The following is a 71,261-nucleotide window of genomic DNA, read 5'->3' on the forward strand; positions in this document are numbered from 1 at the left end:
GCTTAGGCTGTGAATCCTCTCAAATGTAAGTTCATTTAAGAGAGAAATTTCTCGATGTGCTGCTGGATTCGGTTTGCCAGTATTTTATTGAGGATTTTTGCATCGATGTTCATCAGGGATATTGGTCTATAATTCTCTTTTTTTGTTGTGTCTCTGCCAGGCTTTGGTATCAGGATGGTGCTGGCCTCATAAATTGAGTTAGGGAGGATTCCCTCTTTTTCTATTGATTAGAATAGTTTCAGAAGGAATGGTACCAGCTCCTCCTTGGACCGCTGGTAGAATTCGGCTGTGAATCCATCTGGTCCTGGACTCTTTTTGGTTGGTAAGCTATTAATTATTGCCTCAATTTCAGAGCCTGTTATTGGTCTATTCAGAGATTCAACTTCTTCCTGGTTTAGTCTTGGGAGCGTGTATGTGTCGAGGAATTTATCCATTTCTTCTAGATTTTCTAGTTTATTTGCATAGAGGTGTTTATAGTATTCTCTGACGGTAGTTTGTATTTCTATGGGATCGGTGGTGATATCCCCTTTATCATTTTTTATTGTGTCTATTTGATTCTTCTCTCTTTTCTTCTTTATTAGTCTTGCTAGTGGTCTATCAATTTTGTTGCTCCTTTCAAAAAACCAGCTCCTGGATTCGTTGATTTTTTGAAGGGTTTTTTGTGTCTCTATTTCCTTCAGTTCTGCTCCGATCTTAGTTATTCAATGCCTTCTGCTAGCTTTTGAATGTGTTTGCTCTTGCTTCTCTAGTTCTTTTAATTGTGATGTTAGGGTGTCAATTTTAGATTTTTCCTGCTTTCTCTTGTGGGCATTAAACTTATCCACCATGATCAATTGGGCTTCATCCCTGGGATGCAAAGTTGGTTCAACATACGCAAATCAATAAATGTAATCCAGCATATAAACAGAACCAACGAAAAAATCACATGATTATGTAAACTAGTTCAACCATTGTGGAAGTCAGTGTGGCGATTCCTCAGGGACCTTGAACTAGAAATACCATTTGACCCAGCAATCCCATTACTGGGTATATACCCAAAGGATTATAAATCATGCTGCTATAAAGATGCATGCACACGTATGTTTATTGCAGCACTATTCACAATAGCAAAGTCTTGGAACCAACCCAAATGTCCAACAATGATAGACTGGATTAAAAAAATGTGGCACATATACACCATGGAATACTATGCAGCCATAAAAAATGATGAGTTCATGTCCTTTGTAGGGACATGGATGAAGCTGGAAACCATCATTCTCAGCAAACTATCGCAAGGACAAAAAAACAAATACCGCGTGTTCTCACTCATAGGTGGGAATTGAACAATGAGAACACATGGACACAGGAAGGGGAACAGCACACACCAGGGACTGTTGTGGGGTGGGGGGAGGGGGGAGGGATAGCATTAGGAGATATACCTAATGTTAAATGATGAGTTAATTGGTGCAGCACACCAACATGGCACATGTATACATATGTAGCTAACCTGCACGTTGTGCACACGTACCCTAAAACTTAAAGTATAATAACAAAAAGGAGAGAGAAATTTCTAGTGATTGATTTCCTGCTCACACCACACAAAGGCATCACAGCAGGAGGGCAGGAGGGTGTGTATTGCTTTGTCTGGGTGCTTCCTTCCCTTTCTATTAAAAATGGGATTGGCTCAGGCAGCACAGCTAGATTTGAAGTGGAAAACTTGAGACTAGAGGTTGGGGGAAAGTGACCACCCACCCTGATCATCTGTCTCTTCTTTTCCATCTTCTTCCCCTCCTGGAGCCCCAGAGCAAAGAACTCTCAGTACCTGTCTGATGCATGATTAGCTCCAGACACTCCAAAAGCTACTTTGGAAAAAGTTAGGCTATGTAATCATCAGGTCAACCCATCAACATGTGGGTGGCTACACATCACAGAAAGCTTGCTCTTCATAGAGAGAAAATGTGAGTCTTGGCCATATTTATAGCTGCACTCATAAACAAGACTCAGGTTTGGGAGTGAGATAGGCTAGAGAACAGGTGCAGCAGTTGCTTTTCCCCAGGAAATCCTCCAAAGGTAAGATGCATTGAACTAGGTTTTAGGTACCTATGCAGTGAACATGGTGGTGATGGGAGGGGCTGAGGGGAATAGGTCTTGTTTAGACTTGCTCAATGTGCAACTGAAACAAGCCTACTGGTTGTCAGATATGCAGGGGGATCAAAGCAGGGTTTCCTTATGTCCCTGCTCTCCCATAACCAGAACACAGCCTTCCAGCTTCCTGTGCCTTCCAAAGTCAGAATTCACCTGTGCCCTTGAACTGATACAAAGAAAAAAAATAATCAGCAAAACTCAGAAGGAAACAGAATCCCAGGAATATTTCCAGAGGTGCCTGAACATTCACCTGGAACACAGAGCAGAGTTCCTGCAGGGCTACCCTCCTGTGCTCTGCCCCAGTCAGGGTGCAGGGAGGCATGGGGAGGTGACACAGATGGATGGCAACAGCCCTGGGAAGGAGAGGTGGGCTGGGAGCCAGGCCTCATGACCAGTACCAGCTAGACTCCCTAGGTACAAATAGCCCTGGGCTCTGCAGCTCCACAGGCTCCTGGGGTGGAGTCCAAATCACTCATTGTTTGTGAAAGCTGAGCTCACAGCAGAACAAGCCACCATGAAGCTGTCGGTGTGTCTCCTGCTGGTCACGCTGGCCCTCTGCTGCTACCAGGGTGAGTACATCAGTCATGAGTCCAGCTCCAGCCCCTGGGAAGCACCCTCTTCCGAGCACGAGGTCACCTATTCAGGCTGGGGTTAGGATCTGCACAAAACCAAAATTCCAAACCTTTTTCTGTGCTTGTTGAACAAGCCCCTCATCAAGTTCAGAGCTATTTCTTCTACTCCCCAGCACCTACAAAGTTTTATTGAAAATCAGTGCAGGCAAATATTAGGAATTCTTCTGCCTGAGCTTCACTCCTGGGTGGGATCTGTGTCAGATGATGTAATGTGAGGTCTGGGGTGAATCTGGGCTCCGCCACTTCCCAGCCCTTTGACCTTGGGCACAATGCTCACCCTCCCTGAGCCTCCTCCTATCACTGGTAGTTAGCGCTTCTGCCAGGAGCGGCTATGAGAATGGAGTAAGAAAGATTAATACTGTCAAAAGAGTCTAGCTGTGGGCTGAGCATGGCGGCTCATGCCTGTAATCCTAGCACTTTGGAAGGTCAAGGAGAGTGAATTGCTTGAGCTCAGGAGTTTGAGTCCAGCCTAGGCAACGTGGCGAAACTCCAGCTTTACCAAAAGAAATATGAAAAATCAGCTGGACGTGGTGACATGCACCAGTAGTCTCAGCTACTTGAGGGGCTGAGATGGGGATATCGCTTGAGCCCAGGAGGTAGAGGCTGCAGTGAGCCATGATTGAGCTACTGAATTCCAGCCTGGGTGACAAAGGGAAAAAAAAGAGTTTGGCTGTTGATATGAAGTGCTTTCCTTTATTGTGAGAGCTTGAGGAAGTCACACCTGAAGGGTCTGGCATTGTCATCAGCACAACAAATGTATGTGAACATATAACCCAGGGGATCCTGTCTGGTCTAACGTCAGGGAGCCAAAGAGAAAAATCGACTTTCCTAACATCAACTATATTTTTATTCTTTTGCTGCAGCCAATGCCGAGGTCTGCCCAGCTCTTGTTTCTGAGCTGTTAGACTTCTTCTTCATTAGTGAACCTCTGTTCAAGTTAAGTCTTGCCAAATTTGATGCCCCTCCGGAAGCTGTTGCAGCCAAGTTAGGAGTGAAGGGATGCACGGATCAGATGTCCCTTCAGAAACGAGGCCTCATTGCAGAAGTCCTGGTAATTTCCTTCTCCTTTATTTGTCAAGGCTTCTGGTCAGCTGCACAGTATGAAGTGAGGTCAGCTTGCTGCTCTGTGGGGGACACAGGTGGTGGGGCAGCTGCCTTGCTGGTCACCTCTTGAGAAGGTCACCTGGGGCCACAGGGTGGGTGCTACCATTTCACCTGCAGAATTCAACTCAACTGCACACAGCCTCCTGCATGTTCCTCCTTCTCATGTCACCTGCCTGGATGCCATGTCCCCAGAGTGTGCTGAGGACATGGGGAGTGAGCCCGGGCTCAGGCAGAAAGGGTAAAGGGCCAAGCATGGCCGCCTCGCTGCTGGGAGCTTTCCTGAGACCAAATTGCCCTCATGCCATGGACACAGTCACCGTGTAATGTCCTGGGGAGCATGGGAGCCTTGAACAGGGAGAGGAAGGCAGGGAGGGACATAGAGCAGGGGCTCCTGCAGATGTAGCACTGGCAGGCTGGGCTTCTCTGCAGCTTCTGCAGAGCCAGGAAGGAGCCCCTCCCAGCTCCTGAGACCCCATACTCCCCTCTACACCCACGACGCTCTCCTGACCATGGCCAGTGGTCCAAGACCCTAGCTAGTCTACCTCCTGCAGTACCATGGAAGCGGGATGTTCTCACTCTGTCTTTCTCAAGAAATCAGAGGTTTTCCAGGGGCCTCTCTGCCTGGCTGCCTCTGAGTTGCTGTCCTGAGGTTTGGCTGCAAATGCTCATGGAAGCTGCAGGCTCAGGGCTGAGAGGTGCTCGGGCCCTGAGGCAGAATTCCCACATGGGGAGGCTGGAGTCTCCTGGAAACCAAGCTTCCCAGAAGCCCTCTCAGCCCTGACCAACCTCTCAGTCCTGGGTCCCTCATTGTAGGAAACAGGAGACTCCAAGCCCTGGCACAGCCCAGACAATAACCTCTTGCTGCTCTGTCCACCCCTCGTCACTTGCTTCCATAAGGATCCTGGGCCTCACTCCTGGATCACCCCAGGGCTATTGGCCTGGCAAGAAAAGGCTGCTCCATCGCCGGCATGGGTGCTGTGAGGCCACCAGGTCTAGGCCTCAGTTTTCCAAACTGAGTTTTTGCCTCTGCCCTTCCAATTGCCTTTGGGGGCAGAATCCCACTGGCCTCTTGGATGTGAGCCTGTCATCTCCAGCAGCAGCATGACTGACCCCACCTTCTTTTTTCTTTTTCTATTTTAGGTGAAAATACTGAAGAAATGTAGTGTGTGACATGTAAAAACTTTCATCCTGGTTTCCACTGTCTTTCAATGATACCCTGATCTTCACTGCAGAATGTAAAGATTTCAACGTCTTGCTTTAATAAATCACTTGCTCTCCACGTCTCCACTGGTCTTGTTATAATCCTGCAGTCTCGAGCCTTGAGTACAGGGTGGTTTCCATAGTGGAGTGGCCTTTTGCTGTGGGTGATAAGTAACTCCAGAGAACCAGCATCCTGTTACTAATGGGGCCTGAGTCCAGGTGTCACAGAGGGGAATATTTGGTAGGAATTATCCTGCATTCCTTACAGATTTCCCATCTTGCAGCCGTGAATAAAAACCATGGTAACAAGGACACAGGAATTGAAATGTTCCGCTGGTCTTACACTGAGAGAACCCCCAGCCTGAATGGGTATCCAGGCCGAGGGTTCCCACCTATCAGTGACTTTACTCTGATGTCCCCTCAGACCCACAGTCAGCCTGCTTGGTCCTCTCTCTGCACTATGCTTTCTCTACCCCGTCATGTCCAGTATACTTCATTTTCCACTTATCACAATTTGGGGGCCTCTTTAGGTTTCAACCTGGAGTTCACATTGTTTTACTCCCCATGCTCAGAGCACTCCTCAGCGTCTGCATCACTCACCAGCACCTGAGGTGAATGCTTCCTTCCTCAAGCTCTCCCAAGAGCTCCAGAGACCAGCACCCCCTGACAACTGGACAGCTCCCAGTGCGCACTCCACAGTCATTTCAGGAGCAGGATGTAAAACTGAGCACGGGGTCTGCCCCCAGCCTGCTCTCCCTTCCATGAGCCCATCCAGGCTAAGGCACCCACCCAGCAAGCCCCCTGACCAGGACACAGAGAGACACCACAGTTTCCCTGCTTGGTGTCCTGTGACTACTGGAACAAAAATCTGCAAACTTCATGGCTTAAAACGACTGATTCTCAGGCATCTCTGGGGGTCAGAAGTCCCAACATTAGTATCACTGTGAAGACGTCAGGGGGCAGCAGGGCTCCGCTGCCTCTGGGGACTCTTGGGGGGAATTCACTAAGGGTTGCTTCTGGCTTCTGGGCTAATAATTGTCCTGGTCCTGTGGCCACATCACTCCAACCTCTGCCTCCATAATATGTTCCCTTCTTTTCTTTCTACATCAACCCCACCCACCTTGGCTTTTTTTTTTTTTTTTTTTTTTTTGAGACGGAGTCTCGTTCTGTCGCCCAGGCTGGAGTGCAGTGGCACCATTTCGGCTCACTGCAAGCTCCACTTCCCGGGTTCACGCTGTTCTCCTGCCTCAGACTCCCGAGTAGCTGGGACTACAGGCACCCGCCACCATGCTCGGCTAATTTTTTGTATTTTTAGTAGAGATGGGGTTTCACCGTGTTAGCCAGGATGGTCTTGATCTCCTGACCTCGTGATCCACCCACCTCGGCCTCCCAAAGTGCTGGGATTACAGACGTGAGCCACCACCCTGACTTTTAATCACAAAATACACAGGTTTGGTTTTGGGACCCTGCAGATTATTCAGAATAACACCCCATCTCATTATGTTTGATCGTGTCTGCCAAGTGCTTTTTTGGTCATATAATGGAACATTCACAGATTTCAGGAACTAGGATGTGGGTATCTTTCAGGGTGGGCATGAGGCAGCCAACGACAGCTCCCCTCCCTCCTGACTCCTAACAGTGCACTGTGTTCTATTCCCTCCATTGCCCCAGAATCACCTTTACGAGTTCCTTCTTTCCCATCACACAATCATATCACAGTCTGGTCTATGTCCTCCCCAGCTCTGACCAAATTCTCCTACATTGTCTTGCAGCCTCTATGAACTCTTCTTACTATACATCCTCCTCATTCATGCCAAGGTAAGTCTCCTAAATTTAAAATGTGATCCTATTCTCTTTTCAACAACTCTAAATGACCAGAGGGCACTGGTTCTCAAGGCTTTCAAGTAAGGGAAATTATTTTTTACCCCAAGCCCATCTTTTTATGATAATAGTCACCATTACACAATTGGCAGGAGGGTAGATAACAGTTATTAATTAACCATTGCTTTTAAAAGAAATTTGTATTTTAATCACACCAGAAATTATGTACACTTAAAGATAGAACCAAGATATATCAAACTTACTATCAGCAGGCATAGCGTGCTGTTGTGTGTGGCAGATACAAGGATTTATGGAGCTCTCAAATCACTGGGAGAAAACCAGAGAGGAACCACTGCTGGAGGAGCGAGTCCACACCCTTGTGTTGCACACAAGGACCTGCAAGACCTGCTTCTGGGAGGCTTTATCTCCTCCTCTCCTCTTCCCTGGGGCACTCTGTGCTCAGCCATACTTGTTTATATCTCATTTTTTGGGCCTCATGTGAGTCACACCCCTGCATAAGTGCATAGGGGTCTCCCTTTCCCTGTATAGCCATCTCTCACGATGACATCTGACAACCTCATCTATAGAATCCACTTCATATGCCTCCTCCTCTGTGAAGCCCTCTCAGATATCCACACCTTATATTTTATCTTTATACACATGTGCACCCACATGCCTAGACATTCCTCTTTTATTATCGGTTTACCTTTCTGTGATATAGGATGCATATCACAGCATTGTTGTGAGAACATATTAAATACATTAATACTATAAAGCACTCAACAAATTATAACAATCATTATTATAATGCTTACAACTACTAGAAGTTTCTAGTCATTGATCATCCTGATATGCATTTTGTTGGAAGAATTCCAAGTTCTCTCTCACTTCATCATCACTAGTGCTCAAGAAGGTCCAAGATTGTTCCCACTAATGAACATGAGAATGACGAATGCCCTATCCAGTGGTCCTCAACCCTGGTTCTGTTTTGGAATCCACTGGGAAGCTGTCGAAATCAAGTGATGCCCAGGCTCCATCTAGTGTATATGTGTCAATCTCTGTGCAAGTAGAGCTCCTGCAGTCCCTGTTCTTGTGCCTTCAGCTCTATGGGTGCAGTCATCCAGTGACCTGGGGAGGCAATATCTGGGACAAGAGTCCCTTGTGATACTCACAGGACTCCCAGCATCACCAGGGCTGTGACCTGGAGGCCTTTTCCTTAGCTACTTTCATCGCTTTTAAAGATTGGAGATGGCAAAGTGCTCACTCTTTTCACCATTATACAGCTAATCACATAGGGATCATCTGTGGTAAGGTTTTCCTTCCTGAGTTGCTATTAAAAGAGTGTGATGTGAAATTCAGTAAGACTGCACAGGCTGGGGCAGGGAAGGAGGGCATTAGGAGTCATTATTTAAGGGCTATTGAGTTCCTGATTGGGATGATAATAATTTTCTGGGAAGGAATATTGTGAAACGTTGTGAATGCCTTTAAGGCCACTGAATTATACACTTAAAAATGGTTTGAAAAGGGCAGGGCATGGTGGCTCATGCCTGTAATCCCAGCGGTTTGGGAGGCTGAGGCAGGTGGATCACGAGATCAAGAGATCGAGACCATCCTGGCCAACATGGTGAAACCCTGTCTCTACTAAAAATACAAAAATCAGCTGGGTATGGTGGTGTGCACCTGTAGTCCCAGCTACTTGGAAGGCTGAATCAAGAGGATTGCTTGAACCAAGGAAGCAGAGGTTGCAGTGAGCCGAGATCGCGCCACTGCACTCCAGCCTGACAGAGTAAGACTCCGTCAAAAAAGAAAAAAAAGCACACACAATCAAAAAAAACAAAGCAAAACAAAACACTCTAAGGGTTGCTGCTGTCTGGGAGGCAGCAGGAAGATACCTGTGAAGGGGAGCTGGGCCTGTATTTTACCTCTGGACACACCCCCGACCAAGACCTGTCGGCATCCCACAGTCAGCACTTCTCTCCAAGTCCATGCTCTCATTGATTCACTTCCTGGATTGCTTCTTTGATGGAGGTATCACAATTTCTAAGAAAATCTAATCCAGAAACCTGAGATTGATGTTTACCAAGGATGTAGGATTCACCCATGCAAGGTCTCCAGACTTTTACCCCTTAAGGCTGTCTCCCATGACCATTGAACTAAGTAGAGTCTCATAATTTCCCCCCTGGACAAATATTATCAATCTCTGCCTAGGCTCTTTTTCTCAAACATCTTGTCCCTATGCTCCATCTGGCATTTTATGATATGCCCAATATTCTTTTTTTTTTTTTTTTTTTTTTTTGAGATGGGGTTTTGCTCTTGTTGCCCAGGCTGGGTTCAAGTGATTCTCCTGCCTCAGCCTCCCGAGTAGCTGGGATTACAGGCATGCACTACCACGCCCAGCTAATTTTGTATTTTTTAGTAAAGATGGGGTTTCTCCATATTGGTCAGACTGGTCTCGAACTCCTGAATTCAGGTGATCCACCCACCTCGGCCTCCCAAAGTGCTGGGATTACAGGTGTGAGCCACCGCACCTGGCCTGATAAGCCCATTATTCTGATAACAAAGCTTAGGTTTCGTTATAGGCATCTTTAAAGTATATCTTCAATGGATCTCAATTTTCTTTTAATGAAATAAAGCTCAATATCTCAATTCATAAATTAGAATATTCAAGTTTTTGTAATAATCACAACCTCACATTGTTTAAGAATACATGTTGTTTTCTTTCTTTCTTTCTTTATACTTCCATCTATTCTCTCCCAATGAACTAACCATGGTTTCTGACAGAGTTAGAATCTAGGAAAAGAGGAAAGAGAAGGAAATCAGAAAGTTCTGAATTGACTTGCCCTGTTTTGTGTTGGTTCAGGCTCTCTGGGTCTGTCAGATGCTTTGTGTCCTGGACAGTTCCATGAGTGCTTCTGAAAGCCCACACTACCTAGGTAATTTTCTAGAATAAAAAGATTGAAAAATCTATAGAAATCCACTGATTTCCCATACCAAAACAATTTTGATCATATTTTGGAACATCATCTTAAATAAAAGCCCCCCACTTTTTTTTTTGAAAGAAACAGCGAGACACTTACAAGAATGGGGAATAATAATGGAACCAACACAAGAACAGGAAGGCAGAGCAGTAACACTCAGAATTCAGAGTATTTCAACCTGTAATTCTACACAGATGTGAATCTACATCCAGGCTACAATTATTCAAGCATGAAGACAAAATAAAGATATTTTCAGGCATGCAAATCTGCAAACATTTTATCACCAATGCACTTCTTTTCAGAAAGTTATTGTAGGATATGCTCCACCAAAAAGAAGTAGAACAAGAAAGGCAAAGATGTGGGATTGGATACACAGGGATTATAATAGGAGTTACTGGATACATCAACAGAACAGCAAGAAAAGATTATTGAGAACACGGAAATACCCCCACAGGAAAACAAGCTGAAAGTGAGAATGGGACTGGGAGGTCTGCAGAGGAAGGGCAAGGAATAATCACTTTTAATAAAACACTTTTTTGCATTATATTCCTTTTCAAAACATGCATCTATATCAACTTTTTAAAAATTAAAACTGTAAAAAAAAGGATGTTGGAAAACAAATCAAAAGGAAAGGGAGCATAGAAGAAAAGTGGCAAAAAAGTGGGCAGAGAGGAGATAATTTGGCAAAAAGAAGTTAAGAAGATGCAAATGGCCTCAGGTCAAAGCAGAATCTACACCACACTGTACCATGGAGGAAGATAGTATATTTTGTTGAAAGAATTAATGAATTTCCTTAAAGAATTAATTAGCAAGTTGAATGGGAAGACAGGATGTAGAACTAAAGAAAGACACAATGTATATCACTGAGATGAGATCTTACTACACAAATTAAAAGCCTGCAGACATTCAAGGAAATATCAAGGAAGGCTTGCAGAAGAGGTGATGGCTGAGTTGGACCATGAAGCACCAAGAAGATGAGGATGGCAAGCAGAGGAAGCAGGGCCTCCAGGTGCATGGAGCAGCCTGGGCAAAGGCATGGACAGAAGGCTGAGCCAGCCCCCTGGAGGACAAAGATGCTCACACTCTTTTTGGCATCTTGAAGGCTCACAGATATTTCTCTAGCACAGGGTTTCTCAATCTTAGCAGTAGTGACATAGAGGGCAAGTAATCCTTTCTTGTGGGATCTGTCCTGTGCATTGTAGGAGGTTCAGCAGCACCCCTGTTCTCTGCCCACTTGATGCCAATAGTGTCTGGGCTGCCATACAGCTGTGACAACCAAAAACATCTCCAGACTAATGTCTGCAGGGATGGGGAAAGTTGGGAGTAGATGTGTCCTAGTTGAAAGTCACTGCTTTGGAGTGGGAAACCTTGTCAGTTCTGCTATACAACTATACTAATACTTCTAATGATCAGACTTCCACAAAGTTGGGATTACTACAGGTACAAGAAAATAGGGACATTGAAAATAAAACAAATACCAACTTGATGATGAAAATGTTAGTGCAGATATTTGAAGAACCAAATCAGCAGTCACACATGTACAGGATTAACTTTTAGCCACATACTATAGGGAAATGTTAGGTTGAGTAAAGTTCAGGGTTTGGTGAGGGAGCCAAGGAGAATTAGCCAGGGGCTGACACCTGATTCTGGCTCTGCTTCCAAATTCAGCTCCTGGTCCAAACTCATTAGATAAATCCAAGTCATATGCTGTTATGGTAACAGTCACTTTTGGGGAAAAAGGACACTGAGGTGGCCTAGGCACTAGTGGTACAGTCTCCAACTACCTCTTCTTTTAGCTGATTTCCTCCCACCCTGATCCCAAAGTCCTCACCCAACAAAGAACATCATTGGTGTTAGTGTCCAGAATGTGACCGTGATGTGTGGTTAGTGTTGCATCTGATCCCTGCCTTTACTAAAGATTCAAATGTAGATGAGCACCTATTTCTAAATACACCTTATAACATAACATGTAATATCATCAGTGAACTCTTGCAAACAGCAAATTCTGCTCTGAAAAATAATTAAAAATTGTTCATTAGGCCCATACCATATGATGTTGCCATGCAAAGAGAGGATGTGCACAGGACTTGCTCTCAAGAAGCATGAACAGAAAGGAGGAGTCAACATCAGGGATCTGGAGATGTCAGAAGGGAGCTGCCCACAGAGAGCCACAGGGTCCTGTGAAGGAGGAGATCCCTGGAGATGCAGGGATCAGCAAAGAACACAAGACCTGCGTGTGTAGAGAGCCAAAGATCCATGGGTCGTGACCAACTCAGCATTCCACTGGAGGCTATATGATCAAACAGCAAACTGTTTATCATGAATGCAGGATGTGGGCAAACTTGTGACTGCACCTGCCACCAGAAGGTTTGCTGAGGGCAATCACTCCGTGGTGCCATGCTCCTTGATGTTACCTACTGGGACATCTAGAGCCTACTGTTTGAAGAATGCAGTCTTGCAAGCCTGCTGTAAATCAAGCTGCTGACCGACAACCACACCCCCTTCTTGCTATCTCTTTTACCTAATAAATACGATGGGCTGTAAAAGCTTAGGGCCCTTGTTCACTAAAAGCAAGGAGCCCCCTGACCCCTTCTTCCAAATATACTCTCCTGTCTTTATCTTTATTCCTGTGTTCATCCCCCTTTGTTCAGTCCAACAGGGACTGGGGCTGTGTCAAGTGGCGCCTGAACAGGGACTTCGAGGACATGAACAAAAAAGGTCTGCTGGAGCAGAGGAACTGAAGTTGACAAGACAAACGGGGACCCTGGGATGAGTCTGCCAGCAGTGGATATAAGGCCAGTGCCCTAAAGAGGTACTGGGAGTGAAACAAGGTCAGTGCTCTAAAGAAGTACTGGGAATGGGAAGTTTTCTGAATCAGGGTAACATGGGACAGAATTTGTCTATTGAAGAAAAATGTTATGTGCAGTTTCTTAAAGTTCTGTTGAGACAGTTTGGAGCTCAGGTTAATTCGCAGACACAAAGTTTCTGCAGGAAGTTATTATGCATAATCCATGGTTTTCACAGGCAGGCACTCTTGATGTGGAAAATTGGGACAGAGCAGAAGGATTAAAACAGGCTCATCAAAAAGGTCTTAAAGTTGATTCTTCTGTTTTCTCCACTTGGAGTTTGGTCCCTACTCTCCTTCTGCCATTATCTCCTTCTTATTCTGCTGGACAGCAGGTATCATGTTTTAAGTCTAAAAATCTGAAAGAATCTTTGAAAATAAAAAACAGGAGAGGGAGGATAAAAATTGGCCTATACCACCCCTCCAATAGCAGAAACATCTGTACCGCCTCCTTCAGTAGCAGAAATAGAGACCCCAATACAAAGAACGTTACACTCTGCTGCCATAGCTAGAGAGCCCTTAGGACCTTGCGTTTTTCCTATTTCCATAAGTCATGATCCAAATAATCCACTGCAGTGTACTCATGAACACATCCCCCACCTAGAGTTTAAGTTGTTGAAGGAATTAAAAACTAGTGTAGTTAATAATGGGATACAGAGCCCATTCACTTTAGGATTGCTAGAATCTGTATTTGGTGATATGCGCTTTCTAACCTTTGATGTAAAACACTTGGCTTGAACTTGTTTGTCTGCTAGTGCATATCTGACATGAAATTTAAATTGGCAAGAAATGTTTGCAGACCAGGCTAGACAGAACTGTGCTGCTGGACACGGAGACATTACAGAGAATATGCTCTTAGGTAATGGTCCTTATTCAGACCTGGAACATCAAATGGCACTCCCAGACCCTGCTTATCAGCAGTGTGCACAGGCCACTAAATGTGCCTTGGCCACAATTCCTGAAGATGGAGTCCCAGTACAATCCTTTCTACATATCATGAAAGGGTCACAGGAGCCCAGTGAACAATTTCTTTCAAGATTACAAGCAGTAGTGAAGCGTCAAACTCCTCATACCACTGCTGCAGAAATGCTGACCTTATCTTTAGCTTTTGAGAATTCAAATGCGGATTGTAAATGTGCACTGGCACCTGTGAGGTGTACAAAAAACTTGGGAAATTTTCTCAGAGCTTGTCAGGATGTAGGAACTGAGCTTCATCACTCTGCAATTTTAGCTCAAGCAATGGCTAATTTAGTAATTGACAATTCTGAAAGGAGCCAAGGATTAAGCCCAAAAGTAGGAAAATGTTATAATTGTGTAAAAACTGGACATTTTAAAAAGGAATGTTGCCAGATCTCAGGACATAAAGGGTCTTATAATGTAGTTCCCCCACCAGTGGAAAAAACTCCAGGACTCTGTCCTTGCTGTAACAAAGAAAATCATTGGGCTAATGAATGCCGCTCAAAATTTCATCAAAATGGCACCCCCCCATCAGGAAATGAGAAGGGGATCCGGACCTGGGCACCTCAAACAATGAGGGCATTCCCAGTTCAGACCACAACCCTGTCTCAGGGATGGGTCCCAGGAGAAGCATTGATTCCCTCACTCCAGGAACACCAGGAAGTGCAGGATTAGATCTCCCAGTCAGAAAAAAAATTACATTAGACAAACCTATCAAAGTTCCACTGGCATTTGGGGACATTTACCAGCAGGATACGTGGGACTAATTTTAGGCAAAAGCTGCCTTAACTTGCAAGACTGCATCCTTCAAACAGTAGGCTCTAGATGTCAAAGTAGATAACATCAAGGAGCATGGCACCAGGGAGTGATTGCCCTCAGCAAACCTTCTGGTGGCAGGTGCAGTAGCGAGTTTGCCCACATCCTGCATTCATGATAAACAGTTTGCTGTTTGATCATATAGCCTCCAGTGGAATGCTGAGTTGGTCACAACCCACAGGCCTTCAGCTCTCTACATGTGTGGTCCTTGATGTGCTTTCAGGAATGAATGAAGTGGTTCAACCCAGAGTGACTGAGTCAAGGGCAGTGGAAGAGGGGTGTCCACAGGGAGCAAAGATCCCAAGCAAAAAACTATGGGGCTTGTTCAGAAATAAATCCTGAGTTCACGCACTTTGGGAGGCCAAGGTGGGTGGATCATGAGGTCAGGAGATCGAGACCATCCTGGCTAACACAGTGAAACCCCATCTCTACTAAAAATACAAAAAAATTAGCCAGGCATGGTGGCAGGTGCCTGTAGTCCCAGCTACTTGGGAGGCTGAGGTAGGAGAATGGCCTGAACCCAGGAGGCAGAGCTTGCAGTGAGTTGAGATCACACCACTGCACTCTAGCCTGGGTGACAGAGTGAGACTCCATCTCAAAAAAAAAAACAAAAAAAAAAACCAGAGTTCACATAGGGCAGCAGAGTCATGGACACCAGCACCCACCTGAGCCATGATGCATGGGTCCCTCAGGGTCCAGCTAAGGAGTGAAATAATATTGAGAGAAGCCTGTGGAGCCACAACACCTGACTTCATATCCTGGTTCTGCCTCTTCCTGGTTGTGTCCCATGAAGTTCTATGGAATCTCTGTGTCCTGTCTCCTGCAGCTGAGGTTGAATGATCTGCCACCTTACAGCATGGTGACCACAAATTCGTTTGCTCAGGACAGTCCTGGCTTACATCGTTGTCCTGGCTTCCCACCCATTTAGGGTTCCCTCTCATTCGCAAAAGTGTCCCTCATTTACAATCAATATTACGGTCATCTGGATCATAGGATGGTGGTTGTGGGATTAAAAGAGGCTTACAACAGTACCTGCCATTTAGTAATTAATATAGAATTTTTATTCATATCTTATTTAACATTTTCATGAACATTGCTAAGAAATTAGATCTCAAATGTTATGACACACAAGTCTTCCTCTTATAATTCTTCAGCCCTCCAAAGCTTGGGATTGTAGGCCATTCATTTGTGTTACTCTTATATTTATAAAATTAGTCACATCAGTTTTGTGCTACATATGATTTTCTTCTGGAGCTGCTGTTAAAGAGAGTGAGGTGACACCTGGGCCCAGTGGCTCATGCATGTAATCCCAGCACTTTGGGAGGCTAAGGCGGAAGAATCACTGGAGGCCAGGAGGTTGAGACCAGCCTGGTCAACACAGTGAAACCCTGTCTCTACAAAAAATACAAAAATTATCTGGGCATGTTGACACACACTTGTTATCCCAGCTACTCAGGAGACTGAAACAAGAGAATGGCTTGAACTCGGGAGGCAGAGTTTGCAGCAGTGAGCCAAGATCGTGCGGCTACACTCCCACCTGAACTCTGCCTCCAAAAAAAAAAAAAAGTGCAAAGTGAAATCAAGCCAGATTCTACAGTCTGCAGCTCTATAGTCAGGGGCAGTCTGAGTGGTAGTAAGAAAGTAAGAAAGTAAGAAAGTGATAGAAAGCTGGGCGGGCCTGTATTTTAATCCTCATTGGACATATTCTCCCAGAACCATTAACACTGCAAAGACAATACATCTCTTGCTATCAACTTTCTGCTTGATTCACATTCTATATATCTTCTTTGTTGAAAATATCAACTATTTTTAACAAACTCTGGCTTAAAATAAAAAGAAAACAGAGCTTTACCAGGTACAAAAGATTTACTTATGCTCAGTCTCTTGATTCTATTGCTTGCAGCCTCTCCCACACCTGTTGGCTCATGTAGGGTCTCAAAATGTTTTTTTTTTCTTTGCAAAGCTTTGCTTATCTCTACCTAGACTTTCTTGTTGAAATCACTTTTGCTTATTATGTACCTAACACTCTAGGACAAAATCAATGTTGTGAAAACAAAACTATGTCTTTCTCATAGGCTTATTTAAAGTAAACCTTCAATGGCTCTCCTCTTTCTACAAAATATTGCTCAGTGTCTCAATTCAGAAATTAAAATATGCAGACCTGTGCGTTAATCAAAACTTCACAGTGACTCAAAATTAAGCCTCTCTTTTCTCCTCTCCTTGACACTTCTACTGATTCTTTCCATGGAACCTACCCATGGTGTATGACACTTCACCGTTGGGGTGTAGAAAGAGGCAACACAAAGATATGAAAGTTCTCAATTAATCCAAATGCTTTTGTGATTAGTCTAGGTTCTCTAGGCATTATGATGATTCATCTCCTAGAACACAGTCACATGTCTCACAAAGTCCACACTACTAAGATCTCTCATTTCCCTGATGTTTTAAAAATGACTGAAAAAGCAACAGAGTTTCAGCAAAGTAAAAGTATCATTGGATGAAAAATGTATAAAATAATGAAAGACCAAATTAAAACAGTATAACAAATAGTATATATGTGGAGGATAAATTAAAGAAAAAAAACTATGAATGTAAGACGAAGAATGTTGAAGAATTAACTCACAATGTCCAATTACAAAACTCCACCATGAGAAAGAGAGAAAATGGTGGGAACCATAATATCGAAGAAAGAACACACAAAATCATCCCAAAATAAAGGATATAGAATTAAATTAAGAAGGCCTTCATTCTCCACTCCAAAAACAATCAAGGTGAAATTTTGGAACATTATTTTCAAAAAAGGATCTTTTCTCTAGAAGAAACACATACCAAGCTGTGGAATAAAAATGGCATCAACACAAGAAACTTAACTGTAAAGGAGAAATACATATTTGTAGAATTTTCTGCTTATAATTCTATAATCAGTCAACTTTCATTTAAGCTTGAAGATAGAATTAAGATATTTTCAGTAACACAAAATTTCCCAAGCCTTTTCTTTTTTTTTTTTTTTTTGAGACAGTCTTGCTCTGTCACCCAGGCTGGAATGCAATGGCAGGATCTCGGCTCACTGCAATCTTCACCTCCCAGGTTCAAGCGATTCTCCTGCCTCAGCCTCCTGAGTAGCTGGGACTACAGGTGCCCGCCACCATGCCTGGCTAATTTTTTGTATTTTTAGTGGGGTTTCACTATGTTGGTCAGGCTGGTCTCGAACTCCTCACCTCATGATCCGCCTACCTTGGCCTTCCAAAGTGCTGGGATTACAGGCGTGAGCCACGGCACCTGGCATCCCAAGCTTTGTTTTACAATGGCCTTTTATTTTTTTTTTTTTTTCAGAAAGATAATGAAAGATATCCTGAAGAAAGGATGAGTAGGAGAGAGAGACAGGGATGAAATCAGTGTTGAGGATTTCACATAGCAATAAGTGGTGTTAGAAATACATCTAACCAATGAGGTTAAGAATCTCTGCAAGAAGAAGTATAATACACTGATGAAAGAAATTATAGATGACACAAACAAATGGAAAAGTATCCCATGCTCGTGGACTGGAAAAATCAACATCATTAAAATGTCTATACTGCTCAAAGCAATCTACAGATTAAACACTATTCCTACCAAATTACCAACATTATTCTTCACAGGATTAGAAAAAAACTATTCTAAACCACATGTAGAACCAAAAAACAACCTGAATAACCAAAGCAATTGTATACAAAAAGAACAAATTCAGAGACATCACATTACTGGATTCCAAACTATACTACAAGGCTATAGTAACCAAAAACAGCATGCCACTGGTTTAAAAAAAAAAAAAAAGACACATAGACAAATGGAACAGAAGACAGAACCCTGAAATAAAGCTTCACATCTACCACCAACTGATCTTTGATAAAGTTAACAAAAATAAACAACGGGGAAGTGATATTTTATTCAATAAATGATATCGGAAAAACTGGCTAATCATAGGGAGAAGAGTAAAACTGGACCCCTACCACTTATCATATAAAAATTTAACATCAAATGGATTAAAGACTTACATGTAGACCTCCAACAAAAATTCTGGAAGAAAACCTAGGAATTACTCTTTTGGAACTACTCCATCTGAAAACCAGCGAGACACCTTCCCTGCCAGTCACCACTCATGGTCCTAAAAGAAATTAAGACTAAGTCCTCAAAGGCAAATGCAGCAAAACAAAAAATTGACAAGTGGGACTTAATTCAACTAAACTTCTGCCCAGTAAATGAAACAGTCAACAGAGTAAATAGACAACCTACAGAAAGGGATAAATGATCTGCAAATTATGCATCTGACAAAGGACTAATGACCAGATTCTATAAGCAATGTAAACAAATCAATTTTAAAAAACCCACAAATAACCCTAGTAAAAAGTGAGCAAAGGACATGAAAAGACACTTCTCAAAAGAAACCATACAAGGGACCAAACAAACATATGAAAAAATGCTCAACATCGCTAATTATCAGAGAGATGCAAATCAAAACCACAATAAGATAGCATCTCACACCAGTCAGAATGGCTGTTATTAAAAAGTGAAAAATGATGAATGCTGTCAAGGCTGCGGAGAAAAGGAACACATACATTATTGGTGGGAAGGTATATTAGCTCAGTCCCTATGGAAAGCAGTTTGGAGAGATCTCAAAGAACCAATAATACAATTATATTTGACCCAGCAATCTCATTACTGGGTATATACTCAAATGAAAATAAATTATTCTACCAAACAGACACCTGCACTCATATGTTCGTTGTAGCACTATTCATAGTAGCAAAGACATGGAATCAACCCAGGTGTCCAGTAATGGTGGATTTCATTAAGACAATGTGGTATGTACATACCATGGAATACTAAGCAGTAATAAAAAAGAGAAAAATCATGTCCTTTGCAGCAACATGGATGCAACTGGAGGCCATTCTCCTAAGTGAACCAATGCAGAAACAGAAAACTAAATACCCAAATACCATGTGTTCTCAATTATAAGTGAGAACTAAACGTTAGGTGCACATGGACACAAACATGGAAAAACAGACACTCGGGACTCCAAAAGGGGGAGGTAGGGAGGAAGAAGAGGTTGAAAGACTACCTATCAGGTACTATGTGCACAATTTGGGGGACAGGATCTTTAGAAGCCCAAACATCAGCATCAGAAAATATACTCACGCAACAACACTGCACATGTACCTTTGAATCAAAAAAAAAGAAAGTGTAAGAGATGTCTTCATCTGATGATGAACAGAGAACTGCATTAAAAATTAATTAGATCTGCCAGGCATGGTAGCTCACGCCTGTAATCCGATCACTTTGGGAGGCTGAGGCAGGCAGATCACTTGAGGCCTGCAGTTTGAGACCAGGCTGGCCAAGATGGTAAAATCCCATCTCTACTAAAAATACAAAAAATTAGCCAGCATGGTGGTGGGCACCTGTAGTCCCAGCTACTTGGGAGTCTGAGGCAGGAGAATCTCTTGAACCCAGGAAGGAGAGGTTGCAGTGAGCTGATATTGCAGCACTGCAATCCAGCCTGGGTGATAGAGCAAGACTCTGTCTCAAAAAAAAATTAATTAGACCTATGAAGGTAAATACCAGGAGAAACAGTGAACCAAGTTCAAGGTAAGTATGGACTATATTGTGAGAATGGAAAGGAACAGAGAACTACTGTTTTTAATTAGAATCTATTTAACACAATTATATTTTTTACTCGAAGCACCTATATCATTTTAAAAATTAGAAGTATGAAAAAATGAGTAGAAGACAAATGAAAGGTGAGGAGATACAGAAGGAACACTGGGAAAAAGTGGTTGGTGAAAAAATTGAGTGGAAAGAGCCTATGATGCTGAATATTATCTCAGATCAACCCAGAACCCCACCAAAGGCTTAGGAGGTATATATTTTATTAAAAGAAATAATGGATTTCCTTAAAGAATTAATTACATGAAGAACAACAAGACATAGAGTACTGATGAGAGACATGAAGTATATCACTAAGAATAAGATTTCCTCACAAAAATTAAAGGCCTGCAGAAATTCAAAGAAAAGCAGTGTCTTTCTGAGCTGTGCATGTTTCAGTAAGGAAGGCTTCTTGGAGGAGGTGATGGTTGAGTAGCATTAGAAGTGTTAGGGAAGCAGGAGGCTGGGAGAGCCAGAATGACACTATTTTAAAATCAACTCCATCTGAAAACCAGCGAGACACCTTCCCTGCCAGTCACCACCCATAGTCCTAAATTGTTTATAGCTAAGGAAGCAGTTTGGTCATGCCTGCAAAGACAAACTCCAACAACAACAGAAAGTCCAGATGTCCCAATACCTATAACAATATTTGCTTTCAAGATAATTATGGTTCTGCTTTGATGTACTCACACACGAAAATGTCAAGGACAGTTTCCTTTAAATCAATAGAACAATACTTTTTGTCATGCTGTCTGCTCACTCCCATGTAGTCACAGCTTAGTTTAGTCTTTACATAGACAAGACCCCAATATAAGAAAAAGTTAAAACAAAGATGGTGCATTTCTCCAGCTGCTTTCTGAGAATGCCTTACTAAGGCATTCTAAGAATTCCTTAGTAATGGATTCGTTCTAAGAAACTCGCTTCTTTTATTCCGCTCTGACTCACCTTGAATTCCGTCCTGTGTGAGATCCAGAAACCCTCTCTTGGGGTCTGGATTGAGATTTCTTTTCCAGTAACAGAAGGACTTAGAAGATGAGGAAGACAGAGGAGGAATTAAGGCCCTCCTGGTGGGCAAAGCAGCCTGGGCAAGGGCATGCAGGTGAGATGGAGTACAGCTCACTGGGGGGGTAGAGATGCCCACACATCTGCTGGCATCTTACCATAGTTGGAACTGCGATAATTTTGCACCAAGTATGAGGCTAGCTGGCACTGCCAATGTTTCATTACCAGGACAAAGGCTGTTTGATATTTCTGTACATAAGGCTTCTCAACATTGGCAGTATTCATGTTTGTGATTGTGGACAGCTGTCTTGAGCATTTTAGGATGTTTAGCAGAATTCAGCAGAATGTTTAATTCCTAGCCTCTGCCATTTGATCTCAATAGTGCAATCACCTCATCTAGTAGGAACAACAGAAACCCACTCCAGACATTGACAAAAGTTCTCCAGAGCAGAGGAAAAGGGCAAAATGCTCCCACTGTGACCCACTGCTCTAGCAATGGGGATGCTTTATGTAAGTCCCTGTATACCTCAGGTAATGCCCCCAGTGAAGCAGAGGCTCATGACAGTGGGCTGACATCTGTGTGCAGGAAAATTCTGGCTTTGAAGTGAGGGATAAATTAATAACTCACTGGCAAAGGCACTGGTGAAGGTATCTAATGAATCAATGCAAACTTTCCCGTGTGTTTGTGCATTAACATTTTAAACCACACACATTGTGGGGACATGGAAAGTTGTGTAATTTCTGGGTTTTGGTGAAGAAGCCAAAAGAATTTGCCAGAGGCTGACAGCTGACTCTGGCTCTACTTCCAGATCCGGATCCTGATCCCAACTCATTAGATAGATCCTGGTCACATGGTGTCATGGTAACAGTCACTTCTAGAGAAGGACACTGAGGTGGCCCAGACCCTGGTTGGCAAGGTCTCTAGTCACCTCCTCTCTTCACTTGCCTTCTTTCTCCCCTACTCCAAATTTCCCTCATGGAGAGTACAAATGGTGATGCATTGCCCGGGAAGTCAGTGATATCTGATTTTCATCTTCAGTCTGATGCTTGTTTTTAGTAAGACTTTAATTTTAAATTAATCCTTTTTTCTAAATAGACTTTGTAATAAAGCATGAAATTCAATCAATAAACTCTTTGTGAAAAAGCCAAAATCTGCTCTTAAAAGTCAATTACACAATATTAATTAAGCACCTAGGCTGTATGACTGTTACACCAAGACAAAGAAACCACAGTATTCTCAAGAAACACCTACAGAGAAGAATGGACCATGTGTTCAGGATTCTGGGGATGTCAGGAGAGAGCTACTCTAATTATATAATCTCTTGATCGAAGAATGAGTATATACCAATGATTGTGTATTTAATAATGCACTTTAAATACATTTTCATTTCTTTCTTTTCAAAAACATTTTAATTTTATTTTGTATGGGTGCATAATAGGTGTATATATTCATGGGGTACATGAGATATTTTGACACTGGTAGATGATGTGTAATAATCGTATTTACCAATATCAGTAAATGTGGTATGTATCACCTCAAGCATTTATCATTTCTTACTTTTTTAGTTATTTTAAAATGTACAATAAATTATGGTTGACTGTAGTCACTGTGTTGTACTATCAAACACTACTTTTTTTTTTTTTTTTTTTTGAGACAGAGTCTTGCTCTGTCACCAAGCTGGAGTGCAGTGGTGCAATCTTGACTCACTGCAACCTCTGCCTCCCGGGTTCAAGCTATTCTCCTGCCTCAGCCTCCCAAGTAGCTGGGACTACAGGTGTGCACCACCATGCCCAGCTAATTTTTGTATTTTTAGTAGGGACAGGGTTTCACCATGTTGGCCGGGATGGTCTCCATCTCTTGACCTTGTGATCTGCCCACTTCGGCCTCCCAAAGTGCCGGGATTACAGGTGTGAGCCACTGCACCTGGCCCAAATACTAAATCTTATTCATTCTATGTAATTATATTTTTGTAGCCATTGACCATCCCTGCCCTGCCCCAACATACCTGAATGAACATTTCTCAAATGAGGGCATACAAGTGGCCAAAAAGTATCATATTTTTTAGTTATTTTAACTAAAAAACTTCCCCACCTCTGGTAGACATCATTCCACTCTCTATCTCCATGAATTCCATTGTTTTAATTTTTGGGTCCCACAAATATGAAAATATGCCAAGTTAGTCTTTCTGTGCCCAACTTATTTCACTTAACATAATGTCCTCTAGTTCAATTCATGTTGTTGCAAATGATGGAATCTCATTCATTTTTATGACTGAATAGGACTCCATTGTGTATATGTATGACAATTTCTTTGTCCATTCATCTGTAGATAGAAGCTTAGTTTGATTCCAGATTTTGGCTATTATGAAGAGTGCTACAAGAAACATGGGATATCTTCAATATATCGATATCCTTTCTTTTGGATACACACCTAGTAATGGGATTGCTTCATCATATGCTAGTTCTATTTTTAGTTTTTTGAAAAATCTTTATACACTTCTTCATAGTGGCTGTATTGATTTATATTCCTGCCAACAGTGAACGATGATTTCCCTTTCTCCATATTTTCTCTAGCATTTGTTACTGCCTGTCTTTTGGATAAAAGCCATTTTGACTGGGGTGAGAGGATATCACATTGTATCACATTTCTGGGATGATCCATAATGTTGAGCATATACTTGTTTGCCATTTGTATGTCTCCATTTGAGAAATGTTCATTCAGATCTTTTGCCCATTTTTAAATGGGATTTTTACATTTTCTCTTATTGAGTTGTTTGAGCTCCTCATGTATTCTAGCTATTAATTCCTTGTCAGTGGAATAGCTTGCAAATATGTTCTCCCATTCTGTGTATTGTCTCTTCACTTTATTGATTACATGTGTATATTTCTAATCACATAAGGAAATATGTCTGTCATTGGTTTCCTTGTTATAAAAACAATCATATTAGATTCATATGCTGTCTGATTCCTCCAGGAGCTACTGCTGAAGAGTGTGAGGTGGGATCAGGTAAGACTTGGCAGGCTGAGGGCATCTGATGGCAACAGGTAGGATCTACAAAAGGGAGTGAATGAGGCCTGCATGTTTACCCCCATTGGACATCCTCTTCTAGAATCACGGACACCTCCCAAGACCACATATCTCTAGCTGTCAACAAACTGTACAAAAAATGAAAGTACATTTAGCTTTACCAAGTGCAAAGAATTTACTTATCCTGGCTCCTTTTATGTAACTCTTGCTGCCTCTCCCGTGGGCATCTTAACTGTTTTCCTTGACAAGATTTACTCATCTGTGCCTAAGATGTTTCCCTCAAATCTCTTCTCCCTGCTGTCTACCTCATAGGCTAGACAAGGTCACACTCTGAAAACAAATAATAGACTTCCTTTAAAAATTAATCACATGTTGAACAACAGGATATGAGACAGAAGACTGAAGAAGGACCTGTGGAATATCTCTAAGAATGAAATTTCATCATGGAAATTAAAGGCCTTTAGAAAATCAAAGAACAACATCCTTCTGAGCTTCACATGCTCCGGGAAAGGTTTGTGGATGAGGTGATGATTGAGTAGCATCATAAGGACTTAGAGGATGAGGAAGACCTAAGGATGGAAGTAAGGCCCTTCTGGTGGATGAAGCAGCTGGGCCAGGGCATGAATTTCCATACAGTCCAGCCCATTGGAGGGCAGGCACCTGCTGGCATTCTTACCATATGTGGGGCTGCATCCACTGTGCACTGGGTGTGAGGCTGGCTGGCACTGCTGATTTTCGTGACCAGGTGAACGGCTCTTCAATATTTCTGCATACATGGCTTCTCAGCATTGGCAATATTAATATTTGTGGTTGAATATCTCATTCTTGTGGACAGCTGTCCTGAGCATTGTTAGATGTTAAGAAGGTTTTAGTTGATGTTTAATTCCTGGCCTCTGTCACTTGACCTCAATAGGACACTCACCCCCATCCAGTTGGGACAAGCAAAACCCACTATTGGGAAAGGTTCTTCAGGGTGGGGAAAGTGAAAAAGTGTCCCCACTGAGACCCATTGCTCCAGCAGCAGGGATACTTTGTATAAGTTCCTCCATATGCCTCTCCTGAGGCCCTGGCGTAACAGAGGCTCATGACAGTGGGCTGACTACTGTTTCTGGGATAATGTTGGCATTGAAGGGAGGGGAAAATTACTAACTCACTGGCAAAGGTACTAGTGAAGGTATCTGATGAGCCAAGGTAAACTTCCTCTCGCGTATGCGCATTAACATTTTTAACCACACACAATGTGGGGACGTGGCGAGTTGTATAATTTCTGGGTTTTGGTACGGGAAAGAATTAGCCAGGGGCTGACATTGACCTTGTCTCTGCTTTCAAATCCGGTTCCAGGTTCCAACTCATTAGATACATCCTGGTCAGATGGTGTCACACTAACAGTCACTTCTAGGGCAAAAGGACACTGAGGTGGCCCAGGCTCTCGTTAGCAGGGTTTCCAGCCATCTTCTTTCTTCACTACCTTCTTCCTACCTGACCCCCAGTTTCCCTCCAGGAAAGTACAAATGGTGTTGTATTTACGGTGTCCAGGAAGACACAGTGGTGTCTGATTTAAGTGTTACGTCTGATGTCTGTGTTTCGTAAAATTTTAATTTTAAATGAGTTCCTTTTCCTGAATAGATCTAGTAATAAAACATAAAATACAGTCAATACACTCTTTGTGTAAAATATCAAAATCTGCTCTTGAAAATGAGTTACACAATAGTAAATTAAGGAAAATAAGTAGTTTTCATCACTATAATGCAAACAAGAAGTGCCCAAGCCATGAGCTCAATGAGCAGGGACAGGGAGGAAGGGTCGGGGTGAGGGTCCTGGAGATGTCAGATGGAACTGCCTATGGAGAGATACAGGGTCCTGTGAACAGGGAGGTCCCCAGAGATGCAGGGCCAGCAAAGAACACAAGGCATTAGCCATCTTTGATGTGGCTTTTGGAATGAATGAAGTGTTTCAACCCAGAGCAGCTGAGGCAAGGGCAGAGGAGGAGGGGAATCCACTTGGAGCAAAGGTCTCAAGCAGAAAACTCTTCTCCAGGGCTTGTGCAGAAATCAACCCAGAGTTCTCATAGGGCAGCAGTGGGAGTCATGGACACCAGGACTCATCTGAACCATGATGTGCAGGTCCCTCAGTGTTCAGCCAAGGAGGGAAATAGTGTTGAGAGCAGCCTGTGGAGCCAGAACATCTGGCTTTTTATCCCGCTTCTGCCCCTTCCTAGCTGTGTTCTTTCAGGTGAGTGTCTTAACATCTCTGTGTCACATTTCTGTTAGGTGGGGTGAAATGACATGCCCACATCATAGAGAAGTGACCACTCATGCTAATTTGCCCACAGCAGTCCTGGGTTATGTTATTGTCCTGGCATCCCATTGATTTTATGTTTCTTTTCAGCCACCAAAATGTTGGAGTTTGGCTAACAAATAATATGGTCACCCTTCTGCTAAGGTTGCTGCTAGGAATGTTGTCACAGGGTTCAACAGTGCCTTTCAAACAGCAAACTGCTACATAATTATGATTCCTGCTCTACTGAACATTAAAAAGCAAGTGGAAGCACATTTGGAGCTGAGTTCGGGGAAGATTCATCGGACGACAGTATGTAGGGTCTGTTTAGGAGAGAATTTATACGTCAATTAGAGCTCAGCAAAATTCTTTAAAATGGACTGAGAGAAAAGATACCAAAGCCTGGATCACAATGCAGTGCTTTATTTTCCAAGTTAAATGTTTTTGCTTTGTCTAACTATGGTTATTGTGATATATTTTTGAGAATATTAAGGGCAGACTAATTTTCCAGTGTTCTATGATGAGCTTAGCAGTCCTAGGAGTTGAATCATAAATACAACTCAACAATAGGAAAAGATGATGAGCAACTGACATTTAGACAGCACTGACTCTGCACCAGGCACTGTTCCCAGTACCTTACCATTTTTACTTTACTTATGAGTCGCAACCATTCTGTGACTGTTTCCATTTTGAAGCGGACACAAATCGTTAAGTCTCCTGTCCACCGTGGCACTGTCAGCAAACAGAGGAGCTGGGAAGTGAACACAGGCAGTCGGTCTGGCTTGGGGTCCTCACTCAGGAGCCATCAGCCATGGGCCTATGAAGGAAAAGGGCTGCAGAATTCAGCAGAGATGCAGCTTCCAGGGCCGGCCATTCCAGGCTTTTCGGTACAAATACAGAAATCACTGAGAAAAGATGACTTTCAAACAACATTGCTATTTAATATGAAGCATGGCAATGCCTTTCCTTTGCCCAAATCCCTCATGTCCCTACATCTCAGCTCTTTTGTGAGCCCAAGGCCAGGGTAGATGTCTGCCTTTTTTTTTAAGGCATACTTTTTTCCCCTCACAAAACACAAGCACATTTTAGAGAGAATGTGTGAATGACTTATTGCTTTGTCATAGTAGAGGCTCAGTAAACACTTGTCACAGAAACACTGAAGACTGAAGGACACTTGGCCTCCAGTTTCTGAACTGAATTAGGGACCTGAATAAAAGTCCCGGCCAGGTGCTGTGGCTCATGCCTATAAACCCAGCACTTTGGGAGGCTAAGGTGGGTGGATCACCTGAGGTCAGGAGTTTGAGACCAGCCTGACCAATATGGTGAAACCCCATCTATACCAAAAATACAAAAATTAGCCAGGCATGGTGGTAGGCACCTATAGTCCCAGCTACTTGGGAGGCTGAGACAGGAGAACCTGGGAGGGGGAGGTTGCAGTGAGCCAAGATCAAGCCACTGCACTCCAGCCTGGGTGACAGGGCGAGACTCTGTCTCAAAAGAAAAAGAAAAAAAAATTCTTCCCTTTTGGGAAGAGAAAAAATTGGACCAGCAGTACTGTGTTTTAAACTTCTGATTCTCCTCTCTCTCCCTGCAAATACTGGCTTGCAAATGAGTCTTTCTTGGGCCAGGTATGTCTTATGACTCACCAGAGAATGATCACTGTCAGATCTGGATACAATATGTGAGTGAAAGAAAACACCATCTCTTTAGTGGGGCACCATGTAGGTGGTGTGGGGAGTTCATTTTAGATGGGTAAGATAACACTGCGTGAGTGTTTGTCCCTGTGGGAAAGAGGGCAGGTCCATAAGGACTGGGGCACCAGGCAGAGACCCATTAGGTCTTGGCCAAGGAGACAGTCTCCGTTTCATGATCAAAGTTTTTCACTTCACTTATGGAAGAAGGATGCCCGCCATGGCCAGCTGGGTGAAAGTATACCTATAAGTACAGAAACCTTCTTTCTAGCCTCTTCCTAAATCAATTTTGTTCTCCACTTGAAAATATCTGAGGCTCCAGCTGAATGATGGAAAGAAAGACGTCATGGGTAATCCGGACAGCAAATAATGCATCCACGGGAAGTGAAGAACCGACTCATCTCTTTGGCTCTCTCATCCGTATCTTCTTTTTTTCTTTTGAGATGGGGTCTCACTCTGTCACCCAGGCTGGAGTGCAGTGGCGTGATCTTGGCTCACTGCAACCTTCGCCTGCCAGGTTCAAGTGGTTCTCTTGCCTCAGCCTCCCGAGTACCTGGGACTACAGGCATGCACCACCACGCCCGTCTAATTTTTTGTATTTTGAATCGAGATGGGATTTCATCATGTTAGCAAGCATGGTCTCAATCTCCTGACCTCATGATCTGCCTACCTTGGCCTCCCAAACTGCTGGGATTACAGGCATGAGCCATCACGCCCGGCCTCTTTTATAAAAAACCCAAGCCAGCTTTGTATTTCTTGTTCCCATGACCTTCACCATGCCCCTAATTAAACGAGGGTGGGTTTTCTGTCACATGAGGCTGTCCTGTCCTCCTGATCCCATGTGGCCATGTTCCTTGCCTTCCTTACCTGGCCAAGTGCCATCTGCCCTCTGGTCTCTGATCTTGTCATTCCCTCTGCATGGAACTGCATCTTCCCTGGATCTGTCACTAGACACTGTCGTCCACTCATCCAAATGTCAGCTGAAATGGCATGGCCTCCTCCTCTCAGTAGTCAGTCCATGACATCATTTTGCCGTTGTGGATATTTTGAGTTCTTTGCAGTGATTACTACTTTCTCATATCTCTCTTATGTGGCAGGATGCTTGTTACCTCCCTTATTGGAAAGTCAGCTCCATGAGAGCAAGGCTTGGTCTAAATTGTGCCTATAACTGAATTTATGGTGGGCAGCTCACTGCCAGCTCATAGGGGATGCTCAGCAGTTATTTAAAGATGGATGGCTGCATGCATGGATGAAATCTTGTCTTTATACATGACTACTTTGCACTGGGCTGTGTGAAACAATTTTTTTTTGAGACAGAGTTTCACTCTTGTTGCCCAGGCTGGAGTGCAATGGTGTGATCTCGGCCCACTGCAACCTCCACCTCCTGGGTTCAAGCAATTCTCCTGCCTCAGCCTCCTGAGTAGCTTGGACTACAGGCACGTACCACCATGCCCAGCTAATTTTGTATTTTTAGTAGAGAAGGGGTTTCTCCATGTTGGTCAAGCTGGTCTCAAACTCCTGACCTCAGGTGATTCACCCACCTCAGCCTCCCAAAGTGCTGGGATTACAGGCATGAACCACTGCGACCGGCCATGAAACAATCTTTACATGAAGCATCCTTATACAAATTCTGCATGCTGTCCCATCCCGCCTTTTATTTTCTTCAAGTGTTGAAAAGGAAGGATGCTCAGAGAGACCAGCAAGGACATGGCAGGACTGCAAGTTGCATCCAGGGTCCAAACCCTCATCCCTGATTCCAAATTCCATCACCACCCACCACCCAGCACTGCCTGTCCAGCCCATCAGTTACTCTACTAATTCACAGCATCCTTTGAATCAGTGGAAAGAAAACCCTAAAGAGTTACCAAAGAACTAAACAAAGTTATCAATTAATTTATAATTAACCGAGATAATCCTTGTAAAAATAACTTTCAGCGGAGGGTGGATGGCCTTAAATTTCCCCACAAAAGGTAAAACTTTCCCAGACATCCCTTTCTGAAAATGAGATGTCAGTGGATGAGAAAAGCCTGCTCCCAAGAGTAGGTGTGAGGTATTGCACCTAGGCCCACTGCTGGGATAAGCTGGCACAGATACACGGGACATGACGCTGTCATTCTCACCTTAAAGAAAGAGACAGAGAAGAAAAGGAAGGGGAGCAAGTGGAGAAGGAATACAAGAAAGAGGAAGAGAAGCAGGAAGATTCTACATACAGGCTGGCTGTGTTTCCCCTGGGGCATGCTCCTGTTTACTGGTCCCATGCCAGGTTGACTCATTGCCTCATTCATGGGTGGAATTAAGATGCCTACCTGGGGAATAAATAGAGCAGGGCCGGGTGCTCACCTCCACAGCGGCTTCCTTGATCCTTGCCACCCGCGACTGAACACCGACAGCAGCAGCCTCACCATGAAGCTGCTGATGGTCCTCATGCTGGCGGCCCTCCCCCTGCACTGCTACGCAGGTGAGTTCTGTGCAGGGAGGGCTGCCTCGGGGTTAGGGGTTGTCACGTGGGCCTCTATGGAAGAACTCCTGCTCCCCAATTCTCAGCAGAGATCAGCCCCAGTACAAAGGCTGTAGGTATAATAGATCTTACCATGTTGCCCAGGCTGGTCTTGAACTCCTGAGCTCAGGCAGTCTGCCCACCTCGGCCTCCCAAAGTGCTGGGATTATAGGTGTGAGCCACCACGCTTGGCCTAAGATACTTGGAAATCTTCTGTGATGCTCTGAATGGTAATAGTGAAGCATCGTATGATTTTGAACCAAAGAAGACCAAATAATCTTCACGATATACTTCCAAGTCCGAGTGTTTCATTTCTCAAGTCTTCTCATTAAATGAAGTTTCATGAGGTTTAGCTTTTCTAGGCTGGGGAGTGGAGAGAAAGAAGTTGCAGGGCTTACAGGAAATCCCAGAGCCTGAGGTTTTCTCCCAGAATTGAGAACTCTAGATTCTGCATCATTATCTTTGAGTCTATATTCTCTTGGGCTGTAAGAAGATGAGGAATGTAATAGGTCTGCCCCAAGCCTTTCATGCCTTCTGTACCAAGCTTGTTTCCTTGTGCATCCTTCCCAGGCTCTGGCTGCCCCTTATTGGAGAATGTGATTTCCAAGACAATCAATCCACAAGTGTCTAAGACTGAATACAAAGAACTTCTTCAAGAGTTCATAGACGACAATGCCACTACAAATGCCATAGATGAATTGAAGGAATGTTTTCTTAACCAAACTGATGAAACTCTGAGCAATGTTGAGGTGTTTATGGTAATTTCATTTTCTTCCTATAAGCTTTTTAAATCCCCTGACCAGGGACAAGTGGGCTCTTCATTTCTCACTGACAATGCCAAAGCCACTAGTGAACAAGCCTTTTCTTACATTGGTTAATTTAGTTGAATGGTTAGTCTAATGACTTTGCCATCAAGAAAAACATCCAGCGTCCCTGTGTTGTCACTCTACCTAGAGAATCCTCAGTGGATGATAAATGAATAGGGCAAGAGAGGAAAAGGAAAGGTCGGTAGAAGTCTTACCTATCCCCAGAGCTCTCTAATTCATGCTCACAAACACAGACACAATCACACAAACACAGAAACACACATACACACATCCAGACACATGCAAACACACAGACACAGTCACAATCACACAAACACACACACATTCAGACATACACAAACACAGACAGACAGGCAAAGACACAGACACAGACACAATCACACCGGCACACAATCATCCAGACACAAACACAAACACACAGACAGAACCACACAACCACAGAAACACAGAGACACACACAAACATACTCAGACACACACATACAAACATATGTTCACTCTCTACAGAAAAAACAATTTTCCAGAAGACTCGCACCTATAGACCAATCTGCAGAGAAAACTTCTCTTCTTCAAAAAAAGTAAAAGTGTTCTTTCTTAAAAAAATGCCCTATTTTTCAACAGTTTGGAAAATACCATTTGAGCAAGATTCTATACATCTCAAATAAAAAGAATTTAAAATGCACTTCCAGGCAATCATAATTTGCTAGCATAAATGATGAGAAACCTTGGAATATCCAATAGGCAACTGTAGATCATGGGTATGAAACCGCCATGGAGGAAGAATTGTCTCAAACAAAAACCAATAGTTTTGTATTTCTTTCTAACTATACATGTATATTGTTGAGGGTTTTCTTTAGCATTTATTCCCTATGTTAAATTCTTCTTTAATCCTTCCCTGGTTAAAAAAAAAAAAAAAAAAGCTAGAAATATACCAAACACCTCCATTAGGATGAAAGTGAACATCACCTCAGGAAACCCTGACGCTTTCTACAACATGGATGAAACTTGAGGATATTATAGCGAGTGAAGAGTGAAGCAAAGAGTCACAAAAACACAAATGCTGCATGACCCATGCATATGGGAATCTGGGGAGCCAGACTCAGAGACAGTGAAAAAAAAAAAAACAGTGGTTGTCAGGGCTTGGGTGCAGAGAAGAAGGGGGAGTCATATTTAATGGGTCTGGAGTTTCAGTTGTGCAGAACAGTAATATTCTGGAGTTAGGTTGCACAACCACACGAATATACAGAACACTCCGAACTGTCCCCTTAAAATGGCAAATTTTATGAGATGTACATTTTACCACTATTAATAATTTGTTAAAAACTAATTATCAACTGCAGGGAAGGGTGATGGATTTGTTTCTTTAAAAGCTTCCTCAGACAGATCATAGTCTGCAGCTCCAATAATTAGTAGAGCACAATGGTGGTGGCAGAGGGCGTCGGACTGCTGGGATGCTGGGAATATTTCCACAATGGAGGGTTAGACGAGAGCTCAAAGTTTCACTTTTTTTTTTTTTTTTTTTTTTGCATTTGAGCTAAGATTTTAACAATCCTGTGAAAATAGGTAATATAGTCACGTATTTGTTGAATACATTATTTCAAAGAACCACAAACACACAGAAAAAATATTTAAAAAGTCCACGGTGGGGGAAATGATCCAGAAACAACAGCTCTTCTACTTCCAGCCCTAACTGTCTGGGATGCTAGATGTTTGTGGGCAAACCCTAGAAAAGGATAAGCTTCTGTTTTTCAAGATTTTATTTTGTTAGAGAGTGCAGAAAATCTAAGTGATGTCTCTGTTTTTGCTTTCTAGCAATTAATATATGACAGCAGTCTTTGTGATTTATTTTAACTTTCTGCAAGACCTTTGGCTCACAGAACTGCAGGGTATGGTGAGAAACCAACTACGGATTGCTGCAAACCACACCTTCTCTTTCTTATGTCTTTTTACTACAAACTACAAGACAATTGTTGAAACCTGCTATATATGTTTATTTTAATAAATTGATGGCAAAAACTGAAGTTTCTCTTTGTTCTACCATAGAAAAGAGGCGTTAGAGGGCCTCACATATTTTACATACACACACACACACACACACTTACTTACTTATTAAAGAACTCATGGTCATGGGTTGAGGACTCTGTGAAGCATTTGTTTCCTCAGTCTGACCTCTAAGCCTTGGTCCTCTCTCTCTGAAGAGTGTTTCCCTGTCCCCATCCCACCACCTCCCCCGTCGACTCTCTCTGGGGTCCTCAGGCTCTGGGATGTGAGGCAGGGTTTCGCTCAGAGGACCTGCTTTCACTCCAGTCCTCCCATCCACGCTGAGCCCTGCTGGCCATGTCAGGCTTCTCTGCGCTGTCTCTGGGCCTCCCCGAGATGTGCAGGGCCTGGGCCAGAGCCAGCCAGGGAGGGGAGGCCTGCAAAGCAGGGTGGCACCTGACTGGGTTTAAATTTTGTAATTTTTACTCATCATAGATGTTGGCTTCAGTTTAATTTATAAACTACTACAGGAAAATATTATTTTTAACCATATTATGTTATTATTTGAATCCTATGCAATACGACTACTGAGTTTAACAGTACCCCTATTAAGATTTTCAATGTCCTCTAGTCCCGTGCCTGTTGTGGGACTGGAGTCCATCCTCCGCTGTCCCGCAGTGAGCTGCAAAGGCAATGAGGGTTGAGGGGAGTGAGCGTGCTGTGCAGGGACCCAGCACAGCAGGGGATGTTTACATGGAACCTGGAGTCTCCTTCATGTCCTGTCCCCAGCATTCCTGTCACCAGGGGCAGTTATTGCCACCTGTTCTGCTTCTACCTCAGCCTGTCCCTCTTCTTTCCGAGGCTATCCCCTTGTAAGGTTTTTGTATCGGTTCGAACCCCAAGAGCATACCAACAGACAACACGAGGCAGTGTGGAGCAACATGCTGTTTTAATGAGCACCTGGAGGCAGGAGGGCTGAGGCCTAAAGTGGCATCAGCCTTAAGTGAGGATGGTGCAAAGGTTTTATAGTCTCCTGTAAACAGGAAGTGTCCTAGTCTGATGTAACTGCTATGTTATATCTGGATGGCCTCTTTCTCCGTCTTCAGGGGTATGTGTCTTCCGGCCGGCTCTCTTCCTGCTTCTGCTATCTTGCTGGTGCACCCCACTAGCACAAGTAGCCTTGTGCCTTGGGACCGAGTCTGAGAAGTGGGGAACTCATCTCCCTAAGCTTTCAGGCCCTGGGGAGAATTTTACATTGCTGTCTATTTGGTTATAGAAAAAGGACGACTTTCTCAATAACTACTTCAGGTGTGACATGGGGTGGCATGGGCACCTTGGAAAAAGAAAAACTTAATTTTGGGGCTATTCTTGAGAGACAGGTTGGTATCACCATGTCATTGTAGCAGGAGCATCATCTGGATTGTCTGGAAAGGTGTCTGTGCCTGCAAAACAGTTATGTTGAGAGGACAAGGAGGTGTCAACAGGGAGAGGCATGGCCTCATTTGCTGCTTCACGAATGAAAGACCATGTCTGGATTAAGAAGGGGAATAATTCCTGAGTGGCTCAGAGTCTGGTAAGGGTGGAGGCCCCAAGACAAAAGTTTGGCCATACATGATTTCAAAGGGACTATAGAAAGAGGGTGCTTTTGGTGTTGCGTGGAGTCTCATGAGGGTAAAAGGGAGATTTTTTGTCCACGACTGGGGGGTTTCTAGAAGCAGCTTGGTGAGTTGGGCTTTAAGGACAGAGTTCATTTTTTCAACTTTGCCTGAAGATTGAGGCCTGTAGGGTGTGTGGAGAACTTACTTTATTTTTAAAGATGTAGAGACACCTTGGGTGATTTGGCTGATGAAAGTGGGCCTGTTATCAGACTGGACGGATGTTGGGAGTCCAAAATGGGGAATTATATGCATGATGAGCATTTGCGTGATGATATTTGTACCTTCTGAAGTTATTGGGAATGCTCCTACCTACCTGGAGAAAGTACAGACAAAAACCAGAAGATAGTGGAGCAATTTATCAGGTGGCATGTGGGTGAAGTCTACCGGCCAATCTTGCCCGGGTACCTGGCCTCAGGCTTGGTGGGTAGGAAAAGGCAGTGGCCAGAGAGAACCCTGGGGTGACACTGACAGGCAGATACAGCAGGACTGGGTAATCTCTTGAACACAGCTGGAAAGGTGAGGAGAAGTGAGGATAGGGCAGAGAAGTTGCAGGAGAGGTTTGTAACTGACGTGGAAATATTTGTGGAGGTTTGGAGGTGAGGAAGGCTTTGAGAGTGAGGGAGAGTGAAGCACCCTTCCTTGACATACCATGGTCATTGCTTTTGAAGGTTTGGGGCTTGGAAGTCCTCCTTTTCTTGTGAGGAGTAAAGAGAAGAGAACAAGGACAGGGACAGAAACTGGCCTTGCATGGGATGTAGGGCTACTTTTTTGGCTACCTGATCTGCTGGCTCATTTCCAGCCGATATAGGATTGTCTGGGGTTTGGTGGCCTCTGCAATGAATGATGGCAACTTTCTGTGGGAGCTTGGAAGCTTGAAGGAGCTTGCTGATGAGAGAGCCATTTATGACAGGAGTGCTTTTTGCAGTTAGGAAACCCCATTCTTTCCGGATGGATGAGTGTGAGCACTATGTGGAACACATAATGAGAATTTGAATGTATATTCATCTGTTGTCTGGTTGCTAGAGTGAGAGCTTGAGTGAGGGCGATGAGTTCAGCTTTTTCGGAGGTGGTGGCTAGGAGGAGCAGATTGGCTTCAACAGTGAGGGGCTTGTCAGTGTTTTCCCACGTAGGGAAAAACTGAACATTCAGAGCACTGCTCAGAGGAAATCACTCCTGGACATTATTTGACAAGATATTATTTGAGGGACTATCTCCTGGGTAATTCCTCAATGGGATGAAAATTTTCAACATCTTGTAGGGTGGATGCTGAGGCACTGAGGCAGGGCTTAATGAAGAGGCCTGGAGACTGAAGACAGGAGTGGTACCTGGCAGAGACACTAGTCATCAATGGCTCTGGTCTCAGCACTGACTGCGTGGAGAGCTGTGGGAGGAGCCGGGCACCTACGTAGGGACCAGCCCAGGGCCCAACCTCAACGTCAGGGGCTGGATGTGGTGTCTAGAGACCACTGAGTTAGGTTGTGCGGGTCCAGGACTCCAAGCGGCTGGAGTTGCATCATCTGTGTTAGCAGGTTGAAAATACAGATCATACAAACCCTGTTCTGTGACCATAATTGAGTCCAATGAAAAATCAAGAGCCGAATGACAAGAAATTCGCCAATCACTTGAAAATTAAACTCCCTGCTGCTAAATGATAATGAGTCATTAAATACTTATTGAAATTGTTGTTAGTGTCTGTGTCCAGCCCTGGGCTGTGAGGTATGGGCAAGCAGGGACAGTGGATAAACCCTTCTCTACTCCTGCCTCCTGCTGGGATGGTTGGGGACAATGCTCTTTTGCTTCCTAGAGGAATGTCAAATAATCCTGTTTGCCTCTCTTTTCTGGACACTTCAGGGGCCTTCTGAAGTATTCAAAAAGCTAAGTGCAAGGGAAGACAATTTTGAAACTGAAGTTTGATTTTGGGAAGGCTGTTAAATGTTCAAGGTTTAAAACACTTGATATTATAAAATAGAATTGCAGATTATTATAAGTTTTTTATGTTTCCAAAATCATGATTCAGAAATTTTAAAGAAGCAAAAACCTTTTATAGCCCTTTACAGATTTTGCCAAAGAGCAGATTAGTGTCTTAGGAAGACTTTGTTATGCTTTCATTTCAATGCTCAATTTACAGAAAAACCATAAAATAACCCATTTTTTAAATTTAGTCAATATATTTACATAGAGAACCTCTTATGCAAAATTAATTTCCACAATTCTTCCACCACTTCTTTGAACCTTCAGATTTTTCCTATCTAATTTAAAACTATCAGCTGGGTGCAGTGGCTCACATCTGTGATCCCAGCACTTTGGGAGGCCAAGGCGAGCAGATCACAAGGTCAGGAGATCAAGACCATCCTGGTCAACATGGTGAAACCCCATCTCTACTAAAAATACAAAAATTAGCTGGGTGTGGTGAAGCACACCTGTAATCCCAGGTACTCAGGAGGCTGAGGCAGGAGAATCGCTTGGACTCAGAAGGTGGAGATTGCAGTAAGCTGAGATTGCACCACTGCACTCCAGCCTGGCAACAGAGCAAGACTCCGTCTCAAAAAAAAAAAAAGAAACAAAAAAAAGAAAAACTATTCTTTAACCCTAGGCAACAGGTTACATTTCCACGCCGTCTTGTAATCTTTTACTAGAGAACACATTTTACTGTTTTTAAACACCTTGCATGAAAATCTATTTTCAGTAGTTTCAATTACATGGTATAATAGTAACTCCTACAAATTGTTAATGTTAAGGTAAAATCTGGTAAGTTGCTTTAATTGTATGCTAAGTGCAGCCAAGGTTTACCTTCTTAATTAAGGGTGTGGTTAGTTCCCTATGTCCCCAGGCCCTACCAATTTTGAAGCAATCAACACAGACAGTTCTCAAAACCCAAAAAGCAGTTTACAACCTGGGTTAGTTCCTAAATCAAGTTTTTTTCTGGCTTAACACTTGGCAGTTCTGAAATAGCTGCAATTTGTCCTAGTTGAAATATGGTAATGAGAATTATAAAGAGATTTTTAAAGGAGCTAAGTGGTTAAAAGTCAGCTTAATTAAAAGCTAACATCCAAGATGTGTGTGTATGTATTTAAAAGGTCTTCATGTTTTTGTTTTTGTTTTTCCTCCTAGAAACTTGACTTTTTTGAGCAAGTTTTTTTTTCTCAGTTGACTGAATTCTGTTTTCTTTATTTACTTCTGCTGTCTACCAAGATGTATTTTTTTGTAGGAAAGCTTAAAGAGAAATAATTTTATCTGAGAAAGAAACATATGGTAAATGTTGTCCTAAAATGAAATGACTGGTTGTTTAAGAAAGAGGGATGTTCAGGACAAACAAGAAAGTCCAAACATGTCATAAATGACCTGTCTAAGTTATAATAAGATAATTTATTTTAAGAAAAAAATTTCTATATGATCTAGTTGTCTATAATTAAAGGAAATTATAATGGTCTTTCTAGAAATTAGGTTTTGATTTAAAAAATACTTAGTAAAGAATTGTTTCCAACTATGAAGTTTTCTTAAGGTACTGCTTTACTCTTAATAAATTACAAGGCATTATAATTTTTGTTTTCTGCAAAGTTCAACTTTTATTGTATCTGTTTTCAGCTTTCTCTCCTCTTTTAAAAGGCCTAACGTAATAACTCTATTCTTCAACTCATTTTCAGTTTCTGTAAGTTTCTTTTTTCCTTAAGGTTCTAGCTTGTGGCCTGATGCTTTAAAAAAAGCTTTATCTTAAAGAGCTAAAGGAAATGTTTCCTTTTAACCTAATATTCCTCATAAGGAGTAGCAGTCACACTGCAGAAGGTCTTTCCTTTTGCCTTGGGTAACTGGCCTAATAAACAGATTTTATGCTTCATTGAAATAATTCCTATCATTATTACTAAGTTTTGTTTGCTTAGAAAAAAACATTCATTTGGCTAGATGTGGTGGCTCATGCCTATAATCCCAGCAATTTGGGAGGCCGAGGTGGATGGATCACCTGAGGTCAAGAGTTCAAGACCAGCCTGACCAATATGGTGAAACCCCATCTCTACTAAAAATACAAAAATTAGCCAGGCATGGTGGTGTGTGCCTGTAGTCCCAACTCCTCAGGAGGCTGAGGCAGGAGAATTGCTTGAACCTAGGAGGCAGAGGTTGCAGTGAGCTGAGATCACACCACTGCACTCCAGCCTGGGTGACAGAGAGAGACTCCATCTCAAAAATGTTAATTTTTTTAATTCAGGATACTACATCCCTGTAACTTTCTGTATGTGTTTGTAAAGTCGTTGTGTCATTAAGTTACAGGACTTTGACTCATGAGTCTAAAAGGACACCAAGTCCTGCTAAATCTTAACACTCACAGCACTTAAAGCCTCATCTTCAGACCCCATAGAAGATGCCAATCAAAGTAAACTGTGTTCATGAGGCCCAGGGCCAGAAATTAAATCTATTCAAGGCCCTAGTCAAGGCCTGGGAACTGTTATGAAAGAGGTGGGCATTTGAGATTGTAAGGGCTGATTTGGAGAGATAAATAAGTTGTTTCTCTATGAATTAACCATTATTGTCAATGGCACACTAATGCAAAACCAGCCTATGGACCCCTGTGTCAGAATAATGAGATTTTCTTGAAGCATTAACAAACTCCATGGTAAAGGTCAGAAAAGGCTTATGGAAATTATATCTTATGGTCAAGATGATTGCACTTTATAGATTATAAAATTTTTAAAAACAAATTTAATAGGCTTCATGCTATTTTTATTAGAGTTTATTGTTTGGAAAGTTATGTCTCATTTCTCAAATAATGGTTTTTACCTTTTTTGAAATACTTGAGTTATTCTTTTGGTTAAACGAATATTTATTTTACAATGACCTGTGATCCCATTTTCCAAAAAGTGTTTAAACCTTTGATATTCAACAAGCTTTCCAAAATCAAATAATAAATTATGTCTTTTTCTGGCCTAATTAATTCTTGAAGATATTAGGTTTCCTAAAGTCCAAAAATGACATATTTGGCTTATGGGATATAAAAATCACACAGGAAGCATTATCAAATATGGAATGTTGTTTGGCTTTTTGGGGCTATATTTCTATAAATATTTATTGGTATGTGTTCCAAAATTATGTGAAACTCCTATAATTCTGCTAGGACTTAGTGTACATTGCCAGTAATAATTATAATTGTTATGTTAAATTATTGTTTGCCACAGAGGTAATATTTCCTTGTCAATTGTGTCTTTGACTATGGCTACCCTGAAACTTTTTGTCATTCACAGTCAATTGTTGTTTTGGTCCTCTTTATAAGGTGGCTTTATAATCAGCTATAAAACTCTAACAGGTATTTTCTAATGCAGGCTTCTGTTAATTGTCAAGATTGTGACATTTGAAAGAGGAAAAACTCTCAGAACTCTCATGGAGAGCGGGAATGTTCATGAATATCATGCAGAACAGGAGTTAACTGCATGGACTGAACTAATAGGAGACTGAAATAATCTTTTGACATTTTTGCTTAAAACATTGCTACTCCTTTGTTTTGTTTTTCAGAGTGAAGAAGCTTTTCTTTTGAGCTATTTACAGCTTGTAGCAATTAAGTAAAGTATACTCCTGTGAAAAAAATTTGAAGCATATTTGTTTCTCTCTACCTGATTTCTCCAGAATTTGTGAGTGTTCTTAACTTAGGGCAATATAGTTATTTTCATAAGTGCAATAATAATCTGTTTTCTTTTGCAACAGGAAACCATCAGACCAACTGTTTATTTTACCAAGGCTTTGACTAGAATGGTGTGCTTTACTTTAAGTAATCAAACTTTACTTATAGTGCCAATAAAACCCCCTGGGGAAAACTGGCCTTGAACCTTGTCTACACAGTTTCTCTGCAGGGTTCCTGACCAGTGGTAAGTATAGAGTGTCACTTTCTGATTGGCCCAGGAGCCCCAAGTTATCTTTTGACCTCAAGAGAGGAGAAATTTACCTAGCTCATTGATATTTGATGGTACAAATCCATGGCTAGGCTCAGCTTTAAAAAAGTCTTATCTGAGATTCCTTATGGAACAGCACTTCATTAAAGCCAATTTTAAAAGCCTATGTGAAAATCAATTATTATTGCTCTGCTTTAAACAAATCATTAGGCCAAGTATGTTACTAAAGTTTATTTTTTCAAACAAATTGGCCCCATTATAATTTGTTTTTAATAAAAATGGGAGACTGAAGAGAGAAAAATTATGTTTCAAAAAACTACAGTGCACCTGTTGTTAGATTCTAGTCTTGCCTTATATTTTTCAATTTTTATTATTTTCTACAGTTTGGACTAAATTCTAGTTGTTCCTGGCTACACGTCTCCAAAGTAATGTTTTCCATTTTTTGTTTCCTTCTTTTCTTTTTTCCACCCATGTTTTAAAATCTGACATGGAAAACTAGGCTGTGCTTTCTCAAAGCCTTGCAAACTGAAGCTAGACAACTTAAACTTCAGAAGAAAATAACAGCAACCTATTTACATACCACTTTCCTACCTGCCTCCTGATGTACGGATTTCAAAGTAATATGGTCTATATTGATTTTTCCATATTGTTCTTTTGTTTGTTGTTATTTTCCTCCCTTCTTCTTCCTATTTTACGTTTGTAGGACATGAGACCTCACAACCTTCTAAAAAATGGGCTTTCCTAATAATGTGGACCTACCCATTGAGGAATAAATTGTCCTAGCCATGAGAGATCAGATGACTCTCAAGATCAGATACTCATTTTCTTCTAAAATGCTTTCTCTGAAAGATTTTAAAAAGAAAAGGAGGGAAATGTGAGAGGAAAATAAATTTGGGGGCCCTCAAATTAATATTTATTTTCAAGATTTAGATCCAAACTGTAGAAATTTCTGGCCCTGTGTCTCACAAATGCAGTTTATTTTGATTGGCATCTTCTATGGGGTCTGAAGATAAGGGTTTAATTTAAGTGGTCAGTGTGTAAGATTTAGCAGGACTTGCTGTCCTTTTTAGACTGAAGAGCCAAAGCCCTGTTCTAACCAGTACTTCAGTGTATGTTTTAGTTTTTGTTTTTAGCAATGCCTGAACTCTAGAACAACTATTATAAATAATTTCCCTTTAATTATAAACAACTTGATACAAATCACTTATGACATGCTTGGACTTCCTGTTTTATCCTAGACATTCCTCTTTCTTAAATCATTAATTTATTTGAGGGCAAAATTCTGCCACTTAAGATTCTTTCTCATATAAAATTATTTTCCTTTCAATTTTTCTTATCAAAACTACCTCATTATAACTTTCTTTACATTGTTCTAATTCACTAATTGCCTTTATCTAATTTAACAAATAACTTTTATGTAAATCTGAATTAGTAAAATATTTTCTTTCTAATAAGAACACATATGTATTTTTAAGAAAAATGTTTTTCTATAATTAAAAAAATTAGAAATGACCCATTTAATGCATATTTCTTGTTTAGCTTAGTAAAACTTTAGATTATAAATTATATGACAAGATTATCTACAAGCATCCATTCCATTATAGTTACCTAATTAATTAATTTTTAAAATAGTTCACCCAGATTACTTATGAAAACTCTGATAGTTATTTGAAGTTATTTCCTTGCTAACCATTTTGATAGCCTGTGAATTTCAGGCTTTTCTAAGTAAGAACGTTAAGTTCAGATAAGTAGGGTTTTTGTGATTTTTCTTTGCCAATAACTAAGGACTTCACTGTTTTGTATTTCACCTAATTTTTTTTAAATCCGCTTACTTATTAAATATTTACTTAAATCACTTGAACTTGAAAGAGAGTTTGGCTTAAAGTCTCTATATTCCAATAAAGTATTTGATTTAAGTGATTTTTTAAAGCCAATCAATTAGAGCTCTTTTATATATTTTTAGTAGTAAAACATATACATAACATGTAAGTACATAGGCATATTAGACACATAGATATAAGTAGATCTTATAGATTCATAGACCTCTATGAATTCTTTTATTTTAGACTTCCAATTTCTTAATAACTGATTTTGTTACCCTAGACAATTGTCAGTGAGATAGCCCTAAATTTGCATGTTAAAGAAACTCTTAGGTGAAAAATCAGATAACAAAATTTACATCTCAAAGTACAGATAGAGTCTGGTGGTGCTACAGGGAGATTAAAAATGGATGCCAAATTAAACATGAAATGATAGAACTCTATCAAAGGATTGTGTAAGAAGACCAATTTTATTTAGAGAGGGACTACCTATCTCTTAACTGGATCTCTGAGCTCTGAGCAGAGCCTATGCTTCAGGATTCATCCTGGGTCTTTAAAATGGGAGAATTATTATGAGGCTAGACCATATGGTGTTTTTACAGTGCACTTGAAAGAGGATTTCTTTAAACAAAGACATTTCTAAGTGTCTAAATTACACTCTTCCTTAAAAACCTAAGTTTGGGATGTGATGAGGTTTCTCTTCAAATAGCCTGATCAATCCTTTATTATTTAATTCATAGTACCCCACAACCACCACCCCTTTTTCCTTTTTCTCTTTTTTTCCTTTCTGCCTTTGTTATATGCCCGGACACGCCACAGTACCAGGCACTTTCCTTTCCTTATTTGGAAAGAAGACTATCTCTCTAGCTCATTGCAGACACCCCTTCCCCTTTTCCCCTCTCTTCTCTTCATGCCCACCTTATCTAAAGAAATTTCAAATGTCTAGCCAAGCGGGATTAGTTCAGATTGTGTGACCCGACCCCAGCCAATGGGGAAAGGGTACAGAGGCAGGACTTGCATCAGGAATAAAGACTCTCCTGCCCTTGCGTTCAGGTGTGCTGTCATGGTGACTGGCCAAGGAGAAGCACCCCTCTGCACAGAAGTAAAATTACTTTGCTAAGAATCCTTTCTTTGAGTGTTCAATCTCCTTAGGATTTTGAGTGTTATTCCCGACACCAAGAGTAGCCTCTGTTATAAAAACTATTTTAATCAAAAAATCAGGCAACATGATACAAAAGCAAGCAGTTAAGATCTGAGAGAAACTTGTTTGTTTACACTTTTATGGTTTCATAAAGAAAAACAGAGGTTTCTCTCCAAAGGTGTGTCTGGTGACTTCTCTGTTTTCTTGTTTTGTTTTGTTTTGTTTTGTTTTCAGGAATCCCAGGCTATTATAAACTATTTTAGGTTCCTCATGCAGCAGAGAGTGTAATGAGAAGGGAAAGACAGCAGAAGTAAATGAAGAAAACAGAATTTAGTCAATTGAGAATGTAGCAGGACGAGCCGCAGATAAAACCTCTCAGACACCGAATTGTAGAAGGAAGGGCTTTATTCAGCTGGGAGCATCAGCAAGCTACTGCCTTAAAATCCAAGCTCCCTGAGTGCACAATTTCTGTCCCTTTTAAGGGCTCACAACACTAAAGATTTCACATGAAAGGGTCGTGATTGATTTGAGCAAGCAAGGGGTATGTGACAGGGGCTGCACGCACCGGTGGTCAGGGAGGAACAGAACAGGACAGGGAGTTTCACAATGTTCTTCTATACAATGTAAGGAATCTATGAATAACATCAGCTTCTAAATCATAAGTTGATTTTTAACTACTGGGTTTAGGCAAGGCGGGCCCAGGCCTGGTTTCAGGCCTGGCGCTGGGCTGCCTGTCTTTGGTTTTACTTCCTTGTTGTTTTTACTGAATATGAAACAATATAAAACAAAGTGAGAGGGTCTTTCTCTCCTCTCAAGAAGAAAAGAAAAACTTTTGCTCAGAAAAGAAAAGGTCCTAGGAGAAAAAAAGATAACGTAAAGACCATTGAATAAAACACACACATGTGCACGTACACATTTTGGATGTTAATTAAACTGACCTTTATCCATTGAGCTCCTTCGAAAAATATTTAAAAATCGAATCTATATTTTAGGTAGGAAAAAATGCTGATATTTCAGAAGTAATAAGCATGAAATTAGAAACGGCTTGATATAGGAACCAAACCCTGCTTGTCGTGGTGAAGAAAAAAAGACGACAGAACTTTAGCTATGGAACTGCAGCATGGGGTGACAGCCAATGCTCTTTCAGTTTGGCCTGGCTAGCAAAAGGGTGGCCTTATTATGTAAATAAAGCCCCTCAAGTATTCAAAATAAAAAATCTCCCCCAATTTTTTTTTGTTTTTTGCAGGAATTTAGTAACTTTAGAGGCCTTGTTCTCATAAATTGAAACTTTCCTTTGGATTTGATCAAGTCAGATAAAGTTGGTCAAACTCAATGGGAAAAAGAAACAACAAGAAAAATGGAAACAAACAAACAACAAAGAAATGGTTAAGCAAAACAAGCAGATTATTGCACAGTTTATATGATTACTGAGCTCTCTAATGGTAAGGAGAAATTAAGACCAGCTGGTTGTTAATCTTAACTTTAGCCAAGACAAAATTCCAATTCAGCTACTTATCTAGGGATGGGTCTCAGGCTGAAGACTGCTCTCTACCATCTGAGGTGCAGAAAAAACTCAAACTCTCTTCCTTGTTGAAAGTGAGCTCAAAGTCCAGAAAGGAATTACCTGTTTTAAATCATCATGGAAGCAGAAAAACTTGCCTTCCCTGTTGGAAGAAAGTAAAACTCCAAAAAATAAAAGGAGTTAAACTTTAGATCTCAACCAAATTTGGGGAGATCAGGGATTCTCCAGAGGGAGAGCTTCCAGGCCTCAGCAAATTTTCCTATTGGTTTGAGCCATAAAGAAGCTCAAGCTGGTACCACACACCCATAGGAACTTTGTCAAAGCTCAGAGACACCTCCACTCAGAATCCATTTGTTGTTACCAATTCTGAATGCAAAATATCTGAGACAGGTCTCAGTTAATTTAGAAAGTTTATTTTGCCAAGGTTAAGGATGCACCCATGACACACCCTCAAGGAGTCCTGAGACATGTGCCCAAGGTTGTTGGGGGTATGGTTTACTTATATACATTTTAGGGAGACATAAGACATCCATCAGTATGTGTAAGATGTACATTGGCTCAGTCCAATAATGTGTGACGACTGGAAGTGGGGGCTTTCTGGTTAGAAGTAGATAAGAGACAAAAGGTTGCATTCTTTTGAGTCCTTGATTAGCCTTCTACTGAATACACAATTTAGTATGGCTCAGTAAACCTGCATTTTTACATAAATGATAGGGTAGAGGAAGAAATCAGACATGCATTTGTCTCAGGTGAGACTCAGAGGGATAACTTTGAATAGAACGGGAGGCAGGGCTTGCCCTACGCAGTTCCCAGCTTGACCTTTTCCTTTAGCTTAGCGATTTGGGAGTCTCAAGAGTTATTTTCCTTTCACAGTGATAGCTTAAAGGTACCACAAATATCAAACCAGAAAAAAACTTGATTTAGGAACCAAAGCCAGGTTCTCATGGTGAAAAAAAAAAGGGGCAGAACCTTAGCTATCTTAGCTACTGATCCTGGGGGATGGCCACTGCTTTCTCAGTTTGGCTTGGCAAGCAAAAAGTTGTCCTTGTTCTGTAAATAAAGACCCTCAAGTAGTCAAAATCAAGTTTTTTTTTCTTTTTCTCCCATTTGGCTGATCTTTTTTGTTCTTTCAGCTGCAGGAATTTAGCCAATTCAGAGACCATTTTTTTTGTGTGATTTGTAACTTTCATTTGGATTTGATCAAGTCTAATAGAGTTGGCTAAACCCAATGGGAAAAATACCAAAACAACAACAAAAACAGAAACACACAAATACACAACAACAGCCGCATAGGCTCAAAATAAAGAGATGGAGGAAGATCTACCAAGCAAATGGAAAACAAAAAAAGGCAGGGGTTGCAGTTCTAGTCTCTGATAAAACAGACTTTAAACCAACAAAGATCAAAAGAGACAAAGAAGGCCATTACATAATGGTAAAGGGATCAATTCAACAAGAGGAGCTAACCCTCCTAAGTATATATGCATTCAATACAGCAGCACCCAGATTCATAAAGCAAGTCCTTAGAGACCTACAAAGAGACTTAGACTCCCCCACAATAATAATTGGAGACTTTAACACCCCACTGTCAACATTAGACAGATCAACTAGACAGAAAGTTAACAAGAATATCCAGGAACTGAACTCAACTCTGCACCAAGTGGACCTAATAGACATCTACAGAACTCTCCACCCCAAATCAACAGAATGTACATTGTTTTCAGCACCACTACACACCTATTCCAAAATTGACCACAGAGTTGGAAGTAAAACACTTGTCAGCAAATGTAAAAGAACAGAAATTATAACAAAGTGTCTCTCAGACCACAGTGCAATCAAACTAGAACTCAGGATTAAGAAACTCACTCAAAACCGCTCAACTACATGGAAACTGAACAACCTGCTCCTAAATGACTACTGGGTACATAACGAAATGAAGGCAGAAATAAAGATGTTCTTTGAAACCAATGAGAACAAAGACACAACATACCAGAATCTCTGGGACACATTCAAAGCAGTGTGTAGAGGGAAATTTACAGCACTAAATGCCCACTAGAGAAAGCAGGAAAGATCTAAAATTGACACCCTAACATCACAATTAAAAGAACTAGAGAAGCAAGAGCAAACACATTCAAAAGCTAGCAGAAGGCAAGAAATAACTAAGATCAGAGCAGAACTGAAGGAAATAGAGACACAAAAAACCCTTCAAAAAATCAATAAATCCAGGAGCTGGTTTTTTGAAAAGATCAACAAAATCGATAGACCGCTAGAAAGACTAATAAAGAAGAAAAGAGAGAAGAATCAAATAGACGCAATAAAAAATGATAAAGGGGATATCACCACCGATCCCACAGAAATACAAACTACCATCAGAGAATACTATAAACACCTCTACTCAAATAAACCAGAAAATCTAGAAGACATGGATAAATTCCTGGACACATACACCCTCCCAAGACTAAACCAGGAAGAAGTTGAATCTCTGAAGAGACCAATAACAGGCTGTGAAATTGAGGCAATAATTAATAGCTTGCCAACCAAAAAAAGTCCAGGACCAGATGGATTCACAGCTGAATTCTACCAGAGGTAAAAGCAGGAGCTGGTACCATTCCTTCCGAAACTATTCCAATCAATAGAAAAAGAGGGAATCCTCCCTAACTCATTTTATGAGGCCAGCATCATCCTGATAGCAAAGCCTGGCAGAGACACAACAAAAAAAGAGAATTTTAGGCCAATATCCCTGATGAACATCAATGCAAAAATCCTCAATAAAATACTGGCAAGCCGAATCCAGCAGCACATCAAAAAGCTTATGCACCACGATCAAGTGGGCTTCATCCCTGGGATGCAAGGCTGGTTCAACATATGAAAATCAATAAATGTAATCCAGCATATAAACAGAACCAAAGACAAAAACCACATGATTATCTCAATAGATGCAGAAAAGGCCTTTGACAAAATTCAACAACTCTTCATGCTAAAGACTCTGAATAAATTAGGTATTGATGGGACGTATCTCAAAATAATAAGAGCTATCTATGACAAACACACAGCCAATATCATACTGAATGGACTAAAACTGGAAGCATTCCCTTTGAAAACTGGCACAAGACAGGGATGCCCTCTCTCACCACTCCTATTCAACATAGTGTTGGAAGTTCTGGCCAGGGCAATCAGGCAGGAGAAGGAAATAAAGGGTATTCAATTAGGAAAAGAGGAAGTCAAATTGTCCCTGTTTGCAGATGACATGATTGTATATCTAGAAAACCCCATCGTCTCAGCCCAAAATCTCCTTAAGCTGATAGGCAACTTCAACAAAGTCTCAGGATACAAAATCAATGTGCAAAAATAACAAGCATTCTTATACACCAATAACAGACAGAGAGCCAAATCATGAGTGAACTCCCATTCACAATTGCTTCAAAGAGAATAAAATACCTAGGAATCCAACTTACAAGGGATGTGAAGGACCTCTTCAAGGAGAACTACAAACCACTGCTCAATGAAATAAAAGACGATACAAACAAATGGAAGAACATTCCATCCTCATGGGTAGGAAGAATCAATATCGTGAAAATGGCCATACTGCCCAAGGTAATTTATAGATTCAATGCCATCCCCATCAAGCTACCAATGACTTTCTTCACACAATTGGAAAAAACTACTTTAAATTTCATTTGGAACCAAAAAAGAGCCTGCATTGCCAAGTCAATCCTAAGCCAAAAGAACAAAGCTGGAGGCATCACGCTACCTGACTTCAAACTATACTACAAGGCTACAATAACCAAAACAGCATGGTACTGGTACCAAAACAGAGATATAGACCAATGGAACAGAACACAGCCCTCAGAAATAATACCGCATATCTACAACTATCTGATCTTTGACAAACCTGAGAAAAACAAGCAATGGGGAAAGGATTCCCTATTTAATAAATGGTGCTGGGAAAACTGGCTAGCCATATGTAGAAAGCTGAACCTGGATCCCTTCCTTACACCTTATACAAAAATTAATTCAAGATGGATTAAAGACTTAAATGTTAGACCTAAAACCATAAAAACCCTAGAAGAAAACCTAGGCAATACCATTCAGGACATAGGCATGGGCAAGGACTTCATGTCTAAAACACCAAAAGCAATGGCAACTAAAGCCAAAATTGACAAATGGGATCTAATTAAACTAAAGAGCTTCTGCACAGCAAAAGAAACTACCATCAGAGTGAACAGGCAACCTACAGAGTGGGAGAAAATTTTTGTAATCTATTCATCTGACAAAGGGCTAATATCCAGAATCTACAGTGAACTCCAACAAATTTGCAAGAAGAAAACAAACAACCCCATCAACAAGTGGGCGAAGGATATGAACAGACACTTCTCAAAAGAAGACATTTATGCAGCCGAAAGACACATGAAAAAATGCTCATCATCACTGGCCATCAGAGAAATGCAAATCAAAACCAAAATGAGATACCATCCCACACCAGTTAGAATGGCCATCATTAAAAAGTCAGGAAACAACAGGTGCTGGAGAGGATGTGGAGAAATAGGAACACTTTTACACTGTTGGTGGGACTGTAAACTAGTTCAACCATTGTGGAAGTCAGTGTGGCGATTCCTCAGGGATCTAGAACTAGAAATACCATTTGACCCAGCCATCCCAATACTGGGTATATGCCCAAAGGATTATAAATCATGCTGCTATAAAGACACATGCACACGTATGTTTATTGCAGCACTATTCACAATAGCAAAGACTTGGAACCAACCCAAATGTCCAACAATGATAGATTGGATTAAGAAAATGTGGCACATATACACCATGGAATACTATGCAGCCATAAAAAATGATGAGCTCATGTCCTTTGTAGGGACATGGATGAAGCTGGAAGCCATCATTCTCAGCAAACTATCGCAAGAACAAAAAACCAAACACCACATGCTCTCACTCATAGGAGGGAATTGAATAATGAGAACACATGGACACAGGAAGGGGAGCATCACACACTGGGGCCTGTTGTGGGGTGGCGGGAGAGGGGAGTGATAACATTAGGAGATATACCTAATGCTAAATGACGAGTTAATGGGTGCAGCACACCAACATGGCACATGTATACATATGTAACTAACCTGCACGTTGTGCACATGTACCCTAAAACTTAAAGCATAATAAAAATTTTTTTTAAATGTGGCACATATGTGCCATGGAATGCTATGCAGCCGTACAAAAGGATGAGTTCACGTCATTTGTAGGGACATGGATGAAGCTGGAAACCATCATTCTGAGCAAACTATCACAAGGACAGAAAACCAAACACCGCATGTTCTCACTCACAGGTGGGAATTGAACAATGAGAACACGTGGACACAGGATAGGGAACATCACACAGCAGGGCCTGTCATCGGGTGTGGGGAGGGGGAAGGATAACATTACGAGACATACCTCATGTAAATGACAAGTTAATGGGTGCAGCACACCAACGTGGCACATGTATACATACATAACAAACCTGCACATTGTGCACATGTACCCTAGAACTTAAAGTATAATAAATAAATAGATAAATAAATAAATAAGCGATGACTAAATCAAAACTTCGGATTCAGAATACTGAGCTTGTCATAAAGTGTAAGATGGATCATGGGAAGAAGACACTGGAGAAAAAGTGCCTAGGCAGAGACCGATAATATTTGTCCAGAGGGCAAATTATGAGACTCCGCTTAGCTCAGTGGTCATGAGAGACGCCTGAAGAAATAAAGTCAAGAGACCCTGCATGAGTCAATCCTACACACTTGGTAAACCTCATTCTCAGGTTTTTGAACTAGATGTTCTTCAAAATTAGTAATATCATTAGCAAAGAAGACATCCAGGATGTCAATCCATGAGCACAACATGAACACCAAGAAAGCTGACTATGAGATGCTGGCAGGTCTAGGAAGGCGTTTCTAGGGGTAAAATACAAGCCCAGCTCCCCTGCAGTTACATTCCTCCTCCCCCTCAGAGAGCAGCAGTCCTTGCATTCTTTTATTGTATTGTCATTTCATGAAACTTTTCATTTCAATCATTTTTAAGTATACAATTATGTGGCCTTCAGTGTATTCTTGATGTTGTCGCACTATACATTTCTAGGAAATTCTCATTCCAAACAGAAACCCTGTACTTCTTAACAATGACTTTGATACCCTCTTCTCCCTGTCCCTGCCTGAGCGGTCTTGCTGGATCCCACTTCACAATCTTTTAACAGCATCTCTGGAAGGAAAATGTTACCGTATGTGACATGAATGTGATCAGCTTTGAACGTTGAGAAGAGTGAGCACCTTGCGACCCCCAGGCTTCAAAGGCTATGGAAGTAGCTAAGGCAGCAGCCCTAAGTGACAGCCCTGGTGATGTCAGGAGTCCTGTGAGTATCATGGGAGACTCCTGTGCCAGCTACTGCCTCCCCAGGTCACTGGATGACTGCACCTATAGAAGAGAGAGGTAAGAGAATGAGGACTGCATGGGGTCTACTTATACACAGATTCATGTGTTCCAGACAGAGCCTGGGCATCACCTGCTTTTGACAGCTTCCCGGTGGATTCCAAAACAGAGCCAGGATTAAGGCGCCCTGGGTAAGCATTTCTCATTCTCATGTTCATTAGTGGAAACAATCTTGGACCTTCCTGGGTACTAGTGAGGACTAAAAAACAAAGGAAAAATGTTCCAGCAAAATGCATACTGGGGTGTTCAATAAATAGAAATGTTTATCAATTGTAAGCATTTGAGTAATAATTTCTAAGATATGTTGAGTGCTTTGTAGTATTAATTTATCTAATGTGTTCTCACAACAATGCTATGACATGCATTCTATTTCACAGGAAAATAAGTGAATGATTAAAAAGGATGTCTATGCATGTGGGTGCATGTGTGTATAAAGATGTAATGTAAGGTGTGGGCATCCATGGGGGCCTTACAGAGAAGGAGACATGTGAAGTGCATTCTATGGTTGGGGGGGTCAAATGTCAGAGGCGGGTAAGTCTATAAAGGCAAAGGAAAACCTATATGCCCTGGTGCAAGGATGTGACTCATGTGATGTATAAGAAATGAGATACAACAACTACGGCTGAGGACAGAGCACCCAGGAAAACAGAAGATGAGGAGACAGGGCTCCCAGGAGCAGGGTCTTGGAAGTCCTCATGTGGAACACAAGGCTGTGGATGTGTTTCTCCAGCAGTGGTTCCTCTCTGGGGTTCTCAGAATGTAGCCTGAGCTCTGGGAATCCTTGTGTCTGTCTGTGAATCCTTGTGTGTGTCTGTGAATCCTTGTGTCTGTCCATGCGCAATGTGTAGGCTAAACTGGTCATGAGTTTCACACACTTGGGTTCTGTTTTTTTAAGTGTCAATATTTTCTGGTGTTATTAAAATACAAATTTCTTTTAAAAGCAATGTATAATAATAACTACTGTTATCTACTATTTTCTCAGTTGTATAATAATAGCTATTATTATATAAATATGAGTTTAGGTAAAAAATGGCTTCTCTTACTTGAAACCCTTGAGAACATGTGCCCTCTGGTCATTTAGGGTTGTTGGAGGATAGGACCATGTTTCAGTTTTGGGAGGCTCGCATTGGCATGAACAAGGAGGGTTTATCACAGGAAGGGCTCACAGAGGCTGGGAGACAATTTAGGAGACATTGAGTTGAGTTTGGAAGGACTCGGATAAGACTGTTAGGTGGCTGTGTGATGGAAAGGAAGGGACTCGTGGAGGTGACACTGTGGCCATGGAGTAAACAGAACTTAGGGTACGGTGAGGAGTCAGGAGGGAGGGAAGCTGTAGTTGGCTGATTTATGCCTCCATCTCCCAAAAGATATACACATTCTAATCCCTGGAATCTGTGAATGGCCCATTGCAAGATGAAAAAGCCTTATGTAGACATGATTCAGTTAAGGATCTTGAGATAGGGACATTATTCTGAATACTCTGGTGCTTCCTAACCCCAACCTCTGTATTTTGTAATTAAAAGTCAGAGAGGGATTTGACACGGAAAGGAAAGGAGATGGGAATGTAACATGGAGGCAGAGGTTGGAGTGATGTGGCCACAGGACCAGGATGGTCAGCAGCCCAGAAGCCAGAAGCAGCCCTTAGTGAACTCGCCCGGAGAGCCCCTAGAAGGAACAGAGCCCTGCTGCCCCCTGACCTCCCCACAGTGATACCAGTGTTGGGCTTCTGACCTTCAGAGGTACAAGAGAATCCGTTGTTTTAAGCCACCAAGCTTTCGGAGGTTTCTTGCAGCAGCCACAGGACACCAAGCCAGGAACCTGTGGCGTCTCCCTATGTCCTGGTCAGGGGGCTTGCTAGGTTGGGTGCATTAGCCTGGATGGGCTTATGGAAGGGAGAGCAGGCTGGGGGCAGACCCTGTGCTCAGTTTTACATCCTGCTCCTGAAATGACTGTGGAGTGCGCACTGGGAGCTGTCCAGTTGGCAAGGGGTGCTGGTCTCTGGAGCTCTTGAGAGAGCTTGAGGAAGGAAGTATTTGCCTCAGGTGCTGGTGAGTGAGGAAGACACTGAGGAGTGCTCTGAGTGTGGGGAGTAAAACAATGTGAACTCCAGGTTGAAACCTGGAGATGCCCTCAAATTGTGATAAATGGAAAATAAAGTATACTGGACATGACTTGGTGCAGAGAGAGCACCAAGCAGGCTGGCTGTGCATCTGAGGGGACAACGAACTAGGGCTAGGGCTGCTGCTAGTGGGAACCACGTGCCTGGACACCAAGGCAGGCTGGGAGATCCCTCAGTCCAGGATCACTGGACTGTAATTGCTGTTTTTCTATTGCCATGGTTTTCATTCACAAACACAGGATGGGAAATCTGTAAGGAATCCAGGATGATTTCTGCAAATATTTCCTTCTGGGATGCTTGCATTCAGGCCCCATTAGTAACAGAATGCTGGTTACTCTAGAGTTGATTATCAGCCACAGCAAAAGGCCACTCCCCTATGGAAACCACCCTCGATTCAAGGCCCGAGACTGCAGGATCATAACAAGACCAGTGGAGATGTGCAGGGCAAGTGATTTATTAAAGCAACGTGTTGAAACCTTTACAATTTTTAGTGAAGATCAGGGTGTCGTTGAAAGACTTTGGAAACCAGGTTGAGCATTTTTACATGTCACACACCACATTTTTTCACTATTTCCACCTGAAATCAAAAAAAAAAGAAAGAAAGAAAGAAAGAAAGGTGAGGTCAGTCATGCTGCTGCTGGTGATGATAGGCTAACATCAAAGAGGCCAATGGGATTTTGCCCCAATGGCAATTGGAAAGGCAGAGGCAAGAATTCAGTTTGGGAAACTGAGACCTAGACCTGGTGGCCTTACAACACCCATTCTGGTGAGAAAGCAGCCTTTCCCCACCAGACCAATAGACCTGGGAAGACCCAGGAGTTAGGCCCAGGGTTTTCATGGAGGAGGAGGGGAGGGGTTGACAGTGCAGACAGAGGTTGTTGTCTGGGCTGTCCCAGGACTGTGGAGTCTCCTGATCCCTGTAATGGGGGACCCAGGGCTCTGAAGCCAGGCAGGGCAGGGAGGGCTTCTGGGAAACACACCTTCCAGGAGACTCCAGTCTTCCCATGGGAGAATTCTGCCTAACGGCCAGGGGTCTTATCAGCCCTGACCCTGCAGCTTCTATGGGTATTTGCAGCCAAACCTCAGGACAGCAATCCAGAGGCAGCCAGGCTGAGAGGGCCCTGGAATCTCTGATTTCTTGAGAAAGACATAGTGAGAACATCCCACTTGTGTGGCATTGCAGTAGGTAGAGCAGCGAAAAAGTCTTGGCCCACTGGCTGTGGTCAGGAGAGTGTCATGGATGAGGAGTGGATAGTGGGCCCTGAGGAGCTGCAAGGGGCTCCCGGCTCTGCAGAAGCTGCACAGGAGCCCAGTTCACCAGCACCCTGTCTGTGGGAGGCCCAGCTCTAGGTCCCCTCAAGCCTTCTCTCCCTGTTCAAATCTCCCACACTCCCCGGGACATTCCACAGTGACTGTGTCCACTGCGTGAGGGTAGGTTGACCTCAGGAAAGATCCCAGCAGGGAGGCGGCCGTGCTTGGCCCTTCACCATCCCTGCCTTGGCCCTAGCTCACTCCCCATGTCCTCAGCACACTCTGGGGACACAGCATCCAGGCAGGTGACCTGACAAGAAACATGCAGGAGGCTGTGTGCAGCTGAGTTGAATTCTGCCTCTGCATAAAGGAGAAAGAAATTACCAGGACTTTTTCAATGAGAAGTCGTTTCTTAAAAGATATCTGATCGGTGCAGTGCTTCACTTCCAACTTGGCTGCAAGAGCTTCTGGAGGTGGATTAAGTTTGGCAACTTGGAGGTTTACCGCAGCGTCACTTAAGAATAAGAAGACTGTGATCTCAGAAGCAACAGCTGGGCAGACAAGAGCATGGGCTGCAGCACAAAAATAAAAATATTGTTGATGTTAGGAAAGTCGATTTTTCTCTCATGGCTCCCTGAGGTTACACCAGACAGGATCCCCTGGGTTCTATGTTTCTATACCATTATTGTGCTGATGACAATACCAGAAACTCCAGGTGTGACTTTCTCCGGGTCACACAACAAAGGGAAGAGCTTCATATCCTCAGCTAGACTTCTTTTTCTTTTTTTTGAGATAGGTTCACCCAGACTGGAATGCAGTGGCACAATCTCGGCTCACTGCAGCCTGAATGTCTTGGGCTCAAGCGATCCTCCCTCAGCCCCCAAAGTAGCTGAGACTACCAGTGCCTGCCACCATGCCCGCTTTTGTGTGTGTGTGTGTGTGTGTGTGTGTGTGTGTTCTGTTTTGTTTTTTTTTTTGTAGAGATGGGGTTTCGCCATGTTGCCCGGGCTGGTGCTGAACTCCTGAGCTCAAGTGATCTGCCCACTGTGGCCTCCCAAAGTGCTAAGATTACAGGAATGAGACACCATGCCTGGCCCACAGCTTGACTCTTGACAACCATAACCTTACTTCATTCTCATAGCCACTCCTGGCAGAAGCTTTAACCACCAGTGATAAGAGGAGGTTCAAGGAGGGTGAGCATTGTGCCCAAGATCAAGGGGTGGGAAGTGTCGAACCCAGGTTCACCCCAGACCTCACATTACATCATCTGACACAGATCCCATTCAGAAGTGAAGCTCAGGCAGAAGAATTCCTAACATTTGCCTGAACTGATTTTTCTATAAAACTTCTTAGATACTGGGGATTAGAAGAAATAGCTCTAAGCAGCCAGGCGCAGTAGCTCATGCCTGTTATCCCAGCACATTAGGAGGCCGAGGTGGGCAGATCATCTGAGGTCGGGAGTTCGAGACCAGCCTGACCAACATGGAGAAACCCCATCTCTACTAAAAATACAAAATTAGCCAGCTGTGGTGGCCCATGCCTGTAATCCCAGCTGCTCAGGAAGGCTGAGGCAGGAGAATCACTTGAACCCCGGCAGAGGTTGCAGTGAGCCAAGATCATGCCACTGCACTCCAGCCTGGGCAACAAGAGCAAAACTTCTCAAAAAAAAAAAAAAAAAAGGAAGAAGAAAGAAGAAATAGCTCTAACCTTTATGAATCTTATTCAACAAGCACAGAAAAGGGTTTGGAATTTTGTTTGGTTTTGTGCAGACCCCAACCCAAAGCACAAATAGGTGATCTTGTGCTCAGAAGAGGGTGCATCCCAGGGGCTGGTGCTGGACTCATGACTGATGTACTCACCCTGGTAGCAGCAAAGGGCCAGCGAGACCATCAGGAGACACACTGACAGCCTCATGGTGGCTTATTCGGCTGTGAGCTCAGCTTTCACAATGAGTGATTTGGATTCGACTCCAGGAGCCTGTGTAGTCATGGAGGCCAGGGCTATTTGTACCTAGGGAGCCTGGCTGGTCCTACCTACCGGGGCACCTGGTAGGTCATGAGGCCTGGCTCCCAGCCCGCCCTTCCAAGCCAGGGCTGCTGCCATCCATCAATGTCACCTCCTTAGGAATCTCTGCATCTGAGTGGGGCGGAGCACAAGACAGCAGCCTTGTGAGAACTCTGCTCTGTGCTCCAGGTGAGTGTTCAGGTACATCTGGAAATGTTCCTGGGATCCTCAATTTCCTTATGAGCTTTTGCTGATTAGTTCTTTTTATCTTTGTAGCAGTGCAGGGGCACAGGTGAATTATGGCTTCACAAGGCACAGGAAGCTGGAAGGCTGTGTTCTCTTTATGGGAGAGCAGGGACATAAGGAGACCCTGCTTTGATCCCCCTGCATGTCTGACAACAAGCAGGCTTGTTTCAGTTGCACATTGGGCAAGTCTAATCCTTCCCCTCAGCCCCTTCCATCACCACCATGTTCACTGCATAGGTGCTGAAAACATAGTTGAATACATCCCACCTGTAGAAGATATGCTGAGGAAAAACATCTGCTGCACCGGTTCTCTAGCCTGCCTCACTCCCAAACCTGAATCTTGTTTATACGTGCAGTTATATATATGGCCAAGATTCACATTTTCTATCTATAAAAAGCAAGCTTTCTGTGATGTGTAGCCACCCACGTCTTATCTTAGGGCTGATCTGAAGATTAAATAACCTAACTCTTTTTCTCAAGAGCTTTTGGAGTGTTCAGAGCCAATCATACATCAGTGGGGCTCTAGGCTGGGAAGATAATAGAAGGGAAGAGACAGAGGAACAGGGTGGGTGGTCACTTCCCCCTAACCCCTAGGCTCAAGTCTTCCACTTCAAACCTATCTGTGCTGCCTGGGCCAATCCCATTTTTAAGGGAAAGTGAAGGAAGCCTCCAGACAAAGCAATACACACCCGCCTTCCCTCCCATTGCCGTGCCTTCATGTGGTGTGAGTTTAATCACCAGAAATTTTTCTCTTCAATAAACTTACATTTGAGAGGAGTCACAGCCCAGGCCATAGCTTTCCATTCTCAGCTATGTAGTCAAATCACTTGGAGCTTTTAAAACATACTGACCCCACAGGCTTCTCTCTCTGGCGATTTTGATTCAGTAGCATTGGGGTGAATCCCTCCTTTCTGTACTGTTTAAACTTCTCTGGTGTTTCTCACAGACAGCAGGGCTGAGATCCAGCCAGGAAAACCTTTAAGAAGGAAGGGTACCTTACGGGTTTTGTCATCAAAGACACATTGTCAGATTTAGTTGAGTCCAAGCTGAGGGCAACAGTGGATCTCAATTTCATCACACAGGATGACGACGGAGTCCCTGAATCAGCCCTGCTGCCACCAAGGAGGGGGAGAGTTGGTGGTGAGGTTTACAGCTATGAGGGTTCAGATCCTCATTTATGGGCTCCTGGACCTTAGGAAAATTATTCAGTTTATGTAACCCCAGTTTTCTCATTTGTCAAAGTAGGCTACTAATGTTGCCTACATCATTGGGTTGATAGATGATCAAATGAGTGTGTTCATGGGTGTGTGTGTGTTTAACATATACCAAGTTCTGGTACATAGTAGTTCTCAATGTAAACTGCCATTATCTTGTCCCATTTGTCATATATGTCATGGTTTGCCAGTAGTTCCTAGTTTAGAGCACAGCCAAAATCCACTAAATCACCTACTTGCAGAACTACACGGACACCTAGATACACCATTTCTCTTTGACGTAAATGGAAAAGGAAACCCAGCTCATGGTCTTGGAGGCCGCAAACCCATGAATATGGGCTTCAGGAATGAGGCCTCTTTTGCAGTAGACAGGTCTGTGAAGAATCCACCCTATTTGTGGATGAGAGTTTATCCTCACTCAGGCTTGACATTCACCTTGTCATCTGTACAGTCCATTGGGGAGCATGTGTATCTCTGACAGAGGATTGTTTGCGTATACTTTTATTAGTCCTACCACGATTAACACCTATGCAGGGTTTTTTTGTTTTCATCATTGATGCTTTTTATGGCTCCCTCCTTTTTACACAATTGACTCAAGATTTTAGTTTATTCTTTCCATCCATGGACATCGTTGCCTGACCCCAATGACTTGGTCAATACTCCCCTTCATAGACTCTGCTGGAACCATGCACCTCTCATTTGCAGCAATCTCAAGTAACAAGGAATTTAAAAGGATTTTCTTTAAAAGTGCTCAGCTTAATTAAAAGTGGATATGTTCAAGTTATAGGTATAATGAAAAGGTCTTTATGCTTTTCTCTTCTTGAATCTTGTTTTTTGGGGAAAAGGCTCTTTTCTTCTCAATCAACTGAATTATTTTTCTCCATTTTTCATCTTACCATTCTTAATGCAAGCATGAGAAGCCCTAAGATAACTTCTGGTAGCATGGGACTCCTTGGGAAAAACAGAGGAGGCACCACAGACCCCATTTTGGGAAAAAAAAAACTGTTTTCCTCATGAAACCCCCAAAATTAAAAGCAGTTACTTCTCAAAATCAAAGGCTCTGTTCTGTTATGTATTGTGTAATCTACCATTTTGAGTTTTGGGGGTGTCAAATTACTTCACACTATGAGAGAGCTTTGGTGTGCAATAACTAGATAGAAAATTCAATGTTAGGGATGGCTAATAGTAGTTATAATCAAAGAAGCGTGCTCTTGGCCACCTGAAAGATACGGCAACATCCTCACCCCCAACTAAGAGACGAGACTCCCATGGGGAATGGGCTCATTACAGAATAAGCCAATTGGCTTTGGGTTCCCTTGCAGTGAAATACGTGATAGAACCACTACACTGTCTTCTCCCATAGTATCTCCCTCCTTTTAGGGACCCAAGATCAGGTATAAAATGGCACCCTTAATTTTAGGGATCTGCCTTTGCCTTCAGCTGTGTCTGTTTATTAGGTATGCTACATAGCCCTGTTCCTTCAAGGGCTCCACCCTAAAGCCAGTAATCCAATTAAGAGACTACCAAGTGAAAAATCTTACAAGTGCTGAATCTTCTGTTTCTTAGTGTTGCTATATATGTGCTGTGTGTGATGTCTATAAAAAGAGCTCTGATTGATTGGCTTAAAGAAAAATAAGTGCTTCAATCAAATGTTTTAGTTCACATGACTTGAAGAAATAAAAATAGTCTGAAGGATTATTAGTAAAAGGCAAGTGTCATCAAAATGCAAATAGGTTGTCTAAATCATACAATTTATATACCAGGTTTGCTAAATGTTCCAAGGTCGTATACTGCCTGCTTTACACATAGGTAAGGCCTGGGACTCATGGAGCTAGAAGCTGAAAAGTCAGACTTTATCTGCACTTCTGTCTGGGTCCTAGGATCCACAGCTGGAACATAATTAAAATTGCTTACTAACCAGGTTTTTCACCAAAAATAAAAGGTGAAGGGTAAAGTTATTGTAAACCACAGAGATAAATAAACTTCTTTGTCAGTTGATGGTGTTTTCTAAATATACAATCATGTCATCTGCAAACAGAGACAATTGGATTTCCTCTTTTCCTATTTGAATACCCTGTATTTCTTTCTCTTGCCTGATTGCCCTGGCCAGAACTTCCAATACTGTGTTGAATAGGAGTGGTGAGAGAGGGCATCCTTGTCTTGTGCCAGTTTTCAAAGGGAATGCTTCCAGCTTTTGCCCATTCATATGATATTGGCTGTGGGCTTGTCATAAATAGCTCTTATTATTTTGAGATATGTTCCATCAATACCTAGTTTATTGAGAGTTTTTAGCATGAAGGGCTGTTGAATTTTATCAAAGGCCTTTTCTGCATCTATTGAGATTATCATGTGGTTTTTGTCATTGGTTCTGTTTATGTGATGGATTATATTTATTGATTTGCATATGTTGAATCCGCCTTGCATCCCAGGGATGAAGCTGACTTGATCATGGTGGATAGCTTTTTTTATGTGCTGCTGGATTCAATTTGCCAGTATTTTATTGAGGATTTTCTCATCGATGTTCATCCGGAAGATTAGCCTGAAATTTTCTTTTTTTGTTGTGTCTCTGCCAGGTTTTGGCATCGGGATGATACTGGCCTCATAATACGGGTTAGAGAGGATTCCCTCTTTTTCTATTGTTTGGAATAGTTTCAGAAGGAACGGTAGCAGCTCCTCTTTGGACCTCTGGTAGAATTTGGCTGTGAATCTGTCCATTCCTGGACTTTTTTTGGTTGGTAGGCTATTAATTATTGCCTCAATTTCAGAACTTGTTATTGGTCTATTCAGGGATTCAACTTCTTCTTTTCATCTTGGGAAGGTGTATGTGTCCAGGAATTTATCCATTTCTTCTAGGTTTTCTAGTTTATTTGCATAGAGGTGTTTATAGTATTCTCTAATGGTAGTTTGAAGTTCTGTGGGATCAGTGCTTATATCCCCTTTATCATTTTTTTATTGTGCCTATTTGATTCTTCTCTCTTTTCTTCTTTATTAGTCTGGCTGCCGGTCTACCTATCTTGTTGATCTTTTCAAAAAAACCAGCTCCTGGATTCATTGATTTTTTGAAGGGTTTTTCGTGTCCCTATCTCCTTCAGTTCTGCTCTGATCTTAGTTATTTCTCATTCTCTGCTAGCTTTTGAATTTGTTCACTCTTGCTTCTCTAGTTCTTTTAATTGTGGTGTTATACTGTCGACTTTAGATCTTTCCTGCTTTCTCTTACGGGCATTTAGCACTGTAAATTTCCCTCTAAACACTGCTTTGAATGTGTCCCAGAGATTCTGGTACATTGTGTCTTTGTTCTCATTGGTTTCAAATAACTTATTATTTTCTGGCTTAATTTCATTATTTACCCAGTAGTCATTCAGGAGCAGGTTGTTCAGTTTCCATGTAGTTGTGCAGGTTTTGAGTGAGTTTCTTAATCGTGAGTTCTAATTTGATCGCACTGTGATCTGAGAGACTGTTTGTTATGATTTCCATTCTTTTGCATTTGCTGACGAGTGTTTTACTTCCAATTATGTGGTCAATTTTAGAATAAGTGCATTGTGGTGCTGAGAAGAATGTATATTCTGTTGATTTGGGGTGGAGAGTTCTGTAGATGTCTGTTAGGTCCACTTGGTCCAGAGCTGCGTTCAAGTCCTGAATATCCTTGTTAACCTTCTGTCTTGTTGATCTGTCTAATACTAACAGTGAGGGGTTAAAATCTCCCACTATTATTGTGTGGGAGTCTAAGTCTCTATGTAGGTCTCTAAGAACTTGCTTTATGAATCTGGGTGCTCCTGTATTGGGTGCATACATATTTAGAATAGTTAGCTCTTCTTGTTACATTACATAATGTAATCCCCTCCTTGTCTCTTTTGATCTTTGTTGGCTTAAAGTCTGTTTTATCAGAGACCAGGATAGCAATGCCTGCTTTTTTTTGCTTCCCATTTGCTTGGTAAATATTCCTCCATCCCTTTATTTTAAGCCTATGTGTGTCTTTGCACATGAGATGGGTCTCCTGAAATACAGCATACCGATGGGTCTTGACTCTATCCAATTTTCCAGTTCATGTCTTTTAACTGGGGCATTTAGCCTGTTTATATTTAAGGTTAATATTGTTATGTGTGAATTTGATCCTGTCATTATGACGTTGGCTGGTTATTTTGCTCATTAGTTGATGCAGTTTCTTCATAGTGTCAATGGGCTTTACATTTGGTATGTTTTTGCCATGGCTACTTCCAGTTGTTCCTTTCCCTGTTCAGTGCTTCCTTCAGGGCCCTTGTAAGGCAGGCCTGGTGGTGACAAAAATCTCTCAGCATTTGCTTGTTTGTAAAGGATTTTATTTCTCCTTCACTTGAAGCTTAGTTTGGCCGGATATGAAATTCTGGCTTGAAAATTCTTTTCTTTAAGAATGTTGAATATTGGCCCCCACTCTCTTCTGGCTTGTAGGGTTTCTGCAGAGAGATCCGCTGTTAGTCTGATGGGCTTCCCTTTGTGGGTAACCCAACCTTTCTCTCTGGCTGCCCTTAACATTTCTTCCTTTCAACCTTGGTGAATCTGATAATTATGTGTCTTGGGGTTGCTCTTCTTGAGGAGTATCTTTGTGGTGTTCTCTGTATTTCCTAAATTTGAATGTTGGCCTGTCTTGCTAGGTTGGGGAAGTTCTCCTGGATAATATCCTGAAGAGTGTTTTCCAACTTGGCTCCATTCTCCCTGTCACTCTCAGGTACACCAATCAAATGTAGGCTTGGTCTTTTCACATAGTCCTGTAATTCTTGGAGGTATTGTTCATTCTTTTTCATTCTTTTTTCTCTAATCTTGTCTTCATGCTTTGTTTCATTAAGTTGATCTTCAGTCTCTGATATCCTTTCTTCTGCTTGATCGATTCATCTACTGATACTTGTGTATGCTTCATAGAGTTCTCATGCTGTGTTTTTCAGCTCCATCAGGTCATTTATGTTCTTCTTTAAACTGGTTATTCTAGTTAGCAATTCCTCTAACCTTCTGTTTTTTCCTCTAACCTTTTTTCAAGGTTCTTAGCTTCCTTGCGTTGGGTTAGAACATGCTCCTTTAGCTAAGAGGAGTGTGTTATTACCCACCTTCTGAAGCCTACTTCTGTCAATTCGTCAAACTCATTCTCTGTCCAGTTTTGTTCCCTTGCTGGCAAGAAGTCGTGATCCTTTGGAGGAGAAGAGGCATTCTGGTTTTTGGAATTGTCAGACTTTTTGTGCTGGTTTCTCCCCATCTTCATGTATTTATCCACATTTGGTCTTTGATGTTGATGACCTTCAGACAGGGTTTCTGAGTGGATGTCCTTTTAGTTGATGCTGATGCTCTTCCTGTTTGTTAGTTTTCCTTCTAACTGTCAGGCTCCTCTGCTGCAGGTCTGCTGGAGTTTGCTGGAGGTCCACTGCAGACTCTGTTTGCCTGGGTATCACCAGCGGAGGCTGAAGAACAGCAAAGATTCCTGCCTGTCCCTTCCTCTGGAAGCTTCGTCTCAGAAGGGCACCCACCAGATGCCAACCAGAGCTCTCCTGTATGAGGTGTCTGTCAGCCCCTGCTGGGAGATGTCTCCCAGTCAGGAGACTCGGGGGTCAGAGACCCACTTGAAGAGGCAGTCTGACCCTTAGCAGAGCTCGAACGCTGTGTTGGCAGATCCACTGCTGTCTTCAGAACCGGTAGGCAGGGACATATAAGTCTGCTGAATCTATGCCCACAGCTGCCCCTTACCCCAGGTGCTCTGTCCCAAGGAGATGGGGATTTTATCTATAAACCCCTGACTGGGGCTGCTGCCTTTTTTTCAGAGATGCCCTGCCCAGAGAGGAGGAATCTAAAGAGGCAGTCTGCTGCAGTGGCCTCGCTGAGCTGTGAAGGGCCCCGCTCAGTTGAAACTTCCCCGTGGCTTAGTTTACTTTGTGAGGGGAAAACCACCTACTCAAGCCTCAGTAATCATAGATGCCCCTCCCCCCACCAAGCTCAAGCATCCGAGATCTACTGCAGACTGCTGTGCTGGCAGAGAGAATTTCAAGCCAGTGAAACTTAGCTTGCTGGGTTCCATGGGGGTGGGATCCGCTGAGCTAGACCACTTGGCTCCCTGGCTTCAGCCCCCTTCCCAGGAGATTGAATGGTTCTGTCTCACTGGCATTCCAGGTGCCAATGGGGTATGAAAAAAAAAAAAAAAAAACTCCTGCAGCTAGCTCAGTGTCTGCCCAAACAGCTGCCCAGTTTTGTGCTGGAAACCCAGGGCCCTGGTGGCATAAGCACCCAAAGGAATCTCCTGGTCTGTGGGTTGTGAAGACCACGGGAAAAGCATAGTATCTGGGCCAGAGTGCACCATTCCTCACAGCAGAGTCCCTCACAGCTTCCCTTGGCTAGAGGAGGGAGTTCCCTGATGCCTTATGCTTCCCTGGTGAGGCAATGCCCCACCCTACTTCAGCTCACCCTCCATGGGCTGCACCCACTGTCTAACCAATCCCAATGAGATGAGCTGGGCACCTCATTGGAAATGCAGAAATCACCCACCTTCTGTGTTGATCTCACTGGGAGCTGCAGACTGGAGCTGTTCCTGTTCAGCCATCCTGCCAGCCTCTCATGTGTACATTTACAATATTGGATCATGCAAAATCTCCCTCCAGAGAGCTCTACCCATTCATTCACCCACCATCATATATGAGGTCACCTGTAGAGATTTTTCTGATACAAAAAGTTACATAGAAAATGTGTGGTTATAAATCCCCATTTTCTTTATCCAATCCACCAATTATGGGCACCTAGGTTATTCCATGATTTTGCTATTGTGAAAAGTGCTGCAATGAACGGTTCTGTGTGTGTCATACACTCATAGAATAGTTTGTTTTCTTTCGGATATATACCCAGTAATGGGATTGTGGGATTGAATGGTAATTCTATTTTCAGTTCTTTGAGAAATCTCCAAACTGCTTTCCACAGTGGCTCAACTAATTTGCAGTCTCACCAGCAGTGTATAAGCATTCTCTCTTCTCTGAAACCTTGCCAACATCTGTTATTTCCTGATGTTTTAATAATAGTCATTATGACTGGTGTGAGATGGTATCTCTTTGGTATATCTTCTTCTGAGAAGTGTCTGTTCATGTCTCTTGCCCATTTTTTAATGTGGTTGTTTGTATTTTGCTTGTTGATTTGTTTTAGTTCCTTATAGTTCCTTATCCTTATAGATGCTGGATATTAGACCTTTGTCAGATGCATAGTATGCAAATAGTTTCTCCCATTCTGTAGGTTGTCTGTTTACTTTGTTGATAGTCTTTTGCTGTGCAGAAGCTTTTTAGTTTAATTAGGTCCTACTTGTCTATTTTTGTTTTTTGCAATTGCTTTTGGAGACTTCTTTAAATCATTGCCAAGGCCTCCCAAAGTGCTGGGGTTACAGGCATGAGCCACTGTGCCTGCCCTGGGATTGCATTCTTGATTTAACTCTCAGTTTGGACATTATTGGTGTATAGAAATACTACTGATTTTTTACATTGATGTCATATCCCAAAACTTTCCATATTCTTTTGTTTTCAATGTTTCTTATAAACAAGAGATTACCAGGTTTTATTATTTAATCTCAGAGTCTCTGCCATTTGAAAGGATGAGTTTAACCCATTTATATTTATTTTCATTACTGTTACATTAGTGCTTATTTCTCTCACTTTATTTTTGGTTTTTTATTTTTGTGGGTACATAGTAGGTATATATATTTATAGGACACATTAGATGTTTTGATATAGGCATCCAATTCATAATAATCACATAAAGGAAAATGGGGTATTTATCCTCTCAAGTGCTTATCCTTTGTGTTACAAACAATCCAATTATACTATTTTAGTTTTTTTGTTTGTTTGTTTGTTTGTTTTGAGATGGAGTCTCACTCTGTCACCCAGGCTGGAGTGCAGTGGCGCCATCTCAGCTCACTGCAAACTCCATCTCCTGGGTTCACACCATTCTCGTCCCTCAGCCTCCCCAGTAGCTGGGACTACAGGCGCCTGCCACCACGCCCGGCTAATTTTTTGTATTTTTAGTAGAGATGGGGTTTCACTGTGTTAGCCAGGATGGTCTCAATCTCCTGACCTCATGATCCACCTGCCTCAGCCTCCCAAAGTGCTGGGATTACAGGCGTGAGCCACCGCGCCCAGCCTATTTTAGTTATTTTTAAGTTCGGTTAAATTATTATTGACTATGGTCACCCTGTGTGCTATCAAATAGTAGGTCTTATTCATTCTTTCTATTGTTTTGTACCCATTAACCATCCTCACTTCCCCCCACCCACTCCTCTACTACCATTCCTTCTACTCTCTTATCTCCATTAGTTCAATTGTTTTGATTTTAAATCCCACAAATAAGTGACAACATGAAATATTTGTCTTTTTGTGCCTGGTTTATTTTACTTAATGTAACGATATCCAATTTCATCTATGTTGTTGCAAATGACAGGATCTCATCTTTTTAATGGTTAAATAGTACTACATTGTGTATATGTACCACATTTTCTTTGTCCATTCTTCTGTTGATGAACACTTAGGTTGCTTCCAAATCTTGGGTATTGTGAACAGTGCTGCAACAAACATGGGAGTGCAGGTATCTTTTCAATATAACAATTCCTTTCTTTTGGGTATATACTTAGAAGTGGGATTGCTGAATCATATAGTAGCTCCATTTTTAATTTTTTGAGGAACCGTCAAACTCTTCTCCATAATAGTTGTGCTAATTTACACTCATGCCTACAGTGTATGAGGGTCTCCTTTTCTCCACATCCCCTCCAGCATTTGTTATTGTCTGTCTTCTAGATATAAGCCATTTTAACTGGGATGAGATGATATCTCATTGCAGCTTTTGATTTGCATTTCTCTGATGATCAGTGGCGTTGAGCACCTTTCTCTCACCTCATTTTGTTTTCTGTTTCCTATACTTTTTTCTAACTTTCTTGCTTACATTAGAGTTTAATTCTGCCACTTTACATTTTCTACTTCCAGCACTTTTTAAATGTTCCTACTATGGACTAATTTCATTCTGCTGGTTCAAAAGTTATGCATTCTATTTTTGCTGTTCTGGTGATTGTCCCTTACTTACTGACCTATATATAGGTATAATTTTTCCATCAATCCTTTAACTTATTAGTACCTGTGTTGTTCCCCAAATAAAATAAGTGCACTAGCTCAGTCTCACCTCCCTTCAATCACTCCTACGTTATACCTCCATCCTCACCATTTTACGACATCTAAAATTAATCCCTGCTTGTCTCAGTTCACTTTCTCTTTTATTAGTTCTTGTTTTCTTGGAAAACAATAAACTTTACTAAAATATTTGCTTTCCCACACCTCTCATATCAGCATTCTGGTTTTATTTCTCTTCTTACTGAAGTTCTTTCTTTAAGATTCTGTCCACAGAAAGGTTTTGTGTGGCAAGTTGTATTAGGCTGTGTATTAGTCCATTTTCACACTGCTGTAAAGAAATACCTGAGACTGGGTAATTTATAAAGGAAAGAGGTTTAATTGACTTACAGTTCTGCAGGCTGCACAGGAAGCTGGTGGCATCTGCTTCGAGGTTTCAGGGAGCTTTTAGACGTGGCGGAAGCCAAAGTGGGAACAGGCATCTTACATGGCAAGAGCAGGACCAAGTTGGGGGGAGGGGCCACACACTTTTAAATGACTAGATCTCACGAGAACTCACTATTGTGACAACAGCACCAAGGGGAAATGACGTTAAACCATGAGAAACCACCCCTATGATCCAATCACCTCCTACCAGGCCCCACCTTCAGCACTGGGGATTACATTTCAATATGAGATTTGGGTTGGGACACAGATCCAAACCGTATCAGGTTACGTGTATTAGTTAGAAATATGTTTGGCTACAAATAACACCCAAATGACTGACATAAACAAGATGGTGGTTTCTTTTTTGGTTGTTTTGTTTTGTTTTGTTTTGTTTTGTTTGAGACGGAGTTTCGCCCTTGTTGCCCAGGCTGGAGTCCAATCGTGCGATCTTGGCTCACTGCAACCTCCACCTCCAGGGTTCAAGCCATTCTCCTGCCTCAGCCTCCAGAGTAGCTGGTATTGCAGGCACACGCCACCATGCCTGGCTAACTTTGTATTTTTAATAGAGACGGGGTTTCACCATGTTGGCCAGGCTGGTCTCAAACTCCCAACCTCAGGTGATCCACCTGCTTCGGCCTCCCAAAGTGCTGGGATTTCAGGCGTGAGCCACCGCACCCAGCCGGTTTCTCTTCTTTTATTTAAAAGAAATCTGGGAGTAGGCAGTGTAAAGTTGGTACACTGACTCCACAATAATCAATTTCCCAGGCTCCAGGCTCTTTTTTCTGTGTCTGAATTTTACCCTACTCAGTTTATGGTTTCAATACTCAAGGTGGCCTCATATTCTAAGAATGCCAGAGCTCCAGTCATCATGTCCATGTTCTGGGAAGGGACAAGGAGAAAGAGAGGGAGAGCAAGGGGCACATTTCCCATCCAGATGCGCTGCCTGGGCCGGGTGGGTGAGGGCTGCCAGCAGAGCAGAAGTTGTCCTGGAGAGTTACACATTCACCACACAGTAGCTCATCTGAGTCTCCGGCCAACTCCTGGCCACCGGCTGCAGTAGCTTTTTCCCCGTGAAAGTTAATCTTCAGGAAATGGGCATCCCACTCTGTGTGTGGCAATGAAGTCCAGGGCTTTCAGGGTGAAGTTCCTCTGCCTCTGTCACCCACAAACATGAGGCAGCCCCAGAGACACTCAACAGGACCGGCCCGCGGTGCTCTCTGCCGCTGCGCCACAGCACCACCTGCTGGTCAGGAGACTACTCGGCATCCCCGCCGTGGCTGGAACTCCTCCGGTCAAGATCAAGTGGAGCCTCTCCTGCGGGGCTGGGCGTGGTTGCTCACACCTGTAATCCCAGCACTTTAGGAGGCCGAGGCGGGCAGATCAACTGAAGTCAGGAGTTCGAGACCAACCAGGTCAACATGGTGAACACTCCGTCTCTACTAAAAATACAAAAATTAGCCGGGCGTGGTGGCAGGTGCCTGTAATCCCAGCTACTTGGAAGGCTGAGGCAAGAGAATCGCTTGAACCCGGGAGGCAGAAGTTACAGTGAGCCAAGATCGCACCATCGCACTCCAACCTGGGGGACAAGAGCGAGACTTCGTATCAAAAAAAAAAAAAAAAAAAAAAAAAAAAAAAAAAAAAAAAAGGACATTACAAGGAAGTGCCACAGCGGGCTGTGTGCTCTGCTCTGAAGAAGTGCCACAGCGTGCTGGGTTCTCTGCTCCGGCTGGTACTATAGAAGGAGGCATGTAGCCCTTGATAGCATTTTCGGGGCAGGGTAACTCCCCATTTTATGCTCAATCGCAAGACCTTAATTCTTTTCTTTTCGTTTCATTTCTTTTCTTTTCTTTTTTTGTAGATAGAGTCTCATTCTGTCATCCCGGCTGGAGTGCAGTGGCACAATCATAACTCACTGCAGCCTCAACCTCACCGGGCTCAGGTGATTCTCCCACCTCAGCCTTCCAAGTAGCTGGGACAACAGGCGTGTGCCACCACACCTGGCTAATTTTTGTATTTTTTGTAGAGACGGGGTCTCATCATGTTGCCCAGCCTCATCTCAAACTCCTGGCTCAAGCAATCCACCCACTTCAGCCTCCCAGAGTGCTGGGATTACACACACGAGCCACCACATCCAGCCTGGCTGTTAAGTCTTAATTCAAGGCAACTAATTCTTTCCAATCCCTACACTCTACCTTCCAGGCCAGCCCAGAATAAGACTAGCACCTCCCACCTCATGAACCCAGAACTACCCTTCTTGCCTCCTCAGTAACCAGCCCCCCACCCCAGAATGAAATCATTTATCATTTAAGCCCTCAAAATACATAGAGTCTTATCATAGTCCTCTCCTCAGATGCACGGGGCCTCCTTCCCTACTTCTGTGTTTCCAAGGATGGCTACTGTGATGGAGGTCTTGCATTGGTACCCACCCCACCTATCATCATAATTTATAATTCTCTATCTTGCTCCAGGACCTGGTGGGCTAACCTGCGTGTTCTACAAAGACAGACCCCTTTGCCCTCTGGATTCCAATTGGATTTGGCCAATGAGAAGCACTGGCAAGAGATAAGGGAGAGAGCCTGGGCCCGATGGCTCACACCTGTAACACCAGCACTTTGGGAGGCCAACGCAGGCGGATCACCTGAGGTCCAGGAGTTTGAGACCAGCCTGACCAACATGGCAAAACCTAGTCTCTACTAAAAATACAAAAATTAGCCTGGGTGGTGGGTGTGCCTGTAATCTCAGCTGCTTGGGAGGCTGAGGCAGGGAGAATTGCTTGAACCCAGGAGACAGAGGTTGCGGTGAGCCAAGATCGTGCCACTGTACTCCAGCCTGAGCAACAGAGCATTACTCTGTCTCAAAAAAGAGAGAGACAGACAGACAGGCAGACAGAAAGAGAGAGAGAGATGAGGGAGAGAGGAGAAAGAGATCAAGTCTTTATTCCCCCACCTCCCCCCTTGT

The 71,261-nt window shown here is 42.5% G+C and overlaps 3 protein-coding genes across 7 annotated transcripts; 2 read left to right on the plus strand and 1 right to left on the minus strand.

Moving 5' to 3' along the window:
* The first annotated feature begins 2,569 nt into the window (after positions 1 to 2,569).
* Positions 2,570 to 5,143, plus strand: SCGB1D2 (secretoglobin family 1D member 2). Its single transcript, XM_016922437.2, has 3 exons — positions 2,570 to 2,693; positions 3,620 to 3,807; positions 5,001 to 5,143. Exons 1-3 carry the CDS (start codon positions 2,639 to 2,641, stop codon positions 5,028 to 5,030), a joined length of 273 nt encoding a protein of 90 aa, XP_016777926.1. The 5' UTR covers positions 2,570 to 2,638; the 3' UTR covers positions 5,031 to 5,143.
* A 15,951-nt stretch (positions 5,144 to 21,094) lies between these two features.
* Positions 21,095 to 33,493, plus strand: SCGB2A2 (secretoglobin family 2A member 2). Of its 5 annotated transcripts, XM_063784138.1 has the most exons (7): positions 21,095 to 21,255; positions 24,133 to 24,931; positions 26,224 to 26,418; positions 26,575 to 26,775; positions 29,823 to 30,612; positions 31,222 to 31,409; positions 33,290 to 33,493. In XM_063784138.1, exons 5-7 carry the CDS (start codon positions 30,438 to 30,440, stop codon positions 33,326 to 33,328), a joined length of 402 nt encoding a protein of 133 aa, XP_063640208.1. In that variant the 5' UTR covers positions 21,095 to 21,255; positions 24,133 to 24,931; positions 26,224 to 26,418; positions 26,575 to 26,775; positions 29,823 to 30,437; the 3' UTR covers positions 33,329 to 33,493. The 5 variants fall into 5 exon arrangements, with proteins under 5 accessions (XP_063640208.1, XP_054518321.1, XP_054518322.1 ...); XM_054662346.2 differs by lacking the exon at positions 26,575 to 26,775 and having other exon boundaries at positions 21,100 to 21,255; XM_054662347.2 differs by lacking the exons at positions 26,224 to 26,418; positions 26,575 to 26,775 and having other exon boundaries at positions 21,100 to 21,255.
* Positions 33,494 to 54,499: 21,006 nt separating this feature from the next.
* Positions 54,500 to 57,291, minus strand: SCGB1D4 (secretoglobin family 1D member 4). Its single transcript, XM_001152100.5, has 3 exons — positions 57,172 to 57,291; positions 55,697 to 55,884; positions 54,500 to 54,638 (listed from the first exon to the last, which is right to left on the minus strand). The coding sequence occupies exons 1-3, from the start codon at positions 57,224 to 57,226 to the stop codon at positions 54,609 to 54,611; spliced, it is 273 nt and encodes a 90-aa protein (XP_001152100.4). The 5' UTR covers positions 57,227 to 57,291; the 3' UTR covers positions 54,500 to 54,608.
* Between the last annotated feature and the right edge of the window lie 13,970 nt (positions 57,292 to 71,261).

This window comes from Pan troglodytes, chromosome 9 (genome assembly GCF_028858775.2).
Source record: "Pan troglodytes isolate AG18354 chromosome 9, NHGRI_mPanTro3-v2.0_pri, whole genome shotgun sequence".
In the NCBI taxonomy this organism is placed as follows: Eukaryota; Metazoa; Chordata; class Mammalia; order Primates; family Hominidae; genus Pan; species Pan troglodytes.

What these genes read in the sequence shown, in the direction of transcription:
- SCGB1D4 (XM_001152100.5), bottom strand. Translation starts at nt 57,226, where the DNA reads ATGAGGCTGTCAGTGTGTCTCCTGATGGTCTCGCTGGCCCTTTGCTGC. An exon ending in GGCCCTTTGCTGCTACCAGG is followed by an intron (nt 55,885 to 57,171) that starts GTGAGTACATCA and finishes TTTGTGCTGCAG; the next exon opens with CCCATGCTCTTGTCTGCCCA. An exon ending in TTCTCATTGAAAAAGTCCTG is followed by an intron (nt 54,639 to 55,696) that starts GTAATTTCTTTC and finishes TTTTGATTTCAG; the next exon opens with GTGGAAATAGTGAAAAAATG.
- SCGB2A2 (XM_054662345.2), top strand. Translation starts at nt 30,438, where the DNA reads ATGGGTGGAATTAAGATGCCTACCTGGGGAATAAATAGAGCAGGGCCG. An exon ending in CCCCCTGCACTGCTACGCAG is followed by an intron (nt 30,613 to 31,221) that starts GTGAGTTCTGTG and finishes CATCCTTCCCAG; the next exon opens with GCTCTGGCTGCCCCTTATTG.
- SCGB1D2 (XM_016922437.2), top strand. Translation starts at nt 2,639, where the DNA reads ATGAAGCTGTCGGTGTGTCTCCTGCTGGTCACGCTGGCCCTCTGCTGC. An exon ending in GGCCCTCTGCTGCTACCAGG is followed by an intron (nt 2,694 to 3,619) that starts GTGAGTACATCA and finishes CTTTTGCTGCAG; the next exon opens with CCAATGCCGAGGTCTGCCCA. An exon ending in GCCTCATTGCAGAAGTCCTG is followed by an intron (nt 3,808 to 5,000) that starts GTAATTTCCTTC and finishes TTTCTATTTTAG; the next exon opens with GTGAAAATACTGAAGAAATG.